Source organism: Elephas maximus, chromosome 3, assembly GCF_024166365.1.
Source record: "Elephas maximus indicus isolate mEleMax1 chromosome 3, mEleMax1 primary haplotype, whole genome shotgun sequence".
Classification (NCBI taxonomy): domain Eukaryota; kingdom Metazoa; phylum Chordata; class Mammalia; order Proboscidea; family Elephantidae; genus Elephas; species Elephas maximus.
The window spans coordinates 34,061,112-34,133,200 of record NC_064821.1 but is presented as its reverse complement, the minus strand read 5'-3'; the positions used below and the strand labels follow the sequence as shown (position 1 = coordinate 34,133,200).

At 38.8% G+C, this 72,089-nt stretch overlaps 2 protein-coding genes and 1 pseudogene across 2 annotated transcripts; all 3 read left to right on the top strand.

Moving 5' to 3' along the window:
* The first annotated feature begins 13,099 nt into the window (after window positions 1–13,099).
* LOC126071231 (olfactory receptor 7A10-like) lies at window positions 13,100–13,817 on the top strand (annotated as a pseudogene).
* A 19,643-nt stretch (window positions 13,818–33,460) lies between these two features.
* On the top strand, window positions 33,461–34,399 carry LOC126071230 (olfactory receptor 7A10-like). The gene has a single exon (XM_049875473.1). The coding sequence runs from the start codon at window positions 33,461–33,463 to the stop codon at window positions 34,397–34,399; it is 939 nt and encodes a 312-aa protein (XP_049731430.1).
* Window positions 34,400–66,532: 32,133 nt separating this feature from the next.
* On the top strand, window positions 66,533–67,471 carry LOC126071229 (olfactory receptor 7A10-like). Its single transcript, XM_049875472.1, has one exon. The coding sequence runs from the start codon at window positions 66,533–66,535 to the stop codon at window positions 67,469–67,471; it is 939 nt and encodes a 312-aa protein (XP_049731429.1).
* Window positions 67,472–72,089: the final 4,618 nt, after the last annotated feature.

Below are 72,089 nucleotides of genomic sequence, written 5' to 3'. Positions count from 1 at the left end.
ATCAGAAATGTCATAGCTAAAAACGTTTTCCCAGTCTGTAGGTAGTCTTTTTACACTTTTGGTGAAATCTTTGAATGAGCATAGGTGTTTGATTTTTAGGAGCTCCCAGGTATCTAGTTTTTCTTCTACATTCTTTATAATGTTTTGTATACTTTTTATGCCATGTATTAGGGCTCCTAATGTTGTCCCTATTTTTTCTTCCATGATCTTTATGGTTTTAGATTTTATATTTAGGTCTTTGATCCATTTTAATTCAGTTTTTTTGTATGGAGTGAAGTATGGGTCTTGTTTCATCTTTTTGCAGATGGATATCCAGTTATGCCAGCACCATTTGTTCAAAAGACTGTCTTTTCCTCATTTAAGTGTTTTGGGGCCTTTGTCAAATATCAAGTACTCTTATGTGGATGGATTTATGTCTGGATTCTCAATTCTGTTCCATTGGTCCGTGTATCTGTTGTTGTACCAGTACCAGGCTGTTTTGACTACTGTGGCGGGATAATAGGTTCTAAACTCAGGTAAAGTAAGGCCTCCCACTTTGTTCTTCTTTTTCAGTAATGCCTTCTTTATCCGGGGCCTCATTCCCTTCCATATGAAGTTGGTGATTTGTTTCTCCATCTCATTAAAGAATGTCATTGGGATTTGGATCAGAAGTGCATTAAATGTCTAGATCACTTTTGGTAGAATAGACATTTTTATAAGTCTTCCTATCCACGAGCAAGGCATGTTCTTCCACTTATGTAAGTCTCTATTGGTTTCTTGCAGAAGTGTACTGTAGTTTTCTTTGTATAAGTCTTTTACGTCTCTGGTAAGATTTATTCCTAAGTATTTTATCTTCTTGGGGGCTAGTGTAAATGGCATTGATTTGGTGATTTCCTCTTCAATGTTCTTTTTGTTGGTGTAGAGGAATCCAACCGATTTTTGTATGTTTATCTTGTATCCTGATACTCTGCTGAACTCTTCTATTAGTTTCAGTAGTTTTCTGGAGGATTCCTTAGGGTTTTCTGTGTATAAGATCATGTCATCTGCAAATAGAGATACTTTGACTTCTTCCTTACCAATCTGGATATCCTTTATTCCTTTATCTAGCCTAATTGCTCTGGCTAGGACTTCCAGAATAAGAGTGGTGATAAAGGGCACCCTTGTCTGGTTCCCGATCTCAGTGGGAATGTTTTCAGGCTCTCTCCATTTAGAGTGATATTGGCTGTTGGCTTGCTAAAAATGCCCTTCATTATGTTGAGGAATTTTCCTTCTATTCCTATTTTGCTGAGAGTTTTTAACATGAATGAGTGTTGAACTTTGTTAAATGCCTTTTCTGCATCAATCAATAAAATCCTGTGATTCTTGTCTTTTATTTCTGAGGTGGATTCCATTCATTGTTTTTCTAATGTTGAACCATCCCTGCATACCTGGTATGAATCCCACTTGGTCATAGTGAATTATTTTTTTGATATGTTGTTGAATTCTATTGGCTAGAATTTTGGTGAGGATTTTTTCATCTACATTCATGAGGGATATAGGTCTATAATTTTCTTTTCTTGTGGTGTCTTTACCTGGTTTCAGTATCAGGAATATGATGGCTTCATGGAGTGAGTTTGGGAGTATTCCATCCTTTTCTATGCTCTGAAATACCTTTAGTAGTAGTGGAGTTAACTCTTCTCTGAAAGTTTGGTAGAACTCTGCAGTGAAACCATCCGGACCAGGGCTTTTTTTTGGTGGTGGTGGGGGGAGTTTTTTGATTACCTTTTCAATCTCTTCTTTTGTTGTGGGTCTATTTAGTTGTTCTACCTCTGTTCTACCTCTGTTTGTGTTAGCTTAGGTAGGTAGTGTGTTTCTAGGAATTCAGCCATTTCTTCTAGGTTTTCAAATTTGTTTGAGTACAGCTTTTCATAGTAATCTGATATGATTCTTTTAATTTCAGTTGGGTCTGTTGTAATATCGCCCATCTCATTTCTTATTCAGGTTATTTGCTCCCTCTCCTGTTTTTCTTTTGCCATTTCGGCAAGTGGTTTATCAATTTTGTTAATTTTTCAAAAAACCAGATTTTGACTTGTTAATTCTTTCAATTGTTTTCCTGTTTTCTATTTCATTTAGTTCAGTTCTAATTTTTATTATTTGTTTTCTTCTGGTGCCTGTAGGTTTCTTTTGTTGCTCTCTTTCTATGTGTTCCTGTTGTATGGATAATTCTTTGATTTTGGCCCTTTCTTCTTTTTGGATGTGTGCATTTATTGATAGAAATTGACCTCTGAGCACCGCTTTTGCTGTGTCCCAAAGGTTCTCATAGGGAGTGTTTTTATCCTCATTGGATTCTCTGAAATTCTTTATTCCATCCTTAATGTCTTCTATAATCCAGTCTTTTTTGAGCAGGGCATTGTTCAGTTTCCAAGTGTTTGATGTCTTTTCCCTGCTTTTCCTGTTATTGATTACCACTTTTACAGCCTTGTGTTCAGAGATGATGCTTTGTAATATTTCAATGTTTTGGATTCTGCTAAGGCTTGCTTTATGACCTAATATGTGGTCTGTTCTGGAGGATGTTCCATGTGCTCTAGAAAAGAAAGTATAGGTGGTTGCTGTTGGGTTGAGTGTTCTGTATATGTCTACGAAGTCAAGTTGGTTGATTGTGTTATTTAGATCTTCTGAGTCTTTATTGAGCTTCTTTCTGGATATCCTGTCCTTCACCGAAAGTGGTGTGTTAAAATAACCTACTATTATTGTGGAGCTGTCTATCTCAGTTTTCAATGCTGATAGAGTTTGTTTTACGTATCTTGCAGCCCTGTCATTGGATGCATAAATATTTAATATGGTTATGTCTTCTTGGTGTATTGTCCCTTTAATCATCATATAGTGTCCTTCCTTATCCTTTCTGATGGATTTAACTTTAAAGTCTATTTTGTCAGAAATTAATATTGCCACTTCTGCTCTTTTTGGATTGTTTTTTGCTTGATATATTTTTTTCCATCCTTTGAGTTTTAGTTTGTGTCTGTAAGTCTAAGGTGTGTCTCTTGTAGGCAGTATATAGACGGATCTTGTTTTTTAATCCAGTCTGCCACTCTCTGTCTCTTTATTGGTGCATTTAGCCCATTGAAATTCAGGGTAATTATGGATAGGTATGAATTTAGTGCTATCATTTTGCTGTCTTTTTTTGTGTGTTGACAGTTTCTTTTTCCCACTTGATTTTATGTGCTGAGTAGATTTTCTTTATATATTGTCCTTTCCTCATATTTGTTGTTGTTGATTTTGTTTCTGCTGTGTCTGTATTTTTCCCTTGTATTTTATTTTGATGAGTAGGATAGTTTGTCTCCCTTGTGGTTACCTTATTATTTACCCCTATTTTTCTAAATTTAAAACTAACTTTTGCTTCTTTGTATCGCCATATCTTCCTCTCCATATGGAAGGTGTATGATTACATTTCTTAGACCCCATTTATTATTTTAATGTTGTCTTCTTTTATGTAATAACATCACCGTTACCCTGTGTTGGGCTTTTTTTCTTTTTAATAATCTTGCTTTGTTTTTCTGGATTTCCCTGTCTGGCTTGACTTGTGGTTGCTCTGCCCAGTGATCTAGTCTTGGGTAGATATCTGACATTGTTGATTTTCTAACCAAAGAACTCCCTTTAGTATTTCTTGTAGTTTTGGTTTGGTTTTTATGAATTCCCTCAACTTGTGTTTATCTGGAAATGTCTTAATTTCATCTTCATATTTAAGAGACAGTTTTGCTGGATATATGATTCTTGGCAGGCAATTTTTTTCCTTCAATTTTTTAAATATGTCATCCCATTGCCTTCTTGCCTGCATGGTTTCTGCTGAGTAGTCCGAGCTTATTCTTATTGGCTTTCCTTCGTAGGTGACTTTTTGTTTATCCCTCATTGCTCTTATAATTCTCTCTTTATCTTTGGTTTTGGCAAGTTTGATTATGTGTGTCTTGGTGAGTTTCTTTTAAGATCTACCTTATGTGGAGTTCGATGAGCATCTTGGATAGATATCTTCTCATCTCTCACAATATTAGGGAAGTTTTCTGCCAAAAAATCCTCAACCATTTTGTCTGTATTTTCTATTATCCCTCCCTGTTCTGGTACTCCAATCACTCAGAGGTTATTTCTCTTGATACAGTCCTACATGACTCTTAAGTTTTCTTCATTTTTTAAAATTGTTTTATCTGATTTTTCTTCAAATATATTAGTGCCAAGTGATTTATCTTCGAGTTCAGAAATTCTAGCTTCTACTTGCTCAATTCTGCTCCTCTGACTTTCTAGTGAGTTACCTAATTCTGAAATTTTATTGTTAATCTTCTGAATTTCTGATTGCTGTCTGTTTATGGATTTTTCCAGTTTGTTAAACTTTTCATTATGTTCCTGAATAATCTTTCTGATTTCTTCAGTTGCTTTATCTGTGTGTTCCTTGGCTTGTTCTGCGTATTGCCTCATTTTCTTCCTGATGTCTTGAAGGGTTCTGTATATTAAACTTTTATATTCTGTATCTGGTAATTCCAAGAATGCACTTTCATCTAGAAGATCCCTGGATTCTTTGAGAGCCTGTTGAGGTGATCATGGTCTGTTTCTTTATGTGACTTGATATTGACTCTGTCTCCGAGCCATGTATAAGTTCTTGTATTAGTTTATGCTTGCTTACTGTGTCATAGCTTCTTGCTTTGTTTTGTTTTGGTATGCCCCTATGGGTTGCTTGAGTGAGCTAGCTTGATTATTTTCACCTTTGGAGTTCTGGTGTCCTGTCCCCAGGTGGCTAGAGCTGTTATCAGGCATATCAGCCTAGGAGCCCATTCAGCTTTCTTGTATGAATTCAGCTCAGGTTTCCAGGTAGCTGATCATCAAGTGTGTGGTTCAGGCTCTATCTTACAGTCTTAGAGGGGCAGGGGTGATTGGCATATGTACCAGTATCTGATTGCAGCAGGGGGGGTCACACTCTGAACAAGGCAGGGGGCTGAGAACCGACCCCCATGTGTCTCTTAGGAAAACACGTCTCTATTCTCTAGAGCGTGCTGGTGGGTGGGTTCTGCGGAGGGACCATGGGCATCCAAAGCTTTTGGTTGTAAGGACTGGGAGGTACCAGTTATCTTTGGAACTCTGTCGTGGGTGGCTAGGTGAGCTGATTGGAGCTACCAGTCCTTAGGTCCCTGTTGTGGGTAGGTGAGGACCTTGTTTCATAGGCAAAGCAATGTCAAACAGCAAATAACCACCTCTGCACTGCACAGCTGAAACGGTTGGAGTTTGCCAACAAGGGCCTATTCTCCTGAAATAGGCCCACACAGGTCCATGCAGAAGGGAAAGGTGCTGGTTTATGCCTGGCCAGGAGCTGCTTCTGTCCTGAGCTCCCCCGGTTAATGGAGCTCGCAAATTAACTTTTCCCGTCAGTTGCAGATTTTTTCCTTCCCGAAGGCCTGGAGGATGGCTCTAGGTGCTCACCGGGGTCTATCTCAGGCCCAGGGATTCAGCTACTGAAGTCAGCTTGGGGGTTGGGGGGTTGCAGTAGAATATATGCAATACTTAGCTCTTGCCGAAGCGCCGTTTTTCTCAGGTTCTGGAGGTGTGAGTAGGCTGTGTGGCTGTCTGCATCTCCCTGAGGAAACTGCTGCGAACGCTAGTACCAGCCCACTGCTGCCGCTGCCTCCGCTCTGGGAATGGTGCCTGAGGGCTCCCGGCGATTCATGTCTGGTAAGTCCATTCTGCTTCTGAAGGGTCTCTTCCTTCTCCTGCCCCTCAGTTCATTGGCTAAGCTTGCCTTTGATGCTCAGGGCTCCCAGCTTGTCAGAAATATACTCATTTCACTTTTTTGTGTGTGTCTTTGTTGTAAGGAGGGCTCGACGTGAGGCATCTGTCTATTCTGCCATCTTGGCTCCGCCTCTCTCAAGGCATAGTATTTTCAATTGCATCATATACATGTTAAAGCTGCACAGTGAATAAGGAAGACAGAAGAAGTTTTGATTCCTTTGAATTTTGGTGTTGGTGAAGAATATTGAATATACCATGGAGTGCCAGAGGAAGGAACAAATCTGTCTTGGAAGAAGGACAACCAGAATGCTCCTTAGAAGCAAGGTTGGTGAGACTGTGTCGTATATATTTTGGACATATTGTCAGGAGGGATCAGTCTCTGGAGAAGGACATCATGCTTGGCAAAGTACAGGGTCACCAGAAAGGAGGATGCCCCTCAACGAGGTGGATTGACACAGTGGCTACAACAATGGGCTCAAGCATAACAACGACTGTAAGGTTGACTCAGGACCGGGCAGTGTTTCATTCTGTTGTGCATAGGGTTGGTATGTTCGGAACCGACTCGACTGCACCAAACAACAACTCTTTCAATTGTTTTTCTGTTTTTCATTTAGTTCGCCTCTAATTCTTTAATTTCCTGTCTTCTAGTTCCTGAAGGTTTCCTTTGTTGCTCTCTATTTGTTCAAGTTGTAGGGACAATTCTTTGATTTTGGCCCTTTCTCCTTTTTGTGTGTGTGCATTATTTATAAAAATTGACCTCTGAGCACTGCTTTCACTGTGTCCTAAAGGTTCTGATAGGAAGTGTTTCCATTCTTATTTGATTCTATGAATTTCTTAACTCCATCCTTAATGTCTTCTATAACCCAGCCTTTTTTGAGCAAGATATTGTTCAGTTTCCAAGTGTTGGATTTCTATTCCCTGCTTTCTCCGTTATTGATTTCCACTTTTATGGCCATAAGGTCAGAGAAGATGCTTTGTAATATTTCGACGTTTTGAATTCCGCTAAGGCTTGCTTTATGACCTAATATGTGGTCTATTCTAGAGAATGTTCCGTGTGCACTGGAAAAGAAAATATACTTGGCTGCTGTTGGGTGGAGTGTTCTGTATATGTCTATAAGGTCGAGTTGGTTGATTTTGGTATTTAGATCTTCTGAGTCTTTATTGAGCTTCTTTCTGGATATCCTCTCCTTCACTGAAGGTGGTGTGTTGAACTCTTCTACTATAATTGTGGATCTCCCTAGCTTACTTTTAAATGCTGATAGATTTTGTTTTATGTATCTTGCAGCCTTGTCATTGGGTGCATAAATATTTAATATGGTTATATCCTGCTGGTATATTATCCCTTTAATCGTTATATAGTGTCCTTCCTTATCCTTTGTGGTGGATTCAACTTTAAAGTCTATTTTGTCAGAAATTAATATTGCCACTCCTTCTCTTTTTTGATTGTTGTTTGCTTGAGATATTTTTTTTCTATCCTTTGAGTTTTAGTTTGTTTGTGTCTCTAAGTCTAAGGTGTGTCTCTTGTAGGGAGCAAATAGATGGATCGTGTTTTTTTTATGCATTCTGTCACTCTCTTTCTTTTTATTGGTGCATTTAGTCATTTAACTTTCAGTGTAATTATGAATAGGTTTGAGTTTAGTGCTGTCATTTTGATGTCCTTTTTTTGTGTGCTGTTGACAGTTTCTTCTTCCCACTTAATTTTTTTTGTTGAGTAGTTTATCTTTATATGTCATCTTTTCCTCTTATTCGTTGTTAATTTCGTGTCTTCTCAGTTCCTACTTTTTTCTTATATTTTATTTTGGTGAGTATAATAGTAATTTCCTCTGTGGTTACCTTAATATTTACCCCTATTTTTCTAAATTTAAACCTAACTTTTGTTTCTTTATATCGCCTTGTCTTCCTCTCCATGTGAAAGATCTATGACTACATTTCTTAGAAAAAATTTTTTTTTTTTAGTCTCTGTTTATTATTTTTTTGATGTTTTCTTCTTTTACATAATGATGTCACTGTTTCTGTGTTTTGAGCATTTTTTATCTTGATTTATTTTTGTGATTTGTTTATCTTGGTTGATATCTGATTGCTCTGTCCAGTGTTCTAGTGTTGGGTTGATACCTGATATTATAGATTTTCTAACCAAAGAACTCCCTTTAGTATTTCTTATAGTTTTGGTTTGGTTTTTACAAATTCCCTAAAGCTCTGACTATCTGGAAATGTCTTAATTTCACCTTCATATTTGAGAGAAAGTTTTGCTGGATATTTGATTCTTGCCTGGAAATTTCTTTCCTTCATTTTTTTATATAAGTCATCCCTTTGCCTTCTTACCTGCATCTTTTATGCCAAGTAGTCTGAGCTCATTCTTATTGACTCTCCTTTGTAGGTCACTTTTCATTTATCCCTAGCTGCTCTTAAAATTCTCTCTTCATCTTTGGTTTTAGCAAGTTTGATAATAATATATCTTGGTGGCTTTCTTTTAAAATCTACCTTATGTGGAATTCGATGAGCATCTTGAATTGATATCTTCTCATCTTTGAAGATATCAGGAAAGCTTTCTGCCAGCAAATCTTCAACAACTCTCTCTATATTTTCTGTTACCCCTTCCTGTTCTGGTACTCCAATCACTCGTAGGGTATTTCTCTTGATAAAGTCCCATGTGATTCTTAAGGTTTCTTCATTTTTTTTAATTCTTTTATCAATTTTTCTTCAAATATATTAGTGCCAAGTGCTTTTTCTTCAAGGTCAGTAATTCTGCCTTCCGCTTGCTCGACTCTGCTCTGCTGACTTTCGGTTGAGTTGTCTAATTCTGTAATTTTGTTGTTAATCTTCTGAATGTCTTATTGCTGTCTGTCTATGGATTTTTTCAGCTTATTAAATTTTTCATTATGTTCTTGAATAACCTTTTTAACTTCTTCAACAGTTTTATCTCTGTGTTCCTTGCCTTGTTCTGCATGTTGCCTGATCTCCTTCCTGATCTCTCGTGATATCTTGAAGAGTTCTGTATATTAATCTTCTGAGTTCTGCATCCGGTAACTCCAGGAAGGCACCTTCATCCAGAAGATTCTTTGATTCAGTGTTTTGAGAGCTTGTTGAAGTAATCATGATCTGTTTCTTTATGTGACTTGATATTGACTCTTGTCTCCGAGCCATGTGTAAGTTATTGTATTAGTTTATTTTATGTTTGCTTACTGTATCCTAGTTTCCTGCTTTGTTTTGTTTTGATATGCCCAAATGCATTGCTTGAGTGAGCTAGTTTGAATATTTTCACCTTTGGAGCTCTGACATCTTGTCACCAGATGGCTTGAATTGTTATCAGGTATATGAGCTTATGAGTCCATTCACTTTTCTTGTGTGGATTCAGCTCAGGTGTCCAGGTGGCTGGTCATCAAGTGTTGGTACACGCTCTGTCCTACAGTCTTAGAGGAGAAGGGGTGTTTGGTGTCATGCTCTAAACAAGGCAGGGGGCTGAGAATCATTCCACTAGTGTCTCTGAGGAAGGTGCTTCCCTGTTCCCTAGAGCGTACAGGTAGGTGGGTTCTGTAGATGAACCATGGGCACCCAAAGCTTTTGGTTGTGAGGACTGGGAGGTATGAGCTATCCTTGGACCCCTGTCATGGGTGGCTTGGTGTCAAACACCCACCTCTCCACCACACAGCTTAAAGAGTTGCAGTCTGCCAGCTAGGGCCTTTTCTCCTGAAATAGGCCCACACAGGTCCATGCAGGGGGAATAGGTATTCAAAGTTCATGGGCTGTTTATGCCTGGACAGGAGCCACTTCTCTCCTGAACTGCCCAGGTTAGTGGAGCTGGCAAATTAATCTTTTCCACCTGTTGTGAATTTATGCCTTCTCCAAGTCCAGAAGCATGGCTTGGGGTGCTCAAATGTGTCTATCACAGGCCCAGGGAAATCAACAGCTACTGAAGCCAGCTTGGGTCGGGGGTCACGGTAAAATATATGCAAGTACTTGGCTTTTGCCGAAAGCACCGTTCTTCTCTGGGTCTGGAAGTGTGAGTAGTCTATGAAGGTGGCTGCTTCTCTGTGAGGAAACTGCGGCTGAACACTACCACCAGCCATCTGCAGCTGCTTCCGGGATTGGTCCTCAAGGGATCCCGGTGATTTAGATCAGGCAACTCCTCTCCATTTCTGAACCATATCTCCCTCCCCCTGCTGCTCAGTCCACTTTTTAACTTTGCCTTGATGTTCAGAGCTCCTAGCTTGTCATAAATACATTCATTTCAGTTAATTTTTCGGGTCCTTGTTGTAAGAGCGTTCGCCGGAAGCATCTGGCTATTCTGCCATGTTGGCCCCACTGGGGCTGTTGCTCTTGATTCTCCTTTCACACTTTGAAGTTAGAGGATGTCAGATGCTGCTTCCGTATTATTTTTAAAGAATCCTTGTCATATTATCTCTGATATGATAACTAGACTTATGGTCAATAAAGTTTTCAGAAAAGGACCACCGGAAAATATCTGGAGTTTATTTAAGTCACTTGCACCCCCATCATTTCTAATAGTCAGTAAAGCAGGAGATAGAAGGCACAAGACATTGCACATGAAGTCACACACAAAGGGAATAACAACCCCAGTTTTTTTTTGTTACTTTTATCTCTGCTTTCTGCATTCTGTCTCTCTCTTATCTTTTTCTCCCCTTATCACTTTTCTCTGTTGTCTGACATTTTTCTTTATTCTCCTACCCCATCTTGAAATACATTAGTTGAATTTTTTGAGCAACTGTGGCATTAAATGATCTACCAGATAGTGTAAAAAAATCCATTTTTTATTTTTTGAAATGCATTTCTATTTACCAATGCTTATTGTCAAAATTTAGGAAAATGTGGAAACATATAACATTTACAAGTCACGTCAAAGATCAACATTGGAAGATAAGATTTTATTCATCAGTGATGTAGCGCCATACTAAGTGTGTGTATATACGTTTGTTATCTTTTCTTTTTCTCAACCATATGCTGATAAGTGATGGACTTCCTATCCAACCAAAATCTGTATGACCTTGAAGCTTTTGAAAGTCATTAAAATCTTCAAAACTGTTTGACAATTTTATAGGATAAAATATTTTCTGAGCTGTGAGTTGTGAATACAATCTTGAGATACACTGTATAAGATTAAGATAAATTTCATCTTCCTTTGTCTGTATAAAAAATTCTCATGTATTTCTCTAAGTAGATAGACACTTTCTTTCCATGATAAAGATATGGTATTTTACATCTGCCACAACATATTAATTAGAAAACATTTAGAAGCCTGTCCATTAAAATCAGGAACAAATAGCATATTTTTAGGTTCAACTTCATTATAGTTCCTGAAACAATATAAGGTATTAAGAGAAGCATAACAGAAATACAAATGATCAAGATTATGCTCCAATGTTAGTATTGGATAAATTTACGTAAAGCTTACACCTAATACTTACATAAGACTTCTACTTGTAGACACTGTCCCAAGTGGTTTCCATATGTAACTCAGTTATCCTTCTTTAAAACACTATAGGTGCTACAATGATCTCAATTTTACATGAAAAAAGAAAAAGAAAAACAAGCAGAGAGGGGTTAAGTAACTGTCCTGTGGTCACATAGCTAATAAGTGCCAAGAGTTTGGATTCAAAACTTTGTAGTGTGATTCCAGACTTTCCACTTTCAACCAGTATGTTCACCATCCCCTCCATAGGGTTGGTCTTTGAATGTGTGGTTGGAAGTGGAAAGCTTCCAGGGTCTGAGGCAGCTTTTCTCTCAATTATTCCTGTAATGCTCACTGTGTCTCTTGTGTGAATTCCTTTCTGCATATCTAATGTAAATTATTCTTTCCTCTCATTCTATACAATGTTTTTCTATGCTTCTCCACGCCCTGGGCAGAATATGAACACCACAACTGGAGTTCCAAAGTCCCACTTAACTCATCGTAATCTCAAAGTTTCAATTCCAAATTCCATGGGTGTGGGGACAGAGAGATGGTGTAAGATGCTCATTGGGCTATCTTCTGTCATGTCTTCTCCTGACCAATGACTTTGACAGTATAAAGTTGACTTCAGGGGCCCATCATAGTATTTGTGAGACGCAGTCCAGTTCTTAGGTGGAGGACGTCCTCGTGACAGATATCCCAAAGTTGCCTTTTCAATTTAGACATCAGAATTAATTGCAGCAGATGAAAATCACAAGGATGCAAATTTCAGCTTTTGGAAAAGCAATATATTTTCATAGTTAAGCAGGACGTAAAAGGAAGAACACTTAAAATGAGAGACTTCTTATCCCTGGAGGCACCCACTGTCAGCTAGATCAGTGCTTCTCATACTATACCTGTATATGAATCACCTAGTGTAGTGGGGTGAATTGTGTTCCCCCAAATGTCTGTCCACTTGGAGCCTCAGAATGTGTGACCTTATTAAAGAATAGAGTTAATTGTGGATCTTGTGATGAAATAATTTTGGATTTAGAGTTGGCTCTAAGTCCAGCGATTGATGTCTTTATAACAAGAGAAGAAGATACAGAGACACAGAGAGAAGAAAGCCACTTCAAGATGGATGTGGAGATTGCAGTGATGTTTCTACAAGCCAAAAACACCAAGGATTGCTGGCAGGCACCAGAACCTAGGAGAGAGTCTTCAGATGGAACCAATCCTACTGATACTTGGATTTTGAACTTCTGACCTCCTGAACTGTGAGAGCATAAATTTCTGTTTGAAGCTACCTAGTTTGTGGTAATTTGTTACCTAGAAAAATTATCTAGGTAATTTGGCATGCCTACGAAACTAATACGCCTGGAAACTTGTTGAAATGGAGATTCAGGTTCATTAGGGGCAGCCTACTGACTCTGCATTTCTAACAACCTTCCAGGTAAGGCTGATGCTGCTAGTCATGAACCACACTTGAGGAACAAGAAGCTAGATGTTTCTATGTAAGAGAAATGTATGTAGAAAGAATGCTGGCTTTGTGAGGTATAATTAGGGATTAGTTTGCTAAACTGGAAGGGTGGACAGAGGTGGAAAGAATGGCTACATTATTAATCTTCTGAATAGTCAGCTGAACCTGGTCTATTGACAAAATATAGGTTTTTATTTATTTTATGTGTCAAATAAAATACTTGTATTTACATTTATTCATGGAAAATTTATCATCTGTAATAGTGCTGCTGGTTGATGATGCCTAATTTTGTTTGTAAAGTATTGTTCTTCTTGTCACTTTCTTGAAAGTCACAGCAGCTACATGGAACCAGGAAACCACACAGAGGTTTTAGAATTTATTCTCCTTGGACTCTCAGAAGTGGAAGAACTGCAATCTCTTTTTCTTGGGCTTTTCCAGTCCAACACTTGGTCGCATTTATTGGGTACCTTCTCATCATCTTGGCCACCATCCCTAGCTCCCATCTCCACACTCCCATGTACTTCTTCGTCTCCAAATTTTCCTTTGTAGAGATATGTTTCACCTTCACCACTATCCCAAAGATGCTACTGAACATCCACACCCATAATAAAGCCATCACCTATCAAGGCTGTTTTTCCCAAATGTATTTTTTTCCCTTTGTGCAGAGTTGGATGTTTTTCTCCTTTCTATACTGGCTTACAACCAGTTTGTGGCCATCTGTCACCCACTGCAGTACACGGTCATTATGAAACCCAGACTCTGTGTCTTGTTGCTGCAGTTTTCCTGGATATTGGGTGTTCTGGGCTCTCTGCTACTTGGTTTACTTGTGTTGCGCCTGTCCTTCTGTACTAACTTGGAGATTCCCCACTTCTTCTGTGAAATCAATCAGGTTATCTAACTTGCCTGTTCTGACACCCTTCTCAGTATTATAGAGATGTACTTTGCAACTGTGGTGCTGGGCATTATTCCTCTCCCTTCTGTCGTATTTTCTTATTCTCAGATTGTCTCTTCCATACAGAGAATTACATCAGCGAGGGGAAAGTATAGGCATTTTCCACTTGTGGTTCTCACCTTTCAGTTGTTTATTGGTTTTATGGTACAGGTCTTGAGGCCTACCTCAGTTCTGCCACTATCCAAAATTCCAGGGCAATGGCAATATGCTCAGTGATGTACACCGTAGTCACACCCATGCTGAATCCATTTATCTACAGCCTGAGAAACCAGGATACAAAAAAACCCAAAGCCAGTGGCGTCGAGTTGATTCTGACTAATAGTGATGCTGTAGGACAGAGTAGAACTGCCCCATAGAGTTTCCAAGGAGCACCTGGGAGATTCGAACTGCCAACCCTTTGGTTAGCAGTCATACCACTTCACTACTATGCCACCAGTGTTTCCTTTGAAGGGCCGAAAAGTCTTGTTGGGATTGTCACTTTAAATGAGTGACAAAAAAATGTTACCCTTAGGGCTGGACAAGAAAACACAAGTATCTTTGAACCAAATTGGCATTCAGAAATTGTGATTTTGTGTGTGTGTGTGAGCTGTCTTTGACTCTCCAGACATTTCTCGCATTTTATGTTTTTATTTTCCTAAAAGTTGTTTCCAAATTTGGAACAGAACTAACTAGAGAGTATCTACTTGTTTCAAGTGGTAATGATTATTTCTAAAAATATACTGTTTTCAAATTCATTTTCTCTTTCATGGTAGAACTATGATGAGGTATAAAAATCTTGGAGATAATAAAGACTTGTAGCTTAAATTTTTGTTCATGACTTACTGTTTATTAGAATGTTGAGGCCTCCTTTATTAGACTTGAGTCAACTTTTCCTTTCTGTATCCCTGCCTTCATGCCATTTTTTATAATTTAGACTGTAATATGCTTAATTATTTTATAAGTGTCTGAGGCATTTTAGTCCTCACACTCAGAGCTTTTTCTCTTACTCTTCATTGACTGGTGTGAAAATTAATAACATATTATGTGAAACTGAATGGTAATAAAAACAACATGAAATTTTCTGCGATGCAGCTAAAGAAGTGATTTGAGGGAAATTTATAGCTTTAAGTACTAATGTTAGAAAAGAAGAAAAGTAAATCGATGATCTAAGTTTCTACCCTAAGAAGCTAGGGATAAATTATAACGTGAACCCATAGCAGGTACAAGGAAGGAAATAATAAATGTAAGTTAAGAAGTCAGTGATAAGAAAAAAACAATAACAAAAAGACTTAATTAGATTCCTCAAAAATGCTAATAAATGAACAAATGTTATCGAGAAGGATCAAGTAAAAAAAGGGGAAAATTACAATACTAGTATCAATTTTTTAGTATCGATATGATCATTACAAATGCTCAGACATTAATATAACAGTAAGAAATTACTGTAAATGACACTATGCCTATAAAGTTGACACCTTGCATGAAATACATTCTTGAACAACAAAACCTGATAAAACTAACTGAAGAAGAAGTAGAAACTGTGAATAACTCTGGACTTATTTTTTAAATCACATTTGTAAACCCAAACTATCACATGAAAAAACTCCATGATCAGATGTTGTTACTTGTGAAGTCTCTCAAACACATAAGGTAAAAATAATGCTAATCTTATACAAACTCTTTTAGAAACTAGAGAGGAAAGGACTCTTCTCATTATACAAGATCAGCATAACTTTGACACCAAAAACAAACAAACAAGCAAACACCATAAGAAAACAGAATTGCAGACCAATATCCTTAATGAAAATACCACCAACCCCCCCCAAATACCATTACTGTTGAGTAGATTCCAACTCTTAGCAAACCTCAACAAAATTTTGACAATTGAAAGCAGAAATATGTAAGTGCAAAGTTGACTCAACATTTCAAAATCAATGTAATCCATCATCTCAGCAGACCAAAAGAGAAAGCTCTATGATCATCTCAACACATGCAAAAAAAAAACACTTGATAAAAGTCACCATCCAAAATTCAACTCTTAGCCACTAAGAATAGAAAGGACCTTTCTCAAAATGATCAATAGCGTGTAAATCATATTTAATGGTGAAAGACGGAAAATCTTTCCTGTAAGATCAGAAACCAGGAAGGAAACCAGTGCTTGGTCTATATGATTCCTTTTCAAAATTGTATTGGAGGTACAATAAAATAAAAGTTAGGAAAAGTTGAAAGGAAGAAATAAATCTACCTGCAGACAGCATCATTATATACATAAAGAGCCTAAAGAAGACTATAAAAAAAAATCTTCAAGAATCAATAGAGAAATTTAACAAGATTGCAGGTCACAAGGTTAATACACAAAATAAATTATATTTTTGTATACTGGTATAAACTGGAAAGTTAAAATTTAATAATAGCATATACAATCACACCAAAATATCTAGGAATAAATATTTAAAATGCATGCAAACTCTTTACACTAAAAACTATAAAATATTGCTGTGAAAAATTTATGCAGACTGAAATATAAAGGAATATACACCATGCCCGTGGCTTGGAAGATGTAATATTGTTAGGATGTCAGTTCTCTCAAAAATGACCTATCACATTCAATGCAATGCCAAACCAAATTCTGACAGTCATTTTTGTAGAAATTGAGATTTCTAAAATTTATATACAAATGCAAAGAATCTAGATTAATAAAAAAAAGTGGAAAAATGAAAACCAGCATTGGCAGCCTTATATTACTTAACTTCAGGAATTATTATAAAATTACAGTAATCAGGACATTGTGATACTAGTTTTAGGACATACAAGTACGCCTCTACAACAAAGGAGAGCCTAGAAAATAAATCTACACTTACACAATCAATTTATATTTTAAAAATGCCATGATAATTCAATGGAAGGGGAATAGTGTCATAAACAAATGGTGCTGGAACAACTGGCTAATCACAGATTTTAAAAATATGCCTATAATATCATCCCTTGCAAAATACAGAAATGAATTTCAAAACGATTAAAGGCCTAACTGTAAACACTAAGACTATAATGTTTGTAGACAAAACTTAAAAAGAACACTTTGTGATTTTGGAGTAGCCAAGGTTCTTAAAAATAAGGCAGTAAGTATAAAAGAACAACATTACTAAATAGTCTTCAAAAGACACCATTAAGAGATGGAGACAATATCAGGATACAAGAGAGATACACAAAAATCAGTTGGATTCCTCTACTCCAACAAGGAGAAATCAATACCATTTACAATAGCACCCAAGAAGATAAAATACGTAGGAATAAATCTAGCCAGAGATGTAAAAGACCTATACAGAGAAAACCACAAGACACTACTGCAAGAAACCAAAAGAGACCTACATAAGTGGAAAAACATATCTTGCTCATGGATAGGAAGACTCAACATTGTGAAAATGTCAGTTCTACCCAAAGCAGTCTACAGATAAAATGCAACCCTGATCCAAATTCCAAAGACATTTTTTAATGTGATCGAGAAAGAAATCACCAACTTCATATGGAAAGGTAAGAGGCCTCGGATAAATAAAGCATTATCGAAGAAGAACAAAGGCCTCACACTACCTGATTTTACAAATTATTACACCACCACAGTAGTGAAAACAACCTGGTATTGGTGGTACAACAACAGATACATAGGCCAATGGAAGAGAATTGAGAATCCAGACATAAACTCGTACACGTATGAATGGCTGATATTTGACAAAGTCCCAAAGTCCATTAAATGGGGAACAGAAGGTCTCTTTAACAAATGGTGCTGGCGTACCTGGATATTCATCTGCAGAAAAATGAAACAAGACCATACTTCACAGCATGCATAAAAACTAATTGAAAATGGATCAAAGGCCTAAATATAAAATCTAAAATGATAAACATCATGGAAGAAAAAATAGGGACAACATTAGGAACTCTAATACATGGCATAAACAGAATACAAAACATAACTAACGACGCACAAACACTAGAAGAGAAACCAGATAACTGGGAGCTCCTAAAAATCAAACACTTATGCTCATCAGAAGACTTCACCAGAGGGGAGGCCAAGATGGTGGAGTAGTCAGTTGCTTCCTGTGGTCCCTCTTACAACAAAGACCTGAAAAAACAAGTGAATAGATTATATATGACAAGCTAGGAGTCCTGAACATCAAAGGCAAAAGTTGAGAAATAGAAATGAGTGGCAGGGGAGGGAGAAAGAGCTCAGAAGCAGCGAGGAGTTGCCAGACCTGATCTGGAGGGAACTGGCACCCAGCAAGCTGCTTCTGCTGGCAAGAGTGTGCTGAGGCAAGCAGTGACATTCAGGACACATTTTCCACATCAGGAGAGAAGGAGTGCCCTAGAGTCTGTTCAACTCTTCAGAATAAGTGAGAAGTGGCCCTCAATTGGCAAAAGACAAGTACCTGCATTTAACCTACCATGAGGATCCAAAAGTACCCCTTTAAGAAAATCTTCTCTCCCACTACCTGCTCCCTACCCACTCTGCACTGGGTCCCAGCCAGCTGCATCCCCTGGGCTGGACGAAGGACCCTGCACTTGCTCTGAGCCATTCTCCTGGTCTTGGAGAGGGAACAAATTAACAAACAGGGAAAATATAACTTGCTGGCTCCCCTAAGACAGGAGTTCAGGACAGAAAGAGCTCCTCTGCCTAGGCAGAGGCATAAAGAGTCCATAGACTTTGAATGTGTTTCACCCCTGCATAGACCTCTGTAGGCTCATTTCAACAACATAGGCCCTCGTAAGCACAGCACAACAGGGTATTAAACTGAAGTCTAACTTCAAAGTTTCAGCTACATGGCGGAGAGGGAGGTTCGTGATATTTGCACTACTCTGCCTATTAAGCAGGGTCCTCACCTACCCACATCCTGGGCCTGAGGGCTCGTGGCTCAGCTGATGACACCTAGCCACCTGGGACAGGGGTTGAAGAATAAATGTTGCCCCCCAGTCCCTACAGCCAACAGCATTGGGTGCCCATAGTCTACCTGCCAAACCCACCCACCTATGGGCTCTAGGGAACAGGGACATGCTTTCCTCACAGACAGCCAGGGGTGGTTGTCAGCCCCCTGCCTTGATCAGCGCGTGACCCCCTACTGCAGCCAGATACTTGTGCCTACACCAATCGGCCCTGCTCATCTAGGACTGTATATAGATCAAGAGGCAGTTGTTCGGAGAGAACAAGGGAATACTGAATGGTTTAAAGTCAGGAAAGGTGTGTGTCAGGGTTGTATCCTTTCACCATACCTATTCAGTCTGTGTGCTGACCAAATAATCTGAGAAGCTAGACTGTATGAAGAAGAACAGGGCATCAGGATTGGAGGAAGACTCATGAACAACCTGTGCTATGCAGATGATGCAACCCTTGTTGCCGAAAGTGAAGAGGACTTGAAACACTTACTAATGAAGATGAAAGACCACAGCCTTCAGTATGGATTATACCTCAACATAAAGAAAACAAAAATCCTTACAACTGGACCAATAAGCTACATCACAATAAATAGAGAAAAGATTGAAGTTGTCAAGGATTTCATTTTACTTGGATTCAGGATCAACACCCATGGAAGCAGCAGTCAAGAAATCAAAAGACACATTGCATTGGGGAAATCTGCTGCAAAGGACCTCTTTAAAGTGTTGAGAAACATAGATGTCGCCTTTAGGACTAAGATGCGCCTGACCCAAGCCATGGTATTTCCAATCGCATAATACACACATGAAAGCAGAAAAATGAATAAAGAAGACCAAAGAAGAATTGATGCCTTTGAATTGTGTTGTCGAAGAATGTTGAATATACCATGGACTGCCAAAAGGACGAACGAATCTGTCTTGGAAGAAGCACAACCAGAATGTTCCTTAGAAGTCAGGATGACGAGAGTGTGTCTTGCATACTTTGGACATGTTGTCAGAAGGGACCAACCCTGGAGAAGGACATCATGCTGGGTAAAGTACAGGGTCAGCAGAAAAGAGGAAGATCCTCAATGAGATGGATTGACGCAGTGGCTGCAACAATGGACGCAAGCATAACAATGAATACTAGGATGGCGCAGTTTCGTTCTGTTATACACAGGGTCACTGTGAGTGGAAATGGACTCTACAGCACATAAAAACAACAAGAACAAGGGAGAAAGGAGTGGGGATGTATATTTGATATAGAAATATGTCTCATACACTAAATGAAAATCTTCCAGGCCCTCCCTTCATGCAGGTAATAATATATTCATTCTTCCTGTTTCAGCTCAAGTGACATCTTATTAGAAACTTGCCCCTCTCCTCTTCTACCAACACTCAGTCAGATACTCCAATTATTTTCTTTCAAATCACGAGGTATTTTTCATTCAATGCAACGTTCACACAGCACTTTTATTTTTTAAGGAAACAACCCATAAAATTGACATGTCCTCTTTGCTCTGAATATTTAGCAGTTCATTTTATGACATTGATATGGTGGTCCAAGATGATTTTCTGACTAATCACAGACATTCCTGAGAGCAAGTAACACACACAAACACCCATTTCATTTAAGATGCAAGTCTCATTTGCCAACCAGTCTCATGATGGGTTGGTAACATTCAGCTGTTCCCCTTTGGACTGAAAACTGAAAGCGAGTTGATATGGTTTTGAATTTGTGGTGACCCTGTGGAGATAAACACATCCCAGAGGCTGTACCTGTAAGCCAGCCAAAAGTAAATGAGAATGGAAGTCTTGTTAAGCAATTGGGTTGTCCTTCGAGGTTGTGGGTTCACTCAGGGCGATTCTCATATTCCTGAGTAAAAATCTTGGAAATTCAACAGATCCTGTCTCATCTTACCCCTCCCCCCCCAGGTCTTTAATGAGTTAAAAACAGTAAACCCATTGCTGTTGATTTGATTCTGATTCATAGCAACCCTATAGGACAGAGTAGAACTGCCCCATGGAGTTTCTAAGGAGCTCGCAGTGGATTCGAATCACTGACTTTTTGGTTAGCAGCCGTAGCACTTAACACTATGCCACCAGGGTTTCCTTAATGAGTTAGCCATGCCTAAAGATAGAGAAGTCTTCCCTTATACCCTGCTCCCTTGCGACCACATCTCAGAAAGGTAGCCTGATTTGACATAGGAGACATATCTCCAGCTCCAAAGCTACCCCTAAGTGCCATGACTGCCGAAATCGATTCTACTTTGTTCCTTAGCTTGTAGGGAAGCATAGTCCTCTGAGGATAGAGTGAAAGTAGAGTAATTTATTTAATGAGGCACAGTGATAATTCAGTCCTGGAAGCCTCAGATGTTATAAGGGCTTCTTTTTATTGTACATCTATTCCAGTTTAGTTTAAGCAATGGTAGGTTAGGAGGAAGCACAACTGTGTCTTCCAGAGATCTCATGAGTCACTTGGTCTCCCTGCCCATCCTGGGTGTAGGGCTTTCATTTTTCATGATTGTTCAGGGGAGAACAAGAACCAGCGGAAGCCAAGTCCTTAGTGATAACATCTGGGGGATCCGGAGCATCATTGTAAGTTCAGAGAGAATGCTTTGTGGAGGAAGGGCCCCTTTTAATGGGATTACCTCCTAAGGCTCCTGACATGGATGAAAAGTAAAAGTTGAACAGTATCAAGTCCTTCCAGTTTCAATTCCCTAGACTTCGCATTGGAAACCCTGGTAGCATGGAGATTAAGTACTACGGCTGCTAACTGAAGGGTCGGCTGTTTGAATCCACCAGGCGCTCCTTGGAAACCCTGTGGGGCAGTTCTACACTGTCCTATAGGGTCGCTATGAGTCAGAATCGACTCGACGGCAATGGGTTTTATGGGCTAGCCTTCGCATTAGGCTGCAACCTGCCCTTTCTCAATAGGATTTTCTGGGTTTAGTTTGTAATTCATCCACAGTGCCTGTTCTTTTTATTCCTCATTTCCTCTTTCTCTCTCTCTCTCTGACACACCTAGTGTATCATTCCTTTCAGTTTATCCTTCTTCCATTATTGGCAATTTCTGTTCATATTTATTTATTGGTAATTGAGTGTAGAAATGATTGTTCTGCTCTGTTTCGGAAGGGTTAGAGAGTATAGAGGCAAGAAAATAGTTGGTATGTGTCTTGAAGCAGGAACTGAAGATTTCAAAGTAAGAGTGCTCCATGCAGAAGGAATCGGAGTGTAAAAGATGCCAGACAGAAAAGGCCATATATTGTATGATTCTGTTTACATGAAATGTCCAGAGTAGACAAGCCCATAGAGATAGAAAGTGAATTTGTTATTGCTAAGGGCTTGGGTAAGGGGACAGTGGGGAAAGTTCTTAATGGGTACAGAGTTTCTATTTGGGATGATGAAATCATTTGGAACTGGTAGTCCTGATGGTTTCACAATATTGTTAATTTTTTGGATGGCAATAGTACATGAACTGCACACTTCAAAGTGTGCAAAATGGTGAATATCATGGTATGTGAATTTTAACACACACATACACACACACAAAAGCACATGGCATACTCAGGACAGCAAAATTAGTTCTAAATGTCTGGTTGGCAATGTGGGGGAGAGATGGGGAATATTGAAAGATGAAACTGGCTTGGCAGATGGAGGCTGAATTATCAAGTGCCCTTATATTTGAGACTACAGAATTGTGGCTTATTTCTAAAGTTAATGAATATCAGTCCAGTGTTTGTATAAATGGAATTCTATGAGCATGTCTGCATTGTAGTAAGATCTCTCTGGGGGCAATGAGTTGAATGTGCTAGAGGTAGGCTAGCCTCTTCTGATTAGAGAGAGAGATGATGAGAGACAGTGGAGGTTGGAACAGAGCAGAGGGAAATGGATAGAAATCTCTGAGAGACAGAATGCATGAAGAGGGAGCTAGCATTTATTGAACACCTGCTCAGAAGAGGAGGAACAGGATTCAAAACGAGGAGTGTTTTTATAGCTTAGCAGTCAGCGGTCGGTGTTGGATGTCTGTGGACACTGGTTCTGTAGCTACAAGTTGGTGAATGTGGATGTCTTCTGCAGGTCCTCAAGCCTAATATTTAAACCACTCTTCTGCACAGGGTCAACACACCCAAGGAAGTTTGGACACACCCTGTCTCTGTCAAATGCATGGATTTTGTCCTGTTGACTTCCTCTTTTTCTTTCCTATATCTGGTTTCGTTTCTGCAGGGTGTGGGGGGCAAGGCATCATCAGATCTCCCACTTTCCACTTGGGTGTATTAGATGGCCCTAACAGGCCTCTTCACCTCTCTGGACCTCCATATTTATTATGCAAAATCAGGAAATGGATCTAATTCTGGGTGCCTCAACCATGGTGCTATTGACATTTTAGGACAGTTATTTCTTTGTTGGTATGAGAGAATTTTTTTTTGTGCTGTGCACTGTAGGATGTTGAGCAGTGTCTTTGATCTCTAGACACTGGATTGCCTCTACCCTTTTTATGGCAGTCAAAAATGTCTCTGAGAATTTCTAGGTTTCCCCTGCAAAGCAGAATTGGCCTTGAGTGAGAACCAGTGTTCTAAATGACCTCCAAACACTTTCATACTCACTTTCGATGATTCTGAAGCCTCAGGACATGCCAAGGACACTACAACCTTCAGCCCCTTTGAGTAATAAAGAGCAGTTGCTTTGCCTTCCACAGCCCTAGGTTTACCTTTCAAGTGGTGCCCTGCTTCATCCTTCCCAGACCAGTATGGAAATGGGAGGTTTTGAAGCAGCTTCTGCCTATGATTTCAGAAGCATCCTTTGCCATGATTTTAAGGTTCTTCATTTTTTTTTTATAATGAAGAGTGTGAAACAACCATGAACATAAATTTCTGTTGATAATTTATATCCATCTTATAACACAGAAAAGTAGAGAACAGCTTTTGCTATCCAGCAGATCTGAGTTAGCATCAGCACTATTATCAGGCAGTAATTGTGTAGCCTGGAGGCTATGACCTCAGTATGCTAAAAAAAAAAAGAAAACTAGGTCAAAGTATGTTAGTTTTCTACTGCTGCTTAACAGATGATAAGAGTTGGTGGCTTAAACAACACAAATTTATTTTCTTACACTTCTGAAGACCGGATGTCTGAGGTCAGTTTCTTTTGCCTAAAAATCAAGGTGTCAGCACGGTTGACTCCTTCTGGAAGGTGTAGGGGAGAATCTGCTACCTTGATTTTCAAGCTATTAGAGGTTGTCTGCAGTCCTTGGCTCTGACCCCTTCCTCACATCACTCCAACCTTTTGTATCTGTCATCACCTAGCCTTTTGTCTCCTTTGATCCCCTGCTTCCCTCCTATAAGGACCCTTGTGATTTCATTGGTCCCACCTGGATAATCGGAGACAATCTCCACCATCTCATGCCCAAAGACACTTGATAGATTCTGGTGTTTTGATAATGAGATAGGTACCACTCTTAGTAGTAAATCTTCCTAACAGAAACTCCTTTCTAGAGAGGCTTTGTGGCTGCTGTCAGATCTAAGTACTGTACCCTATATGTAAGAAAAATGCCTAAGTTTTCAAAACCTTTTGAGCATCAGTTAATTCAATGTTCTTTTCATGCCCAAGGTATGATAACTCACATCCTCAGCAGATAAATTGTCAGCAGCTATTTCATTCGAGTGTCTTAAAACATGTCTGGGACTACCTCACAGGTATGTACCACATGAACATACAGAGTAGTCAGTGAGAATAAATTCCTAATTCCCATCTGCCTTTATTCCATCTCCTGCTTCTTGTCCACAACCACTAAGTCTTTTACGTAGAAACTTCCTTCCAAAAACCCAGACCTCATTCAGTCGATTCGATTTCGACTCATGGCAACCCCATGTATTTCAGAGTAGAACTGTGCTGCGTAGTGTTTTCATGGCTGTAATCTTTCAGGAGAAATCCCTAGGTCTTTCTTCTGCAATGCTGCTGGATGGATTTGAGCCACAAATCTCTTGGTCAGTAGCCAAGCAGAAACCATTTGTACTCCCCAGGAACCTGGCAACCTCTTTAGGCTGCTGCCAATTGGAAAATTGTACATTCTTACAGCTTCTCATACACAGCCTTGGTTTTACCCCATGATGGCCTTGATGCAAGACACAGCTCTTTTTATGTATTTTTCATAAAAAGTGTCCATACAGAAAATCATTACTAAGAAATGCATATTTTACTAGTGATTTAATGAAAGAGAGAGAAGAGAGTGTTTACACTCCAGTGTCTGAGATTTTTCTTGAAAAATCTCCATTATGGTAATTCATCTCCTAAAGCTCCCTCCTCGGTTGCCAAACTCTGGGCTTACTTTCTACATTTTTCCCTTTTTAGACTCTCCACCTCTCATCTTATCTCATTTTATACCTTCTCCAGAGGTTCTCAGTCTTTCTTTTACAGAGGAATTTAGGTTTTTTTCAGTATTATCCTGATTTTATATATCAATTATTTAACTGGCTTAAAATAAGTGATATATAATTTTTCTTTAAAAGTGAAGATTTTATTTGTGGTCAGATAAAATTAAAAACAGAAAAAGATACTCTGCTTATCAGGTGTTATTCCTCCTAGAACACGAAAACAAAACAAAACAAAGGAACCACATTGGTGTAGAGTCGATTATACTCCATGGAAACTCGATCCTGTCTAGAGGCAGTAGGAAATGAGAAAATGTCACGAACAATTTTTGTCCTGCTACGTGTCCATGGAAACAATTGTGAGGATGGTGCAGGGTTGGGCAGCATTTTGTTCTGTTGTATATATGATCACTATGTGTCAGAACCAACTCAATGACACCTAACAGCAACATATGTCTTAATTTTTTAAATCCATAGAATTGTTGGGTCCTGGAAAGGTTGAAAGAGTAACATCTCCCAGCAGGCATTGCACTTTGCCAATTGCATTCCAAAGCAAATTGGACTACATCTGAAGCTGCCAAATTCTGTCTCTAACTTTCCTATCTTCTTAAGCTTATCAGCATTTGCCTCAGACATTGTCAAATCTCTCCTTAATATTTGTGTCTTTTAACAAAGCTGGGAAGAGCAGCTTCATTTTAATGCAAATCCTGAAGGTAGTTTTTCTTGAAATTACAGTTCTAGAGTTTAAGCTTTTTTTCCCAGGAGACCTCTGACCTCCCAGGCGTCATAGAATTTTCAAATTCTGGATCCTCCAAGTATCATTTGCCATTGCTTCTAGCTTAGTTTATTTTCCACCTTCTGATAGCTTCTCTTCAATGATTATTTCTGAGGCTCCTGTGTTGTGATGGATCAGTTTTGTGTGGCCTCTCTTGCCATGGTCTTTTAACTGCTACCCAAGTGATTGGTTGGGACTGTGCAAATAAGGTACTTGTGGCCCACCAAGGGCATTGGTCAGTTTTGCCATTCTACTAGGCTTCAAAGGGAGCTAATTCCAGAACAGAGAGAATCTCACCACAACCAAGGAAGAACAGCGAGAAATGGAGAGCGTGTCCTTTGACCTAGGAACTGTATGCTGAGAAGCTCCTGGACCCAGGACACAGAGAGCTGTAACAATGAAGACAGGGATATGTGGTGGCAAAGAAATGGTGGCAGAGGAGGCAAACAAGAAGGAGAGACCAACAGAAGAGACCTGCAAGAGAGACCAACAGAAGACGGTGCAGTGGGCTTTCTGGCCCACAGAAAGAAAGCTGAGTGCCTTTGGCCTGAGGCTTACTGGTGGTGTGGGGTGCCTCTAGACACTTATTGGCAGAGCTAAAAGAGCTTTGTAACACTTGCCCATGCAGAACAGAAGCCAAGGGGCCAAAGACGCATGCTACAGCTTGGCTGGGAAGAGGCTGTCCTGATGGAAGAACTGTATCCTGAGCGTTTTGAACCTGTTACTTGCTTATAAAACCCATAAATGTGAGTATTGTCTGTGAGTTCTCTGTAGTCATTTGCAATGAATTATTGAACCCAGCAGAGAAGCAGAGAGTGCTGTGGGAGGGATAGTTGATATAATTGGTAAAGACGGTGGAGAGGGGATGCATGTCTGACATCTGTCTCATAACCATCAGCCTTCGGCTGTTGATCTTGATTCTCCTTCCCTTTCTGAAGTTAGAAGTGGTGAGATGCTCTTTCCACATTGTTTTCAGAGCTCCCTGCCACTATTTTCTCTGGTATTATTACTAGACTCATAGTCAATGAAGGTTTCAGAAAAGGACCATAGGAAAATATCTGGAGTTTATTTAAGTCACTGTTATTCCCAACATTTCTAATGGTTAAGCAGGAAATAGAAGGGACAAGTCATTGTACCTGAAGTCACACACATAGGGAGTAACAAACCTACACCTGTTTGTTATTTTTATTTCTGCTCTCTGCATTCTGTTTCTCAGATCTTTTTTCTCCTTTTCACTTTACTGTCTGACCTTTTTCTTTGTTCTCTTATCCCATCATGAAATACATTATTTGAATTTTTTAAGCAACTGTGTGATATTAATGATTAATAACTGAACTAACTAGTAGAGTAAAAAAAATCCCCATTTAGTTTTTGAAATTGATTTCTATTTTATAAATGGTTGTTGTCAGAGGTTAGGAAAATGTGGAAATATATACCATTTAAAAGTCACACCAAGGATCAACATTGGAAGATAACATTTTATTCACTAGTGATGTAGCACCATACTAAGTGTGTGTGTATACATATATTATCTTTTGTTTTTCTCAACCTTATGCTGAGAAGTGATGGAGTCCATATCTAACCAACATCTATATGACTATAAAAATTGTGAAAGTCATTAAAATCTTCAAAACTAATTGACAGTTTTACAGGAGAAAATATTTTCTGAGCTGTGACTTTTAAATATGATCTTGAGCTATACTGTATAGGAGTAAGACAAATTTCATATTCCTTTGCCTATAAACAAAATTTTCATGTATTTTTCTAAGTAGACACTTTCTTATTTTTGTGCTTTAGCTAAAAGTTTACAGTTCAAGTTAGTTTCTCATACAAGGGTGTACACGCACATTATGATGTAACCCTAGGTTCTCTCTCTAATGTGACAGCACATTCCTCCTTTCCACCCTGCTATTCACATGTCCATTTAACCAGCTCCCAGCCCTTTCTGCCTTCTCATCTCACCTCTGGACAGGAGCTGCCCATTTAGTCTGCTGTATCTACTTGAGGTAAGGAACACATTCTTCACAAATATCATTTTATGTCTTATAAAATAGTCCAGTCTAATCTTTGTCTGAAGAGTTGGCTTCAGGAATGGTTTTAGTTTGGGGATAATAGAGTGTCACAGGGCCATACCTCCTGGCCCCCCCCCCCCCCCCAGTCTCAGTCAGACCATTAAGTGCGGTCTTTTTACTAGAATTTGAGTTCTGTATCCCACTTTTCTCCTGCTCCGCCAGGGACTTTCGTTGTGTTCCCTGTCATTTGTGGTAGCTGGGCACCATCCAGTTGTCCAGGTCTTAGGATGGAGTCTCTGGTTTATGTGGCCCTTTCTGTCTCTTGGGCTCATATTTTCCATGTGTCCTTGGTGTTCTCCATTCTCCTTTGCTCCAGGTGGGTTGGGACCAATTGATGCATCCTAGATGGCTGTTTGTCAGCTTCCAAGACCTCAGATGCCACTCACCAAAGTGGGATGCAGAACATATTCTTAACAAACTTTGTCATGCCAGTTGACCTAGATGTCCTTCAAAATCATGGTCTCCAGACCTCCACTCCTGCCACTCTGTTCCTCAAAGTGTTTGTTTGTATTTAGGAAACTTCTTAGCTTTTGCAGACACTTTCTTTACGTGATGAAGATGTGGTATTTTACATCTACACCAACATCATCCTAACTGGAAAGCATTTAGAAGCACCTGCATTAAAACCAGGAACAAATATTGTGTTTTTATGTTCAACTTTATTATAGTTCTTGAAATCATATAAGACATTAAGGCAAGGATAACAAAAATACAAATAATCAAGATTACATTGAACGATAGTAGTATAAAATACTTATATAAAGCTTACAGCTGATACTTACATAAGACTTCTATTCGTGGACACTGTCCCAAGTGCTTTACATATGTAACTCATTTATCATTCTCAAAAACACTATAAGTGCTAAAATGATCTTGATTTTACAACTGAAAAAAAAGAAAAGAAAAGAAAAACAAGCAGAGAGGGTTTAAGTAGCTGTTCTGAGGTCCCATAGGTAATAAGTGGCAGAGTTAGGCTTCAGAACCCTGTAGTGTGACTGCAGACTTTCCACTCTCAACCAGTATGTCCATCATCCCCTCCAGAGGGTCGGTCTCTGAGTGTCTGGTTGGAAGTGGGAAGCTACCAGGGTCTGAGGCAGCTTTTCTCTCCATTATCCCCATACTGTGTACTGTGTCTCTTGTCTAAACTCCTTTCTGCGTGTCTAAAGTAAATTATTCTTTCCTCTCATTCTAAAAAATGTTTTTCTATGCTTCTCCATGCCCTTGGCAGAATATGAACCCCATAAAGAGAATTTCAATGTCCCACTTAACTAACTGTAATCTCAATGTTTCAATTCCAAATTCCATGGGTAGGGGTAACAAAGATGGTGTAATATGCTCATTGGGGTATCTACTGTCATGTCTTCTCCTGACCAAATGGCTTTGACAGTATAAAATTGACTGCAAGGGCCCAGTATAGTATCTGTGAGACAGAGACCATGTCTTAGAAGGGGGGAAGGCATCCTCTGGACAGATATCCCAATGGTGCCTTTTCAATGTAGACATCAGAATTAAGTGCAGCTGATGAAAAACACAAGAAAGGAAATTTCGGGTCTTGGAAGAGTAATGTATTATCATAGTTAAACAGAATGTAAAAGGGAAAACACTTGAAATGAAAGACTTCCTATACCCGGAAGCACCCACTGTCAGATCAGTGTTTCTCAAACTGTAACTGTATATGAATCACCTAGTGTAGTGGGGTGAATTGTGTACCCCCAAAATGTAAGTCCTGCTGGAGTCTCAGAATGTGATCTTGTTAAAAACTAGAGTCTTTGCCAATGTGGTTAATTACATAAGGATCCTGACATGAAATAATTTTGGATTTAGGATTGGCTCTAAATCCAATTGCTGATATCTTTATGAGAAGAGAGTAAGATACAGAGACACAGAGAGAAGAAAGCCACATGAAGACAGAGGCAGAGGCTGGAGTGGTGTGTCTATAAGTCAAGGAACACCAAGGATTTTTGATAGCCACCAGAAGCTAAGAGAGTGCCTTCAGAAAGAAACAGTAGGACTGATGATAGCTTGATTTTGAACTTCTGGCCTCCTCAGCTGTGAGAGAATAAATCTCTGTTATTTTAAGCAACCTAATTTTTGTTAATTTTTTACCTAGGAAAACTTACCTAGTCAATTTGGCATCCTTAGGAAACTAATCCCCCATGTGTCTGTCACTTTGCCTTACTGTGGGAGCTTCTATGTTGCTGTGATGCTGGAAGTTATGCCTCCAGTATTCAGATACCAGCAGGGTCACCCACGGAGGACAGGCTTCAGCTGAGCTTCCAGACTAAGACAGACTAGGAAGAAGGACTTGGAGATCTACTTCTGAAAAGCATTAGTCAGTGAAAACCTTATGAATAGCAGCAGAACATTGTTTGATATAGTGCTGGAAGATGAGCCCCCCAGGTTGGAAGGCATGCAAAAGATGACCAGGGAAGAGCTGCCACCTCAAAGTAGAGTCTACGTGAATGACGTGGAAAGTGTAAAGCTTTTGGGACCTTCATTCGCTGATGTGGCACGACTCAAAATGAGAAGAAACACCTGCAAACATCCATTAATAATCAGAACCTGGAATATACGAAGCATGAACCTAGGAAAATTCAAAATCATCAAAAATGAAATGGAATGCATAAACATCAATATCCTGGGCATTAGTAATCTGAAATGGACTGGTATTGGCCATTTTGAATTGGACAATCGTATAGTCTACTACACTGAGAATGACAACTTGAAAAGGAATGGTGTTGCATTCATCATCAAAAAGAACGTTTCAAGATCTATCCTGAGGCACAATGCTGTCAGTGATAGGATAATATCCATATGTGTGCAAGGAAGACCAGTTAATACAACTATTATTCAAATTTACACACCAACCACTAGGGCCGAAGATGAAGAAATAGAAGATTTTTATCAGCTGCTACAGTCTGAAATTGATCTAACTTGCAATCATGATGCATTGATAATTACTGCAGATTGGAATGTGAAAGTTGGAAATAAAGAAGAAGGATCAATATTCAGAAACTATGGCCTTGGTGATAGAAACAATGCCAGAGAGCGAATGATAGAATTTTGCAAGACCAACGACTTCTTCATTGCAAATACCTTCTTTCACCAACTTAAACAGCGACTGTACACATGGACCTCACCAGATGGAACACACAGAAGTCAAATTAACTACATCTGTTGAAAGACACATTGGAAAAGCTCAATATTGTCAGAACAAGGCCAGGGGCCGACTGTGGAACAAACCGTCAATTGCTCATATGCAAGTTCAAGCTGAAACTGAAGAAAATCAGAGCAAGTCCACGAGAGCCTAAATATGACCTTGAGTACATCCCACCTGAATTTAGAGACGATCTGAAGAAATGATTTGATGCACTGACCACTAGTGACTGAAGACCAGACGAGTTGTGCAATGATATCAAGGTCACCTGACATGAAGAAGCAAGAGGTCATTGAAAAGATAGGAAAGAAAGAAAAGACCAAGATGGATGTCGGAGGAGACTCTGCAACTTGCTCTCGAACTCAAGCAGCTAAAGGAAAAAGGAGAATTGCTGAAGTAAAAGAACTGAACAGAAGACTTCAAAGGGCAGCTCGAGAAGACAAAGTAAAGTATTATAATGACATGTGCAAAGAGCTGGAGATGGAAAACCAAAAGGGAAGAACACGCTCAGCATTTCTCAAGCTGAAAGAACTGAAGAAAAAATTCAAGCTTCGAGTTGTGATAGTGAAGGATTCCATCGGGAAACTATTAAATGATGCAGGGAGCATCAAAAGAAGATGGAAGGAATACACAGAGTCATTATACCAAAAAGAATCAGTCAACGTTCAACTATTTCAAGAGGTGGCATATGATCAGGAACTGATGGTACTGAAGGAAGAAGTCCAAGCTGCTCTGAAGGCTTTGGTGAAAAACAAGGCTCCAGGAATCGATGGAATATCAATTGAGATATTTCAAGAAACAGATGCAGCCCTGGAGGTGGTCACTTGTCTATGCCAAGAAATATGGAAGACAGCTTCCTGGCCAACTGACTGGAAGAAACCCATATTTATGCCTATTCCCAAGAAAGGTGATCCAACTGAATGTGGAAATTATAGAATAATATCATTAATATCACATGCAAGCAAAATTTTGCTGAAGATCATTAAAAAACAGCTGCAGCAGTATATTGACAGGGGACTGCCAGAAATTCAGGCCGGTTTCAGAAGAGGACATGGAACCAGGGATATCATTGCTGATGTCAGATGGATCCTGGCTGAAAGCAGAGAATACCAGAAGAATGTTTACCTGTGTTTTATTGACTATGCAAGGGCATTTGACTGTGTGGATCATAAGAAACTATGGATAACATTGAGAAGAATGGGAATTCCAGAGCACTTAATTGTGCTCATGAGGAACCTTTACATAGACCAAGGGACGGTTGTTAGGACAGAACGAGGGAATCCTGCATGGTTTAAAGTCAGGAAAGGTGTGAGTCAGGGTTGTATTCTTTCACCATAGCTGAGCAAATAATACAAGAAGCTGGACTATATGAAGAACAGGGCATCAGGATTGCAGGAAGACTTATTATCAATCTGTGTTATGCAGATGACACAATCTTGCTTGTTGAAAGTGAAGAGGACTTGAAGCACTTACTAATGAAGATCAAAGACTACAGCCTTCAGTGTGGATTGCACCTCAACATAAAACAAAAATCCTCACAACTAGACCATAAGCAACATCGTGATAAATGGAGATGAGATTGAAGTTGTCAAGGATTTGATTTTACTTGTATCTACAATCAAGGGCCATGGATGCAGCAGTCAAGAAATCAAAAGATGCATTGCATTATGTAACTCTGCTGCAAAGGACCTCTTTAAAGCGTTGAAGAGCAAAGATATCACCTTCAAGACTAAGGTGTGCCTGACCCAAGCCATGGTATTTTTAATCGCATCATATGCATGTGAAAGCTGGACTATGAATAAGGAAGACCAAAGAAGAATTTACGCCTTCGAATCGTGGTGTTAGCAAAGAACATTGAATATACCATGGACTGCAAAAAGAATGAAGAAATCTGTCTTAGAAGGAGCATAACCAGAATGCTCCTTAGAAGGAAGGATGGCGAGACTGCGTTTTACATACTTTTGACATGTTGTCAGGCGGGATCAGTCCCCGGAGAAGGACATCATGCTTGGCAGAGTACAGGGTCAGCGGAAAAGAGGAAGACCCTGAACGAGGTGGATTGACACAGTGGCTGCAGCAATGAGCTCAAGCATAACAATGATTTTAAGGGTGGCTCAAGGCCGGGCAGTGTTTCCTTCTGTTGTGCATAGGGTCGCTATGAGTTGGAGCGGATTCGAGGGCACCTAACAAGAATACAACAATGACAGGAAACTAATACACCTGGAAACTTGTTAAAATGCAGATTCTGGTTCAGTAGGGGCAGTCTACCGAGCCTGCATTTCTAACAAGCTTCCAGGTGAGGCTGATGCTGCTAGTCATGGATCACACTCTGAGGAGCAAGGAACTAGATGATTCTATCTCAGAGAAATGTATGTAGAAAGAGTGGTGCTTGGTATGGTAGTTATCGTTAGGGATTTGTTTGCTAACTTGGAAGGGTGGACAGAGGTGGAAAGAATGGCTGCATTTTTAATCCTCTGAAAATTCAGCTGAACCTAATCTATTGACAAAATACAGGCTTTTATTTATTGTATGTGTCAAATATAATACTTTTATTTACATTTATTCTTTTAAAATTTATAATCTGTAGTAGTGCTGCTGGTTGATGATGTGTATTTTTTTTGTAAAGTATTACTGTTCTTTTCACTTTCTTGACAGTCACACCAGCTACATGGAACCAGGAAACCACACAGAGGTTTTAGAATTTATTCTCCTTGGACTCTCAGAAGTGGAAGAACTGCAATCCCTTCTTCTTGGGCTGTTCCTGTCCATGTACTTGGTCACAGTTATTGGGAACCTTCTCATCATCTTGGCCACCATCACTAGCTCCCATCTCCACACTCCCATGTACTTCTTCCTTGCCAACTTTTCCTTTGCAGATATATGTTTCACCTCCACCACTATCCCAAAGATGCTGCTGAATATCCACACCCATAACAAAACCATCAGCTATCAAGGCTGCCTTTCCCAAATGTATTTTTTCATCCTTTTTGCAGAGTTAGATAGTTTTCTCCTTTCTATAATGGCCTATGACCGGTTTGTGGCCATCTGTTACCCACTGCACTACACAGTCATCATGAATCCCAGACTCTGTGGCTTGCTGCTGCTGTTGTCCTGGATATTGAGTGGTCTGGACTCTCTGGTACATGGTTTGTTAGTGTTGCAACTGTCCTTCTGTACTAACTTGGAAATTCCCCACTTCTTCTGTGAAATCAATCAGGTCATCCAACTTGCCTGTTCTGACACCCTCCTCAGTATCATAGAGATGTATTTTGCAACTGTGGTGGTAGCTATTATTCCCCTCACTGGTATCATATTTTCATATTCTCGGATTGTCTCTTCCATACTGAGAATTACATCAGCAAGGGGGAAATATAAGGCATTTTCCACTTGTGGGTCTCACCTTTCAGTTGTTTCTTTGTTTTATGGTACAGGCCTTGGGGTCTACCTCAGTTCTGCCACTGCCCAAAATTCCAGGTCTAGTGCAATAGCCTCAGGGATGTACACCATAGTCACACCCATGCTGAATCCCTTTATCTACAGCCTGAGGAACAAGGACATAAAAGGCGCATTGAAAAATCTTGTTGGGCTTGTCACTTTAAATGAGTGACAAAAATGTTTGTCTTGCGGCTGGACAAGAAGAATCCATGAATATCCAGGAACCAGACTGGCATTCTGAAATTCTGATTTTTTGTTGTTGTTGTTCACATCTCTCTGACTTTCCTGACATTTATGACATTTTATGATTTTACTTTCCTAAAAGTAATTTCCAACTTTGGAACAGAACTAATTTGAAAGTATCTACTTGTTTCAAGTGGTGATGGTTATTTCTAAAAACATGCTATCTTTAACTTCATTTTCTCTTTCATGGCAAAAATAGGATTAGATATAAAATCTTGGAGATAATAAAGACTCGGAGCTCAAATTTTTGTTCTTGGCTTACTGTTTATTACAATGCTTAGGTTTTGTGTGTTAGGCTTGAGTCAGCTTTTTATTTCTCAGTTCTTATTGAAGTCATTTTCATAATTCAGACTCTAATATGTGTAATTATTTTATAAGTGGCTTGAGACATTTTAGTTCCCTCACTGAGAGCTTTTTCTCTTACTCATTGGTGCCTAATATAACAATTAAAGCTTCGATTATTTAAAATTTAAAGGTAGTAAAAACAACAGTTAAAGAACTGCATTGAGGAAAATTTATAGGTTTAAGTATTAATATTAGAATGGAAAAAAGATCTAAATCAATGATCTAAGCTTCTACCTTAAGAAGTTTAGAACAAATTATAACACGAACTCAAAGCAGGTAAAAGGGACGAAATAGTAAATACAAGGGAATAAATCAATGATAAGAGAAAATAATACTAAAAATCCTTAATTAGATTCCTTGAAAATACTACTAATTGAACAAATGCCTAGAAAGAAGGATCAAGTAAAAAATGGGAAAATCACAAATTAGTAGTATCAATTTTAATTAGGTCATTACAAAGCTCAGACATGAAAATAACAGTAAGAAATTAGTATAAACAATATTATGCCAAAAAGTTGACATCTTATATGAAATAAACACATTTCTTTAATAACAAAACCTAGTAACTCAAGAAAAAATAGGAACTCTGCATAGCTCTGGACTTATTTTTTAAATTGCATTTGTAAACCCAAACTTTGTTGTGAAGAAAACTCCAGGACCAGACGGTTTTACTGATGAAGTCTATCAAACATGCAAAGGCAAAAATAATGGTAATCTTATGCAAACCCTTTCTTAAACTAGAGGAGGAAAAAACTCTTCTCATTTTCTAAGACCAGCAAAACCTTGACACACACACACACACGGATACTATGCAAAAAAAAATTATTGACCAATATCACTAATCAACATATATGCAACGACTCTCAACAAAATTTTGAGAGCTGAAATCAGAAATTTATAAAGGTTAAGTTGACTCAACATTTCAAAATCAAGTTAACCAATCTTATCAACGGGCCTAAAAAGAAAGTTATAGAATCACTTCAATACATGCACAAAAAGCATTTCACAAAATTCAACACTCAGCCAACTAGGAATAGAAAGGAAATTTCTCAGCTTTATCAATATCTACATCATATTTAATGCCGGAATACTACGTAAAAGCAGAAGAGAGGAAAGAAACAAATCTCTGCTCTCATAACTTCTTTTCAACATCGTATTGGAGGTATGATAAAATAAAGGTATAAAGAGATGAAAGGAAGAAATAAAACTATTTGTAGACAACATCATTGTATACACGGAAAGTCTAAAGCACTGTATAAAAAATAATTTTGGAACTTAATGCATAAATTTAGCAAGGTTGCAGGGCACAAGGTTAATATACAAAAATATGTTTGTATATTATGCTAACAAAGTGGAAAATTTAAGTTTAAATACAGCACTTCCCATAACATCAAAATACATAGGAATAAATATTTAAAATGCATGCAAACTCTTTACACTAAAAACTATAAAATATTTCTGAGACAAATTTATGAAGACTGAAATATAAAGAAATATATACCAGGTCCATGACTTGGAAGATGTAATATAGTTAGGATGTCAGTTCTCCCCCAAAATATCTTATCATATTCAATACAATGTCAAACCAAATTCTGACAGGCATCTTCTCTGAGAACAACAATACAAAAGTAGAAATCGATACACGAATAGCAATGAAAGAAATCTAATAAGTGGAATTTAAGTAACACTCTGCTTAAAAACTACTGGGTAATAGAATAAATCAAAAATGAACTTTAAAACATCCTTGGAATCAAGTGAAAATGAAACCACGACATAACAAAGCCAATGAAACTGAAAAAACAATGCTCAGAGGTCAATTTATAGTAATAAATGCACAATTCAAAAAAGAAGAAAGGACAAAACTCAAGACATTAACCCAACAAATTGAAAATTAGAAAGAGCAGCAAAAGAAGCCTGCAGTTGCCAGAAGAAAGAAAATAATACAAATTAGAGCAGAAATAACTGAAACAGAGAACAGTAAAACAGTAGAAAGAATCAACAAGACTAAAAGCTGGTTTTTTGAAAGGATTAATAAAATTGTCAAGCCACTGGCCAAAGTAACAAAAGAAAAATGGGAGAAGGTGCAAATAACACAAATAAGAAATGAGATGGATGACTTTACTACAGAGCATACTGAAATAAAAAGGATCATAACAGAATACTATGAAAAATTCTATCCCAACAAATTTGGAAACCTAGAGGAAATGAACAAATTTCTAGACACACACCACATAAATAAACTAACGTAAAGTGAGGTAGAAAATTTGAAAAGACCTACAACAAATGAATAAATTGAAGGGGTAAAAAAAACCCTCCCAAGTGGGAAAAAAAAAAAGCCTTGGTTCAGATGGCTTCACTGGAGAATTCTACCAAACATTCAGAGAAGAGTTGACACCAGTTCTACTCAAACTATTCCAGAACATAGAAAAGGAATGTCTTCAATTCATTCTATGAAGCCAGCATAACCTTAATACCAAAGCTAGGGAAGGACACCACTAAAAAAGAAAACTATAGTCCAATTTCCCTCATTAATATAAAATCAAAAACTAAACCCAGAGCCATTGAGTTGATTCCGACTCATAGCGACCCTATAGAACAGAGTAGAACTGCCCCATAGAGTTTTCAAGGAGTGCCTGGCGGATTCGAACTGCAGACCCTTTGGTTAGCAGCCGTGGAACTTAACCACTACACCACCAGGGTTTCCCTCATTAATATAGATGTAAAAATGATCAACAACAACAAAAAACTCATAAAATACAACAGCATATTAAAAAAATAACACTTTGTGACTAAGTGGGATTCATACTAGGCATGCAAGGTTGCTTCAACATTAGAAAAGCAATCAATTTCATCCAATGTATAAAAAAAAAAAAGGAAAAGAATCACATGAATCACACAATCATATCAATTGATGCAGAAAAGGTATTTGGTAAACTCCATCATCCATTCCTGATAAAAAGTCTAACAAAATAGGAATAGAAGGGAAATTTCTCAACGTAATAGGGAATTATACAAAACCAATGGCCAATATTATGCTCAACGGAGAGAATTTGAAAATATTTCCCTGAGAACCAGAACCAGGCAACGATGCCTTTTATAACCATTGTTATTCAACGTTGTATTGGAAGTCTTAGCAAGAGTAATAAGACAAAAAAAGGAAATAAAGGGCATCCACATTGGTGATGATTTGCAGATGATATGCATTTCTATGCATAGAAAATTCTAAGGATTTCATGAGAAAGCTATTGGAACTAATAGAAAAATTCAGCAAAGTGGGAATATACAAGATTAACATACAAAAATTAGTTGACGTCCACTTCATCAACAAAGAGAATTGTGAAAAGGAAATCAGGAAAACAATACCATTTACAATATGGCCCTCAAAAGATAAAATACTTAGGAATCAATCTAACCAGGGACATAAAAGAAAACTACAAAACACTACTGCAAGAAACCAAAAGAGACCTACATAAATGGAAAAACATACCATGGTCTTGGCTAGGAAGACTTGTTGTTGCTGTTAGGTGCCATCCAGTCGGTTCCGACTCATAGCAATCCTATGCACAACAGAACGAAATATTCTTCGCCAACACCACAATTCAAAGTTGTCCACTCTTCTTCGGTCTTCATTATTCATTGTCCAGATTTCACATGCATATGATGTGATTGAAAATACCATGGCTTGGGTCAGGCGCACCTTAGTCTTCAGGGTGACATCTTTGCTCTTCAACACTTAAACCAATCAGTATCCCCTTGTTGTGTCCGAACAACTGCTTTTTGATCTATGTAAAGGTTCCTCATGTGCACAATTAAGTGTTGTGGAATTTCCGTTCTTTACAATGTTCATTCAAAAATATGTACACAAATTGTTTCATGGCATTGGTTGCAATCTTGCATAGTGTCAGGTCCCTCCTTTCCTTTTCCACCCCAGCTTCCCTGGTTGCATTTCCCCATTTTTCCTGTTCCTTCTCACCCTCTTGTCTTTGTTTTTGGGCTGGTTTTGCTCATTTGATTTCATATACTTGATTGATCTAAGAAGCACTTTCCTCAAGTGTGTTATTGTTTGTTTTTTAGGCCCACCTAGTCTTTGGCTAAGGGGCAGTTCTACTCTGTCCTATAGGGTTGCTATGAGTCAGAACGACTTGACGGCACTGGGTTTGTTTTTTTGGAATCTTTGGCTGAATGGTGAATTTCAGTTGTGTCTTCAATTCAGAGTTGGAAAGGTCCCTGGGAACCACAGTCTTGTGGGTTCTGCAGTAAGTCTGGTCTTTTTTGTGAATTTGATCATTTGTTCTACATTTTAATCTCACTCAGTCTGAGACCCTTTGTTATAATAACAGCCAAAGCGGTCGGTAGTGATACCCAGGCACCACCTAGTTCTTCTGGTGCCAGGGTAGTGTAGGATACGGTCCATGTGATCCATTAGTCTCTTGGACTAATTGCTCCCTTGAGTTTTTTTTTTTTTTCTCTCTCCTATGCTCCGGAGTAGAAGAGACCAATAGTTGTATCTTAGATGGCCAATCACAAGCTTTTAAGACCTCAGATGCTACTCCCCAAAGTAGGATGTGGAATGTTGTCTTTAAGAAATATATTGTGCCCATTGACATACATGTCCCCAGAGTCTATGGTCCTTTGCCTTCAAGCCTGGAACTTCATCCCATGAGGTGTTTATTTATGTCTAAGAGGTTTCCTTGACTGTGCCACTTGCATGCTCTGTTGTCTACATTGATAGATAAGGAGCACCTACAGTCATGTATTTAGATATTTCCTTTACCGAACCTGTATCTGCCAGTGGGTGTGCTCCCTTACCCCCTCCCTCATGCTTGGCATACCTATGTATCCATTCATAGATTATTGTTCATTGATTCTATTGTTGCAGAATTGTCTATGTTATAGTAGTTACCATTGCTGTCCGTTATCCAGGTGTTTCTCTCAGTGTCCTCTCGACTTGGTCATGTTTTGCTGACTTCTCTCATATTGTATGTTGCCGTTTCCTTCACCAATATTAACTCATGTCTAGTATCACCTTGTTAATTTTCCCTCCCTGCCCTTCCCATCCCTGGTAATGATCAAAGAGTTTTTTTTTTTTTTCCTGTGTGTAAACCTTTAGTTGTTACTTTATAAAAGAGGTCTCATACAATAATTGTCTTTTCGCAATTGACTTATTTCACTCAGCATAATCCCCTCCGGACTCATCCATGTTGTGAAATGTTTTGAAGATTTATGATTATTCTTTGTTGTTGTGTAGTATTCCATTGTATGTACCACAGTTTGTTAATCCATTCTTCTGTTGATGGGCACTTTGGTTGCTTCCACAGTTTTGCTATTGTTGATGATGCTGCAATGAACATGGGTGTGCATATACCTATTTGTGTCACAGCTCTTATTTCTTTAGTGTATATACCTGGGAGTGGGATTGTTTGATCATATGGTAATTCTATTTCTAGCTTTTTGAGGAAGTGCCATACCATTTTCCTTAACAGTTGTACCATTTTACATTTCCACCAGTAGTGTATGAGGTCCAATCTCTCCACATCCTCACCAACATTATTTTCTTTTTAAAAAATCTTTTTTATTAGTGGCAATAATGTCGGGGGGAGATGGTATCTCATTGTACTTTTGATTTGCCTCTCTTTAATTGCTAATGATTGTGAGCTAGTATAAATGGTATTGTTTTCCTGATTTCCTTTTCACAGTTCTCTTTGTCGATATAGAAGAATACAACTGATTTTTTTGTGGTGATCTTGTATCTTAACACTTTGCTGAATGCTTCTATTAGTTCCAATAGCTTTCTATGTATAGGATCATATCTTCTGCAAATAGGGATGGTTTTACTTCTTATCAATGTGGATATCCTTCATTGTCTTTTCTTGCTTTGTTTTTTCACTAGCACTTCCAAAACAATGTTGAATAAGGGTGGTGATAAAGGACATCCTTGTCTGCTTCCTGTCCTCAAGGAGAATACTTTAATCCTGTATCTCATTTTTTGCTTTCTCCAGAGGTTCTCAATCTCTGTGCCTTTGTTGTTCAGAGGACTATAGGGCTTTTTCAGTATTATCTTAATTTTGAATATCAACTATTTAACTGACTTAAGTAATAGACCATTTTTCTAAGGGTAAAGATTTTATTTGCCGTCAGATAAAATTAGAAAAGAAAATGGTACTGTGTTTATCAAGTGCTACTCTTCCTAGAAAAAAAAAGGTTGGCCTAGACTTGCTTACAACTCATGGCAACCCCACCCTCCCCAGAGGCAGTAAATTTGAAAACGCCACTAACAATTTTTATTCTGCAACATTTCCACAGGAACAATTGTGAGGATGGCATGGGACTGGGCAGTGTTTCGTACTGTTGTACACAGGGTCACTATGAATCGGAGCTGAATCGATAGCACCTAACAACAACACATTTCTTAATTTTTTAACCGTAGAATTGTTGAGTTCCTGAAAGGTTGAAAGAGTAACATCTTCCACTTGTGCAGTGTGCTTTACCAACTATGTACCAAAGCAAATTTGACCACTTCTGAAACTGTCAATTCTGTCTCAGACTGTTCTATGATCTTTATGTTATCACCATTTGCCTCAAACAAAATTATGTTTTCTTTTTTCCAAAGCCAGGAAGATTTGCTTCATCTGCACTGAAATCTTGGAGGCAATTTTTCTTGAAATCTTCACTTGATCTGGAAAAGTAAGTACAGTTCTAGGGTTTAAATTTCTTTTTATTTCCCCAGGGGATTTTTGCTTCACCTTCCAATGGTCAGAGAATTTTAAAATTCTGAATCATCGAACTACCATTTGTCACTATTTCTAACTCAGTTTATTTTCCACTTTCTGATAGTTTCTCTTCAGTAATTGTTTCTGAGGCTCCTTTGCCACCATTTTCTCTGGTATTGTAACTAGACTCATGGTCAGTAAAGCTTTCAGATAGGGAACATAGAGAGATACCTTGAGTTTATTTAACTCCCTGTCACCTCTGTCATTTCTAATAGTCAGTAGAGCGGGACATAGAAGGCGTGAGTCATCAGGCACCGAGTCACACACATAGGAAGTAACTCATCCACATCTTTTGTTACTTTTATCTCCCCCTCTGCATTTTCTCTCTCTCTTACCTTCTTTCCCTTTATCACTTTTCTCTGCTGTCTTACATTTTTCTTTATTCTCATATCACATCATGAAATGCATTAGTTGAGTTTCCCGGGCAGCTGTGTGGCATTAATAATGTATTGAACTACCTGAAATTCATTCAGCAGTGTAAAAAAAAAAAAGATCTCTGTTGTTTAGTTTCTGAAATTGATTTCTGTTTTATAAATGCTTGTTGTGAAAAGTTAGGAAAATGTGGAAATGTAACATTTAAAAATCACATCAAAGATCAACATTGCATGGTAATGTTTTATCCATTGGTGATGTTACAGCATACTAAGTGTGTGTGTGTGTGTGAGTGTATACATATATTATCTTTTATTTTTCTCAACCTTCTGCTAATAAGTAATGGAGCCCAGATCCAACCAATATCTGTATGATCATAAAGCTTTTTATAAAGTCATTAAAATCTTTAAAACTGCTTGACTGATTTATAGGACAAAAGATTTTCTGAGCTGTCAGTGTGAATATGATCTCAAGGTACACTACACAAGTGTAAGATAAATTTCATCTTCCTTTGTCTATATAAAAAATTCTCATATAGTTCTCTAAATAGACACTTTTTTTCCATGTTGAAGATATGGTATTTAAGATCTACATCAACATCATAAAAAGTGGAAAACATTTAGAAGCACGTGCATTAAAATCAGGGACAAATATAATATTTTAGGATCAACTTTATTATAGTTCTTGAAACTATATGACATTACACTGAGCATAATGAAAATACAAATAATCTAGTTTAGATTCCAATGATAGTATTAGTTAATACTTATATAAAGCTTCTAGCTAATACTTAACGTAAGACTTCTATTTGCAGACACTCTCCCAAGTGATTTACATATGTAACTCAATTGTTCCCTCAAAAATTTTATACGCCTATGATGATCTCTATTTTACAAGTAAAAAAAAAAAAAAAAGCACACAGAAGTTAAGTACATGCCCATGGTTAGACAGCTAATAAGTGTGTCAGAGTTCGTCATCAAACCCTGGTACTCTGTCTCCAGACTTGCTACTCTCAACCAGTATGTTCACCATCTCCTCCAATATGTTTACCATCCCCTCCAGAGGGTGGGTCCTTGAGTGTCTGATTGGAACTTGAAAGCTACCAGGGTCTAATGCAGCTTTTCTCTCCATTATCCCCATAATGTCCATTGTGTCTCTTGTCCAAATATTTTTTTGCATGTCTAAATTATTCTTCTCTCTTATTCTGTCAAGTGTATTTCCAGGCTTCTCCATGCTCCTGGCAGAATATGAACACCACGATGAGAATTTCAAAGACCCACCTGATTGTAATCTCAAAGCTTCAATTCCAAATTCCATGGGCAGGGGGGACACAGGGATGGGGTAAGATGCTCATTGGGATATCTTCTGTCATGTCATTTTCTGACCAAATCAGCTTGGACAGCGTAAATAAGACTGTAGGGCTCCATCATAGTGTTTGTGAGACAGAGCCCAGTTCTTAGAGACGGAGGGCATCCTCTGGACAAATATCCCCAAAGTGCCTTTTCAATTTAGACATTAGAATTAAGTGCACCTGATAAAAATCACAAGGACGCAAATTTCAGCTTTTGGAAGAGTAATGTGTTATAATAGTTAACGAGGATGTAAAAGGAAAAACAGTTAAAATGAGGGGCTTCTTATCCCTGGAGGCACACACTGTCAGCTAGATCAGTGCCTCTCAAACTCTAATCTGCATATGAATCACCTAGTGTAGTGCATTATGTCTCCCCCAAATGTATGTCCAGCTGGAACCTCAGAATGTGACCCTATTAAAAAATATGGTCTTTGCAGATATAGTGAATTAAGGGTCTCAAGATGAAATAATTCTGGATTTATACAAATCAAGTCAAACTGTCACATATAAGTTTATATACACCTTACTCCGTACTGCCACTTGCTCTCCCCCAATGAGTCAGCCCTTCGAGTCTCTCCTTTCGTGACAATTTTGCCAGCTTCCAACTCTCTCTATCCTCCCATCCCCCCTCCAGACAGGAGATGCCAACACAGTCTCAAGTGTCCACCTGACACAAATAGCTCACTCTTCATCAGCATCTCTCTCCTACCCACTGTCCAGTCCCTTCCATGTCTGATGAGTTGTCTTCGGGAATGATTCATGTTCTGGGCCAACAGAAGGTTTGGGAACCATGACCACCGGGATTCCTCTAGTCTCAGTCAGACCATTAAGTATGGTCTTTTTATGAGAATTTGGGGTCTGCATCCCACTGACCTCCTGCTCCCTCAGGGGTTCTCTGTTGTGCTCCCTGTCAGGGCAGTCATCAGTTGTGGCCGGGCACCAACTAATTCTTCTGGTCTCAGGATGATGTAGGTCTCTGGTTCATGTGGCCCTTTCTGTCTCTTGGGCTCATAGTTATCATGTGACCTTGGTGTTCTTCATTCTCCTTTGCTCCAGGTGGGTTGAGACCAACTGATGCATCTTAGATGGCCGCTTGTTAGCATTTAAGACCCGAGACGCCACATTTCAAAGTGGGATGCCGAATGTTTTCATAATAGAATTATTTTGCCAATTGACTTAGAAGTCCCCTTAAACCATGGCCCCCAAACCCCTGCCCTTGCTCCGCTGACCTTTGAAGCATTCAGTTTATCCCGGAAACTTCTTTTCTTTTGGTCCAGTCCAGTTGAGCTGACCTTCCATGTATTGAGTATTGTCTTTCTCTTCACCTAAAGCAGTTCTTATCTACTAACTAATCACTAAAAAACCTTCTCCCACCCTCCCTTCCTCCCCTCCTCGTAACCACAAAAGTATGTGTTCTTCTCAGTTTATACTATTTCTCAAGATCTTATAATAGTGGTCTTATACAATATTTGTCCTTTTGCCTCTGACTAATTTCGCTCAGCATAATGCCTTCCAGGTTCCTCCAAGTTATGAAATGTTTCACAGATTCCTCACTGTTCTTTATCGATGCGTAGTATTCCATTGTGTGAATATACCACAATTTATTTAACCATTCATCAGTTGATGGACACCTTGGTTGCTTCCAGCTTTTTGCTATTGTAAACAGAGCTGCAATAAACATGGGTGTGCATGTATCTGTTTGTGTGAAGGCTCTTATTTCTCTAGGGTATATTCCGAGGAGTGGGATTTCTGGGTTGTATGGTAGTTCTATTTCTGACTGTTTAAGATAACGCCAGATAGATTTCCAAAGTGGTTGTACCATTTGACATTCCCACCAGCAGTGTATGAGAGTTCCAATCTCTCTGCAGCCTCTCCAACATTTATTATTTTGTGTTTTTTGGATTAATGCCAGCCTGGTTGGAGTGAGATGGAATCTCATCGTAGTTTTAATTTGCATTTCTCTAATGGCTAATGATGGAGAGCATTTTCTCATGTATCTGTTAGCTGCTTGAATGTCTTCTTTAGTGAAGTGCGTGTTCATATCCTTTGCCCACTTCTTGATTGGGTTGTTTGTCTTTTTGTGGTTGAGTTTTGACAGAATGATATAGAATTTAGAGATCAGGTGCTGGTCGGAGATGTCATAGCTGAAAATTCTTTCCCAGTCTGTAGGTGGTCCTTTTACTCTTTTGCTGAAGTCTTTAGATGAGCATAGGTGTTTGACTTTTACGAGCTCCCAGTAATCTGGTTTCTCTTCGTCATTTTTGGTAACGTTTTGTATTCTGTTTATGCCTTGTATTAGGGCTCCTAAGGTTGTCCCTATTTTTTCTTCCATGATCGTTATCGTTTTACTCTTTATGTTTAGATCTTTGATCCACTTGGAGTTAGTTTTTGTGCATGGTGTGAGGTATGGGTCCTGTTTCTTTTTTTTGCAAATGGATATCCAGTTATGCCAGCACCATTTGTTAAAAAGACTATCTTTTCCCCAATTAACTGACACTGGGCCTTTGTCAAATATCAGCTGCTCATATGTGGATGGATTTATATCTGGGTTCTCAGTTCTATTCCATTGGTCTATGTGTCTGTTGTTGTACCAGTACCAGGCTGTTTTGACTACTGTGGCTGTATAATAGGTTCTGAAATCAGGTTGAGTGAGGCCTCCCATTTTCTTCTTCTTTTTCAGTAATGCTTTGCTTCTCCGAGGCTTCTTTCCCTTCCATATGAAGTTGGTGATTTGTTTCTCCATCACATTAAAAAATGTCATTGGAATTTGGATCGGAAGTGCGTTGTATGTATACATGGCTTTTGGTAGAATAGACATTTTTACTATGTTAAGTCTTCCTATCCATGAGCAAGGTATGTCTTCCCACTTAAGTAAGTACTTTTTAGTTTCTTGTGGTAGTACTTTGTAGTTTTCTTTGTATAGGTCTTTTACATCTTTGGTAAGATTTATTCCTAAGTATTTTATCTTCTTGGGGGCTACTGTGAATGGTATTGATTTGTTGATTTCCTCTTCGATGTTCTTTTTGTTGATGTAGAGGAATCCAGGTGATTTTTGTATGTTTATCTTATAACCTGAGACTCTGCCAACCTCTTCTATTAGTTTCAGTAGTTTTCTGGAGGATTCCTTTGGGTTTTCTGTGTATAAGATCATGTCATCTGCAAATAGAGATAATTTTACTTCCTCCTTGCCAATCCAGATGCCCTTTATTTCTTTGTCTAGCCTAATTGCTCTGGCTAGGACCTCTAGCACAACACTGAATAAGAGTGGTGATAAAGTGCATCCTTGTCTGGTTCCCGTTCTCAAGGGAAATGCTTTCAGACTCTCTCCATTTAGAGTGATGTTGGCTGTTGGCTTTGTATAGATGTCCTTTATTATGTTGAGGAATTTTCCTTCAATTCCTATTTTGCTGAGAGTTTTTATCATAAATGGGGGTTGGACTTTGTCAAATGCCTTTTCTGCATTAATTGATAAGATCATGTGGTTTTTGTCTTTTGTTTTATTTATATGGTGGATTACATTAATGGTTTTTCTAATATTAAACCAGCCTTGCATACCTGGTATAAATCCCACTTGGTCATGCTGGATTAATTTTTTGATACGTTGTTGAATTCTATTGGCTAGAATTTTGTTGAGGATTTTTGCATCCATGTTCATGAGGGATATAAGTCCGTAGTTTTCTTTTCTTGTGATATCTTTACCTGGTTTTGGTATCAGGGATATGGTGGCTTCATAGAATGAGTTAGGTAGTATTCCATCATTTTCTAAGCTTTGAAATATCTTTAGTAGTAGTGGTGTTAACTCTTCTCTGAAAGTTTGGTAGGACTCTGGAGTAAAGCCATCCAGGCCAGGGCTTTTTTTTGTTGGGAGTTTTTTGATTACCATTTCAATCTCTTTTTTTTGTTATGGGTCTATTTAGTTGTTCTACTTCTGATTGTGTTAGTTTAGGTAGGTAGTGTTTTTCCAGGAATTCATCCATTTCTTCTAGGTTTGCAAATTTGTTAGAGTACAATTTTTCATAATAATCTGATTCTTTTAATTTCAGTTGGGTCTGTTGTGATGTGGCCCGTCTCGTTTCTTATTCGGGTTATTTGTTTCCTTTCCTCTATTTCTTTAGTCAGTCTGGCCAATAGTTTATCAATTTTGTTAATTTTTTCAAAGAACCAGCTTTTGGCTTTGTTAATTCTTTCAATTGCTTTTCTGTTCTCTAATTCATTTAGTTCAGCTCTAATTTTATTATTTGTTTTCTTCTGGTGCCTGATGGATTCTTTTGTTGCTCACTTTCTATTTGTTCAAGTTGTAGGGACAGTTCTCTGATTTTGGCTCTTTCTTCTTTTTGTTTGTGTGCATTTATCGATATAAATTGGCCTCTGAGCACCGCTTTTGCTGTGTCTCAGAGGTTTTGATAGGAAGTATTTTCATTCTCATTGCATTCTATGAATTTCTTATTCCCTCCTTAATGTCTTCTATAACCCAGTCTTTTTTCAGGAGGGTATTGTTCAGTTTCCAAGTATTTGATTTCTTTTCCCTAGTTTTTCTGTTATTGATTTCCACTTTCATGGCCTTGTGGTCTGAGAAGATGCTTTGTAATATTTCGATGTTTTGGATTCTGCAAAGGTTTGTTTTATGACCTAAGATGTGGTCTATTCTAGAGAATGTTCCGTGTGTGCTAGAAAAAAAAGGTATACTTTGCAGCAGTTGGGTGGAGAGTTCTGTATAAGTCAATGAGGTCAAGTTGGTTGATTGTTGTAATTAGGTCTTCCGTGTCTCTATTGAGCTTCTTACTGGATGTCCTGTCCTTCTCCAAAAGTAGTGTGTTGAAGTCTCCTACTATAATTGTGGAGGTGTCTATCTCACTTTTCAGTTCTGTTAAAATTTGATTTATGTATCTTGCAGCCCTGTTATTGGGTGCATAAATATTTAATATGGTTATATCTTCCTGGTCAATTGTCCCTTTTATCATTATGTAGTGTCCTTCTTTATCCTTTGTGGTGGATTTAAGTTTAAAGTCTATTTTGTCAGAAATTAATATTGCTACTCCTGCTCTTTTTTGCTTATTCTTTGCTTAATATATTTTTTCTATCCTTTGAGTTTTAGTTTGTTTGTGTGTCTAAGTCTAAGGTGTGTCTCTTGTAGGCAGCATATAGACGGATTGTGTTTGTTTATCCAGTCTGAGACTCTCTGTTTCTTTATTGGTGCGTTTAGTGCATTTACATTCAGCGTAATTATAGATAAGTATGTGTTTAGTGTTGTCGTTTTGATGCCTTTTTATGTGTGTTGTTGACAATTTAATTTTTCCACTTACTTTTTTGTGCTGAGACGTTTTTCTTTGTAAATTGTGTGTTCCTCATTTTCATAGTATTTGACTTTATGTTTGCTGAGTTGTTACGTTTTTCTTGGTTTTTATTTTGAGTCTTGGAGTTGTTATACCTCTTTGTGGTTACCTTAATATTTCCCCCTATATTTCTAAGTAAAAACCTAACTTGTATTGTCCTATATCGCCTTGTATCCCTCTCCATATGGCAGTTCTATGCCACCTGTATTTAGTCCCTCTTTTTGATTATTGTGATCTTTTACATATTGACTTCAATGATTCCCTGTTTTGAGCATTTTTGTTTAATTAATCTTAATTTGTTTTTGTGATTTCCCTATTTGAGTTGATATCAGGATATTCTGTTCTGTGACCTTGTGTTGTGCTGGTATCTGATATTATTGGTTTTCTGACCAAACAGTTTCCTTTAGTATTTCTGGTAGCCTTGGTTTGGTTTTTGCAAATTCTCTAAGCTTGTGTTTATCTGTAAATATCTTAATTTTGCCTTCATATTTCAGAGAGAGTTTTGCTGGATATATGATCCTTGGCTGGCAGTTTTTCTCCTTCAGTGCTCTGTATATGTCATCCCATTGCCTTCTTGCCTGCGTGGTTTCTGCTGAGTAGTCTGAACTTTGATTCTCCCTTGTAGGAGACCTTTCTTTTATCCCTGGCTGCTTTTAAAATTTTCTCTTTATCTTTGGTTTTGGCAAGTTTGATGATAATATGTCTTGGTGTTTTTCTTTTTGGATCAATCTTAAATGGGGTTCGATGAGCATCTTGGATAGATATCCTTTCGTCTTTCATGATGTCAGGGAAGTTTTCTGTCAGCAGATCTTCAACTATTCTCTCTGTGTTTTCCATCCTCCCTCCCTGTTCTGGGACTCCAATCACACGCAACTTATCTTTCTTGATAGAGTCCCACATGATTCTTAGGGTTTCTTCATTTTTTTTAATTCTTGTATCTGATTTTTTTTTCAGCTATGTTGGTGTTAATTCCCTGGTCCTCCAGATTTCCCACTCTGCATTCTAATTGCTCAAGTCTGCTCCTCTGACTTCATATTGCATTGTCTAATTCTGTAATTTTTTTGTTAATCTTTTGGATTTCTGAATGCTGTCTCTCTATGGATTCTTGCAACTTATTAATTTTTCCACTATGTTCTTGAATAATCTTTTTGAGTTCTTCAACTCTTTTATCAGTGTGTTCCTTGGCTTTTTCTGCAGATTGCTTTATTTCATTTCTGAGGTCATCCCTGATGTCTTGAAGCATTCTGTAAATTAGTTTTTTATATTCTGTATCTGATAATACCAGGATTGTATCTTCATTTGGGAAAGATTTCGATTCTTTTGTTTGGGGGGGGGGTTGTAGAAGCTGTCATGGTCTGCCTCTTTATGTGGTTTGATATCGACTACTGTCTCTGAGCCATCACTAAGATATTGTAGTGATTTATTCTATATTTGCTCACTGAGTCTTATCTTGTTTTGTTTTCTTTCAATATACGTGGATGGGCTACTGGATTGTGCTGTCTTGATTGTTGTAGACCTTGACTTACTTATGACCTATTATCAGCTGGTTTGGGCTGTTACCAGATATATATGTCTGAGTCCATTCACTATTCTTGAGTAGAATCTGATTTTGGGTCATCAAGTGTGTGATGCACCCTGTCACCTATCCACCTTGAGAAGTTGTGGTGATAGTTGTGTGCACCAGAGTCTAGTAGCAGCTGGGGTTCACACTTCGGGGGGGGGGGGCAGGATGCTGACAGGCTTCCCCCAAGTGTCACTGAGGTAGGTGTGTCTGTATTCCTAAAGCACCTTGGTGGGTGGGCTCTGCAGCTGTGCCTTAGGCCCGCAGTGCAAGTACCTCCACAGATTGGTAGGTGTCACCCTCCTTAGACCCCTAAGGCAGGAGGCTAGGTGGTCTGGGGGGAGCTTCAGCCCTCAGTTCCCTGTTGTGGGTCAGTGAGGGCTCTGTTGAATATGCAGAGATATCAGACCTGGGAAACTTGTCTTTCCAGTAAATCAGCTAAAAAAAAATGCAGTCAGATCCCTATCAGAAATGCCTTTGCATTATAATAGCCACATTGTTCCCTGTAGGATGAAAGCCCGAGACTGTGGATCACATATGCTTGGCTGGAGCTGGTTCTGTGATTTTAGTCCAATTAGGGAAGGATTTTTGGTCCCTGGGTTTTTTGTGATTGCTTCTCTCAGGCCAGAAGAATGAGTTAGGAAAAGACCAAAAAAAAGAAAAGAAAAAGTGCGGATCAGTTCTCCCTCTGGTTTAGGAAATTCCAATGTTAATGAAGCCACCTGGGAAGGGGAGCGGGGATCAGAAAAACAGGAAAGAGTAGCACCCCAGAATATAGACAAAGTTACTTATCTTGCTTGGGATGACTGTTTTATCTGAGATTCCCGAGGGGCACGTCGACTGTGTGCACTGGGTGGGTAGAGATTGTCCCCGAGGGTCAGGCCCGTGGCCCGTGCCTGAGCTGTCTCAGAAGCCGCGGTCAGTTCCTCCGGTGCCAGTCCAAAGCCCAGCGCCAAGTTTACGTGACTGGGATGCTGGCTTCAGGCTCCAAAAACAGTCGTTGCTTCCCTGTAGTTGTTCGTTCATGGTCTCTGTCACTCAGGTCAACTCTTTAAATCTGTGTTTGTTGGTCAGCGTTCGTAGATTGTCATGTATGTGATCGGTTCACTTGTTTTTCCGAGTCTTTGTTGCAAGATGGATCCGAGGTAGCATCTACCTAGTCAGCCATCTTGGCCCCCTCCCCCATTCTTAATTTTTTAAAGCCATAGGATTGTTGGGTTCCTGAAAGGTTGAAAGAGTAACGTAAATTTTTGTTCATGATTTACTGTGTTTTAGAATTCTGAGGCCTCCTTTATTAGACTTGAGTCTGCTTTTCCTTTCTGAATCCCTATGTTCATGCCACTTTCATAATAGACATAATATGCTTAATTTTCTTATAAGCTGTCTGAGGCATTTTTGTTCTCTCACTGAGAGCTTCTGTTATCCATGGATGTCTAGTATGACAATTAATAACGTATTTAAAATTGAATGATAATGAAAACAACATGAAATTTTGTGGGATGCAACTAACAAAATGTTTTGAGGGTAATTTATAGCTATAAATATTAATATTAGAAAAAGAAGAAAGATCTAAGTCTATGACCCAAGTTTCTATCTTAAGAAGCTAGGAACAAAGTATAACATGAACCCAAAGTTGGTAGTAGGAAGGAAATAATAAATATAAGCAAAGAAATCAATGATGAAAGAAAAAAGATAATAAAAAGTCTTAATTAGATTCCTTGAAAATACTAATAAATGAACAAATGCCTACAAAGATCAAGCACAAAGAGCGGGAAAAACAGAAATTACCACAAATCAATGAGATTATTAAAAATGCTGAGATATTAAAATAGCAATAATTACTATAAACAACATTATGCCAATAAATGTGACACCTTGTATGAAATAGACACATTCCTTGAACAACAAAACCTAGTAAAACTAACTAAGGAAGAAATAGAAACTCTGAATAGGTCTGGACTTATTTTTTAATTTCATTTGTAAACTCAAACTATTCCATGAAGAAAAATCCTGGACAAGATGATTTTACTGTTGAAGACTGCCAAACAGATAAGGCAAAAATAGTGCTAATTGTGTACAAATTCTTTTAGAAGCTAGACAAAGAAAGAACTCTTTTCATTTTATAAGACCAGCATAACCTTGACACCAAAAACAAACAAAAAAAGATAGTATAAAAAAAATTGCAGATCAATATCCCTAATGAATGTAGATGTAACAAACTTCAACAAGATTTTAACAATTGAAAGGAAAAATATATAAATGCAAAGTGGACTCAACTTTTTAGAATCAAAGCAATCCATCATATCCACAGACCAAAGAGAAAGGCCTGTGATCATCTTAGGACTTGCAGAAAAAGCATTTGACAAAATTCAACATCCAAAATTCAATTCTCAGCCAACGGAATAGGAAGGAGCTTTCCCAACCTGATCAATGGCACCTACCTCATATTTAATGGTCAAAGACTGGATATTTCCACTCTATAAACAAGGAAAGATATAAATGCCTGCTCTCATGACCTCAACATTGTATTGGAGGTACAATAAAACAAAGGGTATAAAGAGTTGAAAGGAAAAAATAAATCTGATTCTTTGCAGACAACGTCATTATATACGTAGTCTAAGCCATGTATAAAAAATAACCTGTAGAACTAATACATAAATTTAGCAAGGCTGAAGGTCACAAGGTTAACATAAAAAATAAATTATATTTTATATACTGGTAACAAACTCAAGGCCTGGTGGCACAGTGGTTAAGAGCTTGGTTGCTAACGAAAAGGTAGGCAGCTTGAATCCACGAGCCACTCCGTGGAAACCCTAAGGGGCAGTTCTATTCTGTCTCAGGGTTGCAATGAGTTGGAATCCACTCGACTGCAATGGGTTTGATAACAAATTGGAAAATTAAAATTTAAAAACAGCGTTTGTAATGACATCAAAATATCAAGGAACAAATATTTAAAATTTAAGCAAATTCTTTATACTAAATACTATAAAATATGTATGAGAGAAATTCATGAAGACTGAAATATAAAGAAACATATACGATGTCCAGGGCTTGGAAGATATAATATTGTTAGGATGTCAGTTTCCCCCAAAAATGATCTATCACTTTCAATACAACACCAAACCAAATTCTGACAGGCATTTTTGTAGAAATTGGTATTTCTAAAATTTACAAGAAAATGCAAACAAGCTAGATTAACAAAAAATTGGAAAAATTTTAAGCAGAATCGACAGTCTTATATCACCTAATTGAAGATTTAGTATAAAATTGGGTGGAGCCAAGATGGTGGCTTAATCACATACACCCTAATGTCTTCCTGCACCAAAGACCCAAAAAGCCAAGTGAAACAGAATTACATAACAATCTGGCAACCCCGAACATCAAAAAAGAAAGACTAAGGACTGAACCAAAAACCAGTTGGAAGGAATAAAGTAAGCAGTGAAAGAGGAGTAACACAGAACAGAGGAGCCCAGCCAGCTTTCTTGGCTTGTTGCAGCTAACTTAGGAGAAAGACAACAGTAACCTTAGGTGAAGAAAAAAGCAAGGCAACTTCATGACTTTCCCAAAAGGGACAGAGAACCTCTGTAGACACACACGGAAGGGAGCAGAGACAGGGAGGATGCCAGATTCCGAAACAGAGATACTCAGGGTTGAATGGTGGGCACGAGGCAGTAGACAAATGGATTGTCAGCGGGAGCTCTCCCATCCAACCAGTCCTCTGGTGGCGCTCCCTCCTTGCCCTCAAGAGAGGACAGGTCCTGCTCGCTGGTTTCAGTAGACGCAAGGTCCTCTGGTACCCACATATCCTAGATGGAAGAATGCACTCCCCCTCAACCCACCCACTTGATTAGAGGCGGCAGAGGGTCCCATACCCCGAATGCCTCGCCTGACTGGGGGGCCATAACAGGAGACTATCCTCTTCCTCTTACCCCACCCAACCCCGTCCAGTGCTCCCCCTTGCCCAGTTGATGAGTAAGACTAGGCACACCCCCATGCATTTTCCTGCCCAACACTTACTCCCCCACCAAGGGCTTGGTGGGGGGTGGTGGTAGCCGGAGAGTGAGAGAGGTCACCCAGCAATCCCTTCTCCTTCTTCCCCTCCAGTGCAAGGCAGCATCCTGTGTGTGCATCTGTCAGGGCTGATACAATCACTTAACCTGCCCAGAGAGGGTTAGAAGAGCCATGACTGTCCATGAATCTCCTTGTTGTCCCTTCCTCCTTCCCACCACATGATGTGAGGGAACACAGCTGAGCTCCTATCCACCAGGCAGGGCTCTCTCCCTTAACCTGCCCAACAAGGAGCAGAAGACCTGTGACTGCACACATCCCAACACGGCCCTTTCCTCACTTCCCCGCCACCAACTGACAGAAGATGGCACCACTATGTGTGCATTACCAGGTGGGGTTCCATCCCTTAACCCACCAAGGGAGGGGCAGAGAAAACCCAACTGGATACATATCCCCCAGCAGCATCTCCCTTCATCCCCTCACCTGACCTGAGGAAACACCTTTGTATGTACATCTGCCAGATGCAACTCCATCCCTTAACCCACCTAGCAAGTGGCAAGGGAGCCGTGACTAGCACATACCCCTGCAGTCCCTGCCTCCCACTTTCCACCTGACAGGAGGCATCACCACTGTGCACACGTCTGCCACTCACAACCAAGAGGGGCACAGGAGCTATACCTATGTATGCATCCCCACTGAAACCCTTTCCTCCCACCCCATGTCCAGTGCAGAGCGTAAGAAGAGCGAGTACGCGTATACCTATCTGTTGCACTTTCCTCCATCTTACTGCCAGGAACAGACAGATGTAGTGAGACTGAGCAAATATCCACCTGCCACCCCTTCTTCTCTCCCCCTGCCTAGGAGCAGGTGCAGGTAGAGCAAGTCTGTTTTAAAACACCCAGTATCCCCTTTGTTCTGTTCAAATGACTCCCTCTTGATGTATAGGTTGCTTATAAGCACAATTATATGTTCTGAAATTCCCATTCCTAGCAATGTTACCCATAATTTATGATTTACGTAGTCAAATGCCTTTGCGTAGTCAATAAAAATGGTAACCATCTTTCTGGTATTCTCTGCTTTCAGCCAGGATCCATCTGACATCAGCAGTGATATCCTCTTCTGAATACAGCTTGAATTTCTGGCATTTCCCTGTTGATATACTGCTGCAGCTACTTTTGAACGATCAAGAAAATTTTCTTGTGTGTCATTCTGTTGGATCACAATGCTTCTGAGGAGCGTTGTGATGTGCTTCCTCCAAGACAGATTTGTTCATTCTTTTGGCAGTCCATGGTATATTCAACATTCTTCATCAACACCACAATTCAAAGGCAACAGTTCTTCTTTGATCTTCCTTTTGCATTGTTCAGTTTTCACACGCGTGTGAGAAGATTGAAAACACCATGGCTTGTGTCAGGCGCACCTTAGTCCTCAAGGTGATATCTTTGCTTTTCAACACCTTAAAGAGGTCTTTTGTAGCAGATTTGCTCAATGCAATGAGTCTTTTGATTTCTTGACTGCTGCTTCCATGGGTGTTGATTGTGGATCCAAGTAAAATGACATCCTTGACAACCTCAGTCTTTTCTCCATTTATCTTGATGTTGCTTATTAGTCCAGTTGTAAGGATTTTTGTTTTCTTTATGTTTAGGTGTAATCCATACTGAATGGCTGTGGTCTCTGATCTTCATCAGTAAGTGCTTCAAGGCCTCTTCACTTTCAGCCAGCAAGGTTGTGTCACGTGCATAATGCAGGTTATTAATGAATCTTTCTCCAATCCTGATGCCGTGTTCTTCTTCATATACTCCAGCTTCTTATATTATTTTCTCAGCATACAGATTGAATAGGTGTGGTGAAAGGATACAACCCGACACACATCTTTCCTGACTTTAAACCATGCAGCTTCCCCTTGTTCTGTTCAAACAACTGTCTCTTAATCCATGTACAGACTTCTCATGAACACAATTAAGTGTTCCAGAATCCCCATTCTCTGCAATATTATCCATAATTTGTTATGATCCACACAGTTGAATGCCTTAGTGTAGTCAATAAAACACAGGTAAACATCTTTCTGGCGTTCTCTGCTTTCAGCCAGGATCCAACTGACAGCAGAAATGGTGTCCCTGGTTCTATAAAAAAAAAAAAAAAAATTTTTTTTGTTCTCTTCTAAATCCGGCTTGGATTTCTGGCAGCTCCCTGTTGATATACCGCTGCAGCCATTTTTGAATGATCTTCAGCAAAATTTTGCTTGCAAGTGATATTAACAATATTGTTTGATAATTTCTGCGTTCGGTTGGATCTCCTTTATTGGGAATAGGCATAAATATGGAAGATGTTACCATGGGGCAAAACTGAGCAAAGTGTTCATGGGATCATGCTGTATTATTTAGTATAATTGTATGTGAATCTACAATTATCTCAAAGCAAAAGTTTAGTTGGAAATTATGAATAAGAGTTCAAAAAATACATGAGCCAGCTTTTCCTTCACAGTCAAAATGTTAACCTCTTTCCCTTTTCTCTGTGAACTCATACTTCTTTCCACTACTGCCCACGTAATTTTTTAATTCTGTTATAGTATACCCTATGCCTAGCATCATCCTAACATACATCCTTATAATGAAAACATGTAAATAAATAAATAAGTGTTCCTGTTCTGTTGTGTGGTGCCTGTGTATCACTTTAGACAGGGTGGGACCACTCTAGGGATACACTGGCATGTGATGAAGCTTGTTTTTCAGATCACTGTAAAAAGGATAGATGTTAAACACACACACAGACACAGTCAAAACGGAGTTGGGGCAACTAAGAAATGTTGGCATCTGATATCCCATGTGTGCTTGGGGAAACTAAGGGAGAAAGGAGTGGGAATGAATATTTCATCTAGAACTATGGCTCCTGCATTAAGTGAATATCTTCCAACCCCTCCCTTCAACCATCTAGGAATATACTCACTCTTCATCTCTCAGCTAAAATACATCTTTTTAGAAAATTCTCCCTCTTCTCTTCTACTGAGACTAAGTTAGATACTCCAATTATATTTTTTCATATCACTAGGTATCTTTCATTCAATGTGATGTGCACATAGCACTTTCATTTTTTATGACAACAATTCATAAAATCAACATACCCTTTTTCTGAATATTTACCAGGTGATCTTATGACAATGATTTGGTGGTCCAAGGTGACTCTGACTGATCATAGGGATTCCTGAGAGCAAGTAACACACACACACCATTTCATTTGAGCTGCAGGTCTCATGTAGCAACCAGTCTCATGATGGTTGGTAACGTTCAGCTGTTTCCCTCTGGACTGAAAACTGAAAGGAAGATGATATGATTCTGCATCTGTGGTGACCCTGAGAAGGTAAAAACACACCCAGAGATCCTGCCTGTAAGCTAGCCAAAAGCTGTGCCACCAGAAGTAAATGAGAATGGAATTCTTGTTAAGCAATTGGGTTTTCCTTTAAGGGTCTAGGTTCAGTCAGGGCCATTTTCACATTCCTGAGTGAAAATCCTGGGAGCTCAACATACCTTGTCCAATCTTTTTGTTTCAGTTCTTAATGTGTTAGTCACACCTAAAGATACAGAGGTATTTCCTTATAACCCTGTTCCCTTGGACCACATCTAAAGAAGGGAGTCTGATTTGAGATAGGTGGCACACATCCAGCTCCAAAGCTACCCCTAAGGGCCATAAATAACAAAATATATACTACTTTGTTCATTAGCTTCTGGGGAAGCAAAGTCCTCTGAGGATAGAGTGACAATAATTTATTTAATGAGGCACAGTGATAATTCTGTCCTGGAAGCCTCAGATATTATAGGGCCTTCTTTTTATTGTCCATCTATTCCAGTGTGATTTAGGTGACAGCTGTGTCTCCCAGAGATCTCATGAGTGGCTTTGTCTCCCTGCCCATCCTGGGGGCAGAGCTTTCATCTTTCAAGATTGTTCAAGGGATAACCTGTAACAGTGGAAGCCAACTCCTTAGTGATACCATCTGAGGGATCGAGAGCATCACTGTAAGTGCAGAGAGCATGCTTTGTGGGAGGAGGGCCCCCTTTTAGCAGTATTACCTCCTGAGGCTCCTGGCTTACGTGAAAATATAAGAGTTCAAGAGTACCAAGTCCTTCCAGTTTTAATTCCCTTTAAAATTAAAGTCAGTTGCAGCCTACTCTTTCTCAATATGATTCCTCTGCATTTAGCTTTTACTTCATCTATAGTAGCTGTCTTTTTTATTTTTCATTTTCCCTCTCTCTATGATACACCAGTTATGATACACCTAGTGTAGCACTTCCTTTAGGTTCTCCATTTTTCCTCTCTTCCCTTATTAGCAAATATGAGCTGGAATCGACTCGACGGCAGAGGGTTTTTGGTGAGTTATTCATATTTATGTATTTATTTACTTATTTATTTAGTGGTGTAAGGTGCAGAAAAGACTGTTTTGCTCTGTTTGAGGAGAGTAAAGAGAGTATAGAGAGGAGAAAATAGTTGGAGTGAGTACTGAAGCAGGAATTGAAGATTTCAAGGTAAGAGTGCTCTAAACAGAAGGAATCAGGTGTAAAAACATGCAGTAATAAGTGAAAGATGCCAGACACAAAGGTCCACATATTTTATGATTGTATTTATGTGAAATGTCCAGAGTCAGCACATCCATAGAGGGAGAAAGCAGATTCATTATTGCTAGGGGCTTGGGTGAAGGGGCAATGGGGAGAGATCTTAATGTGTATGGAGTTTCTGTTTGGGATGATGAAAATGATTTGGAACTACTGGCCCTAATGGTTTCATGATATTGTGAATGTTGTGGATACCAATAGTAAATAAACTGTACACTTTGAAGCATCTTAAACGGTGAATTTCATGTTCTGTGAATTTTACCACACACTCGTATATGTGCACACACACACACACATTAATGTACATGGTGTGCTTAAGACAACAAAACTAGTTTTAAATGACCATGAGACAATGTGGAGGGGAGAAGGAGAAGAGTGAAAGATGAAACTGGCTTGGTAGGCAGGGCCCAAACCATCAAGTGCCCTTTATTTGAGACTACAAAACTGTGGCATTTTTCTGAAGTTAACGAGTACCTGTCCAGGGTTTAAACAAAGGAAATTCTAAGAGCGTGCTGGCATTGTAGAAATATCTCTCTGGGGACAGTGAGTTGAATGTGCTGGAAACCAGCTAGTCTCCTCTGGTTACAGAGAGAGATGATAAGAGATAATGGAGGTGGGAACATAGCAGAGGGAAATGAATGGAAATATCTGAGAATGCATGATGAGGGAGTTAGAATTTATTGAACACCTGCTCGGAAATGGAGAACCAGGACTCAAAACCAGGAATGTTGGCATAGCTTAGCAGTCAGTGGCCAGTTTTGGACATCTGTGAATACCAGCTGTGTAGCTACAAGTTTGTGAATGTGAACGTTTTCTGCAAGTCCTGAAGCCAGATCTTTAAACCACTCTTCTTTACCAAGTCAACAAACCCAAGGATATTTGGACCCAGCCTGTCTCTGTCAAATGCATGGATTTTGTCCTGTTGGCTTTCTCTTCCTCTTACTAACATTTGGTTTCCTTTCTCTAAGGAGGGGGGCCAGGGCATGATCAGATCTCCCACTTTCCACTTGGTGAAAGAGAAGAGTGTTTATTATATGGTCCTAACAGTTCACTTCATCTCTCTGGACCTCAGTATTTACCATGCGCAGTCAGGGAATGAATCTAATAATCTCCCCCATCTCATGCCCAAAGACACTTGATAGATTCTGGTGGTTTGATAATTAGATAGAGACCACTCTTCATAGTAAAGCTTCCCAACAGAAACTTCTTTCTAGGGAGACTTTGTGGATGCTGTCAAATCTAAGTACTGTACCCTGTATGTAAGAAAAATACCTAAGTCTTCACCACCTTTTGAGCATCAGTTAATTCCATGTGCTTTTAACACACAAGGCTTGATATCTCACTTCTTCACCAAATAAATTGTCAGCAAGTATTCCATTCAAATGTCTTATAACATGTCTGGGACTCCCTCACAAGGTATGAATCACATGAACATACAAACCAGTCAAAACCAAAAAAACCCAAACCCAGTGCCCTCGAATCGATTCCGACTCATGGTGACCCTATGGGACAGAGTAGAACTGCCCCATAGAGTTTTCAAGGAGCTCTTGGCAGATTTGAACTGCTGACCCTTTGGTTAGCAGCCGTAGCACTTAACCACTATGCCACCATGGTTTCCACAAACCAGTCATTGAGAACAAATTCCTAATTCCCATCTGTCTTAATCCATTTCCTGCTTCTTGTCCACAACTGCTGCTAAGTCTTTTGTGTGGAAACCTCCCTCCAAAAACCCAGACCTCTTTCAGTCAAGTTGATTTCAGCTCATGGCAACCCCATGTGCTTCAGAGTAGAACTGTGCTGCATAGGGTTTTCACGGCTGTAATCTTATGGAAGTCATCCCTAGGTCTCTCTTCCGCAATGCTGCTGGGATGGATTTGAAATACCAATCTCTTGGTCAGTAGCCAAGCAGAAACCATTTATACTACCCAGAAACCTAGAAACTTCTTTAGGCTGCTGCTAACTGGAAAACTGCAGATGCCCACAGCTTCTCATGCGCAGTCTTGGTTTGACCCCATCATAGCCTTGATGCAAGACACAGCTCTTTTTATGTATTTGTCATAAAAAATTTCCTATGTAAAAGCATTACTAAGAAATGCACACTTTACTAATGATTTGATCAAAGAGATAGAGGAGAGGGTTTACAGACCAGTGTCTGAGATTTTTTTTGAAAAATCCCCATTATGGTAATTATCTCCTAAGGCTCCCTCCTCCATTGCCAAACTCTGGGCTTTCTTTCTACATTTTTTCCCTTTTTGGACTCTCCATCCCTCATCTTATCTCATTTTATACCTTCTCCAGAGTTTCTCAGTCTTTCTTGTTCAGAGAAATTTCAGGCTTTTTCTGTATTATCTTAATTTTATATATCAATTATTTAACTGCCTTAAAGCAAGTGAGAGACCATTTTTCTTTAAAGGAGAAAATTTTATTTTTGGTGAGATAAAATTAAAAAAGAAAAAAAAGTACTCTGCTTATCAGCTGTTATTCCTCCTAGAAAAAGCAGTTACCATAGGCTCGATTATACCTCACGGCAACTCCATCCTTCTTAGAGGCAGTAGGAAATGAGAAAATGCCATGAACAATTTCTTGTCCTGCTATGTTCCCATAAGAACTATTGTGAGGATGATGCAGGACTGGGCTGCATTTGTTCTGTGGTCACTATGAGTCAGAAGCAACTCAAAGGCACCTAACAACAACAACACATTTCTTAATTTTTTAAAGCCATAGAATTGTTGGGTTCCTGAAAGGTTGAAAGAGTAACATTTTCAGCACACACTGCACTTCGCCAATTGCATTCCAAAGCAAATTTGACTACATCTGAAGCTGTCAAATTCTGTCCCTAATTGTCCTGTCTTGTTTAGGTTATCACCTTTTACCTAAACATTGTCAAATCTCTCCTTAATATTTATGTCTTTTTACAAAGCCATGAAGAGTGGCTTCATTTTAGTTGGAATCCTGAAGGTAGTTTTTCTTGAAATTTTCACTTCGTCTGAAGAAGTGATTGCAGTTCTAGGGTTTAAACTTTTTTTTCCCAGGAGACCTCTGACCTCCCAGTGGTCATAGAATTTTCAAATTTTGGATCCTCAAAGTATCATTTGCCACTGCTTCTAGTTTAGTTTATTTTCCACTTCTGATAGTTTCTCTTCAATAATTATTTCTGAGGCTCCTGTGGTGTGATGGATCAGTTTTGTGTGGGCTCTCTTGCCATGGTCTTTTAACTGTCAGCCAAGTGATTGGTTGGGACTGTGCAAATAAGTAATTGTGGCCCACCAAGGGGATTGGTCAGTTTTACCATTCCTCTAGGCTTCAAAAAGAGCTAATTGCAGAGCAGAGAGAATCTCACCACCACCAGGGAAGAACAAACAGGAACAGAGAGCGTGTCCCTTGGGCCCAGGGACCCTGTGCTGAGAACCTCCTGGACCCAGGAGACAGAGAGCTGTAACAATGAAGACAGTGAGAAGTGGCGGCAAAGACATGGTGGCAGGAGAGGTTGACCAGCAGGAGAGTCTGGCAGGAGAGACCAGCAGGAGAGATGCAATACAGACCAGCAGAAAACAGTGCTCTGGGTTTCCCAGCCCACAGAAAGAAATCTGAGTACCTTTGGTCTGAGGCTTACTGTTAGAGTGGGGTGCCTCTGGACATTTTTTGGCAGAGCTAAAAGAGCTCTCTAACACTTGCCCATGCAGGGCAGAAGCCAAGGGGCCAAAGAAGCATGCCTGCAGTGTGGCTGGAAAGAGACTGTCCTGATGGAAGAACTGTATCCTGAGTGTTTCTGAACCTGTTACTTGCTAATAGACCTCATAATCATGAGTATTGTCTGTGAGTTCTCTGTGGTTATTACAACGAATTATCGAACCCAGCAGAGAAGCAGAGGGTGCTGTGGGAGGGACAGTTGGTGTGAGAATTGGTAAAGAGAGTGGAGAGGGGGTGCATGTCTGATGTCCATCTCATAAGAATAAGCCTTTGGCTGTTGATCTTGATTCTCCTTCCCCATTGGAAGTTAGAGGAGGTCAGACGCCGTTTCCACATTGTTTTTAGAGCTTTCTTGCCACTATTTTCTCTGGTATTATTACTAGACTCATGGTCAATAGAGTTTTCAGAAATGGACCATAGGAAAATATCTGGAGTTTGTTTAACTCACTATCACCCTCATCATTTCTAATAGTCAATAAGGCAGGAAATAGAAGGCACAAGTCGTTGTACATGACGTTACACACATAGGGAGTAACAAACCCACATCTTTTTGTTACTTGTATCTCTGCTGTCTGCATTCTACCTCTCTTATCTTTTTTCCCCGATCACTTTACTATCTGACATTTTTCTTTATTCTCTTATCCCATCATGAAATACATTTAGCTGAATTTTTTGACCAGCTGTATGATATTAATGATTAATAACTGAACTACCTGGTAGAGTGAAAAAAAAAAAAAAACCTGTTAATTTTTTGAAATTGATTTCTATTTTATAAATGCTTGGTGTTAGAGGTTAGGAAAATGTGGAAATACATAACATTTAAAAATCACATCAAAGATCAAAATTGGAAAATAACATTTTATTCACTAGTGATGTAGCACCATACTATGTGTGTGTGTATATATATATTACCTTTTGTTTTTCTCAACCTTATGCTGATAAGTGATGGAGTCCATATCTAACCAACATATGTATGACTGTAAAACTTTTGAAAGTCATCAAAATCTTTAAAACTATTTGACAGTTTTATAGGACAAAATAATTATTTCGAGTTGTAAGTTGTGAATATGATCTTGAGCTATACTGTATAAGAGTAAGATAAATTTCATCTTCCTTTGTCTATATAAAAAATTCTCATGTATTTCTTTAAATAGATACTTTTTAATTATTGTGCTTTAAGTAAAAGTTTACAGTTCAACTTAGTTTCTCATACAAAAATTTACACACACATTGTTCTGTGACCCTAGTTGCTCTCCCTATAATGTGACAACATAACCCTCCTTTCCACCCTGTTTTTTCCATGTCCGTTCAACCAGCTCTCATTCCTTTCTGCCTTCTCATCTTGTCTCTAGACTGGAGCTGCCCATTTAGCCTCCTGTATCTACGTGAGCTAAGAAGCATACTCTTCACAAGTATCATTTTATGTCTTATAGTCCAGTCTAATTTTTATCTGAAGAATTGGCTTCCGGAATGGTTTTAGCTTTGGGCTAACAGAGAATCTGGGGGGCATGCCTTGTGGGGTCTCTCTAGCCTCAGTCAGACCATTAAGCCTGGTCTTTTTACTAGAATTTGAGTTCTGCACCCCACTTTTCTCCTGTTCCACCAGGGACTCTCCATTGTGTTCCCGGTCATTGGTGGCAGCCGGGCACCGTCCAGTTCTTCCAGGCTGATGGAGTCTCTGGTTTATGTGGCCGTTTCTGTCTGTTGGGCTCATATTTTCCACACATGTCTTTGATGTTCTCCATCCTCCTTTATTCCAGGTGGGTTGGGACTAATTGATGCATCCTAGATGGCTGTTTGTCAGCTTCCAAGACCCCAGATGCCACTCACCAAAGTGGGATGCAGAACATTTTCTTAACAAATGTGTTAGGCCAATTGGTGTAGATGTCCTCCCAAATCATGGTCCCCAGATCCTCGACCCTGCCTCTCTGCCCCTCGAAGTGTTTAGTTGTATTCAGGAAACTTCTTAGTTTTTGCAAACACTTTCATTACATGATGAAGATGTGGTATTTTACATCTACATCAACATCATACTAATTGGAAAACATTTAGAAGCAAGTCTATTAGAATCAGGAACAAATATTGTATTTTTATGTTCAACTTTATCATAGTTCTTGAAACAATATAAGGCATCAAGGTAAGCATAATGAAAATATAAATAATCAAGATTATGTTCCAATGATAGTATTAGATAATACTTACATAAAGCTGACAGCTAATACTTACATGAGACTCCTATTTGTAGACACTGTCCCAAGTGATTTACATATGAAACTCATTTTTCCTTCTTAAAAACAGTATACATGCTACAATGATCTCAATTTTACAGATTTTAAAAAAATGGCAGAGAGAGGTTAAGTAACTGTCCAATGGTCACATAGCTAGTAAGTGCCGGAGTTTGGCTTCAAAACCTTGCAGTATGACTCCAGACTTTCCACTCTCAACCAGTATGTTCACCATCTCCTCCAGAGTGTGGATCTTTGAGTGTCCATTTGGAAGTGGAAAGCTACCAGGGTCTGAGGCAGCTTTTCTCTCAATTATCCCTGTAATGTCCACTATGTCTCTTGTCTACATACCTTTCTCCATGTCTAAAGAAAATTATTTTTTCCTCTCATTCTATAAAATGTTTTTCTATGCTTCTCCATGTCCTTGGCAGAATATGAACACCTCAACTAGAATCCCAAAGTCCCACTTACCTAATTGTAACCTCAAAGTTTCAATTCTAAACTGCATGGGTACGGGGACATAAGGATGGTGTAAGATGCTGATTGCACTATCTTCTGTCAGATTTTCTACTGATCGAATAGCTTTGACAGTATAAAATTGACTACGGGGGCCCGTCATAGTATTTCTGAGTCAGGGCCCAGGTCTCAGAGAAGAGGAGGGTGTCCTCTGGACAGATATCCCAAAGGTGCCTTTTCAATTTAGACATCAGAATTAAGTGCAACTGATGAAAATCACAAGGAGGAAAATTTCAGCTCTTGGAAGAGTAATGTTATTATCATAATTAAGGAGAATGTAAAAGTAAACACACTTAAAACGAGAGACTTCGTATCCCTGGAGGCACCTATTGTCAGTTAGATCAGTGCTTCTCAAACAGTATCTGTGTATGAATCACCTAGTGTAGTGGGCTGAATTGTGTTCCCTCAAAATGTATGTCCAGCTGGAGTCTCAGAACGTAACCTTGTTAAAAACTAGAGTCTTTGCAATTGTAGTTAATTAAGGATCTTGAGATGAAATAATTTTGGATTTAGGGTTGTTTTCTAAATCCAATCATTGATGTCTTTATGAGAAGAGAAGGAGACACAGTAACACAGAGAGAAGAAAGCCACATGAAAATGGAGGCAGAGATTGGAATGGTGTGTCTATAAGCCAAGGAACACCAAGGATTGCTGGCAGCCTCCAGAAGCTAGGAAAGAGCCTTCAGAGGGAACCAATCCTACGGATACCTTGATTTTGAACTTCTAACCTCCTGAACTGTGAGAGAATAAATTTCTGTTGTTTGGAGCTACCCATTTTGTGGTAATTTGTTACCTAGGAAAAATTACCTAGGTAATTTGGCATCCCTAGGAAACTAATACACCTGGAAACTTGTTAAAATGCAGATTCTGATTCAGTAGGGGCAGTCTACTGAGTCTGCATTTCTAACAAGCTTCCAGGTGAGGCTGATGTTTCTAGTCTTGGATCACACTCTGAGGTGCAAGGAGCTAGATGATACTATCTCAGAGATAAGTATGTAGAAAGAATGCTGGCTTGATGTGGCAGTTATGATTAGGGATTAGTTTGCTAACTTGGAAGGGGAGACAGAAGCAGAAAGAATGACCACATTTTTAATCCTCTGAATATTCAGCTGAATCTGATCTATTGACAAAATACAGGCTTTTGTTTATGTGTCAAATACAATACTTGTTTTTACATTTATTTGTATAAAATTTATAATCTGTAGTAGTGCTGCTGGTGGATGATGCCTTTTTTTTTTTATGAAGTATTGTTATTCTTTTCACTTTCTTGACAGTCATACCAGCTACATGGAACCAGGAAACCACACAGAGGTTTTCGAATTTATTCTCCTTGGACTCTCAGAAGTGGAAGAAGTACAATCCCTTCTTCTCGGGCTATTCCTGTCCATGTACTTGGTCACATTTATTGGGAACCTTCTCATCATCTTGGCCACCATCACTAGCTCCCATCTCCACACTCCCATGTACTTCTTCCTAGCCAACTTTTCCTTTGTAGATATATGTTTCACCTCCACCACTATCCCAAAGATGCTGATGAACATACATACGCATAACAAAACCATCACCTATCAAGGCTGCCTCACGCAAATGTATTTTTTTATCCTCTTTGCAGAGTTGGATATTTTTCTCCTTTCTATAATGGCTTACGACCGATTTGTGGCCATCTGTCACCCACTGCACTACACAGTCATCATGAATCCCAGACTCTGTGGCTTGTTGCTGCTGTTGTCTTGGATATTGAGTGTTCTGGATTCTCTGCTACGTGGTTTGCTGGTGTTGAGACTGTCCTTCTGTACTAACTTAGAGATTCCCCACTTCTTCTGTGAAATCAATCAGGTTATCCAACTTGCCTGTTCTGACAGCCTCCTCAATATCATAGAGATGTATTTTGCAACTGTGGTGATGGGCATTATTCCCCTGACTGGCATCGTATTTTCTTATTCTCAGATCGTCTCTTCCATACTGAGAATTACATCAGCAAGGGGGAAATATAAGGCATTTTCCACTTGTGGGTCTCACCTTTCAGTTGTTTCTTTGTTTTATGGTACAGGTCTTGGGGTCTACCTGAGTTCTGCCACTACTCAAAATTCCAGGGCCAGTGCAATAGCTTCAGTGATGTACACCATAGTCACACCCATGCTGAATCCCTTTATCTACAGCCTGAGGAACAAGGACATAAAAGGGGCATTGAAAAGTCTTGCTGGGATTGTGACTTTAAATAAGTGACAAAAATGTTTGCCTTGGGTCTGGGCAAGAAATAACGAGTGTCCAGGGACCAGATTGGCATTCAGATGTTCTGAATTTTTTTTTGTGTGCACATCTCTGACTTTCCAGACATTTATGACATTTTATGCTTTTACTTTCCTAAAAGCAATTTCCAACTTTGGAACAGAAATAATTAGAGAGTATCTACTTGTTTCAAGTGGTGATCGTTATTTCTACAAATATGCTATCTTCAAATTCATTTTCTCTTTCATGGCAAAATTATGATTAGGTGTAAATTTTTGGAGATAATAAAGACTTGGAGCTTAAATTTTTGTTCTTGACTTACTGTTTGTTAGAATGCCCTGGTTTCCTTTATTAGACTTGAGTCAGCTTTTCCTTTCTGTACTCTTATTCAGTCATTTTCATAATGTAGACTATGATAGGTGTAATTATTTTATAAGTGGCCGAGACATTTTAGTTCCCTCACTGAGAGCTTTTTCTCTTTCTCATTGGTGCCTAGTATGGCAATTAATAGTTTATATTATTTAAAATTGAAAGGTAATAAAAACAACTTGAAATTTTAGAAGAGGCAGTTAAAGAAGTTCTTTGAGGAAAATTTATAGCTTTAACTATTAATATTACAAAAGAGGAAAGATTTAAATCAATGATCTAAGCTTCTACCTTAAGAAGCTGGGAAGAAATTATAACATGAACCCAAAGTAGGTAAAGGAAGGAAATAGTAAATATAAGCAAGGAAATCAATGATAGAAGAAAAAATAATAGTAAAAAGCCTTAATCAGATTCCTTGAAAATACTAATAAATGAACAAATCCCTAGAAAGAAGAAACAAGTAAAAAATGGGAAAATCATAAATTAGTACTATCAATTAGATCATTAAAATGCCCAGACATTAAAATAACAGTTAGAAGTTACTATAAACAATATTATGCAAAAAAAAATTTCACACCTTGTATGAAGTAGACACATTTCTTTAATAACAAAACCTAGTAAAACTAACTCCAGAAGAAATAGGAACTCTGAATATCTCTGGACTTATTTTTTAAATTGCTTTTGTAAACCCGAAGTATTCTTTTAAGAAAACTCCAGGACCAGATGGTTTTACTGATGAAGTCTCTCAAACATGTAAGGCAAAAACAATGCTAATCTTATGCAAACTCTTTTAGAAACTGGAGGACAAGAACACTACAAATGTAGACATCAATACATGAAAGGCAAGGAAAAAATCTAATAAATGAAATCTCTTCTTAAAAACTACTCGGTAATAGAAGAAATCAAAAACAAAACTTAAAAAATTCCTAGAATCAAATGAGAATGAAAACACAACCTAACAAAAACCTGTGGAACTTGCAAAAGCAGTGCTCAGAGGTCAAGTTATAGCAATAAATGCATATATAAAAAAGAAGAAAGGACAAAAATCAAGACACTAGCCCTATACCTCGAACTGTTAGAAAGAGAACAGCAATAGAAGCTGATAGTTGCCAGAAGAAAGAAAATAATAAAAACCAGAGCAGAAATAAATGAAACAGAACAGTAAAACAGTAGAAAGAATCAACAAGGCTAAAAGCTGTTTTTTTGAAAGGATTAATAAAATTAACAAACCTCTGGCCAAATTGACAAAAGAAAAACAGGAGAAGATGTAAATAACACAAATAAGAAATGAGACGGGTGACATTACAACAGAATATACTGAAAGAAAAAGGTTCATAACAGAATACCATGAAAAATTGTACCCCAAAAACTTGAAAACCTAGAGACAATGAACAAATTTCTATAATTACACCACTTACCTAAACTAATACAAACTGAGGTAGAAAATTTGAAAAAGAAGAAATTGAAGGGGCCAAATACTCCGCCCAAAACAAAGCCTTGATTCAGGTGGCTTTACTGGAGGATTCTACCAAATATTCAGGGAAGAGTTGACACCAATCCTACTCAAACTATTTCAGAACATAGAAAAGGAAGGAATACTCCTGAATTCGTTCTACAAAGCCAGCATAACCTTAATATCAAAGCTAGGCAAGGGCACCACTAAAAAAGAAAACTACAGTCCAATATCCCTTTAATATAGACATAAAAATGATCAACAAAATCTGAGCCAATAGAATACAACGGCATATCCAAAAAAAATAATACATCCCAACTAAGTGAAATTCATATGAGGCATGCAAGTTTGGTTCAATATTAGAAAAGTAATCTATGTAATCCAGTGTATAAAAAAACCAAAGGAGAAGAATCATGTGAAACACATGATCATATCAATCAATGCAGAAAAGGTATTTGGTAAATTCCATCACCCATTCCTGATAAAACATCTAACAAAATAGGAATAGAAGGGAAATTTCTCAACATAATAAAGGGAATTATACAAAACCAGCAGGCAATATTATGCTTAACAGTGAGAGTCTGAAAAAAATTCCCCTGACAACGGGAACCAGACAATGATGCCCTTTATCACCACTATTATTCAACATTGTATTGGAAGTCCTAGTGAGGGAATAAGACAAGAAAAGGAAATAAAGGGCAGAAGTAAAACTATCCCTATTTGCAGATGCTATGATCCTATACATAGAAAATTGTAAGGATTTCACAAGAAAGCTATTGGAACTAATAGAATTCAGCAAAGTGACAGATACAAGATTAAGATACAAAAAAAAAAAAAAATCAGTTGTATTCCTCTTCATCAAAAAAGAGAACTGTGAAAAGGAAATCAGGAAAACAATACCATTTACAACAGCCCCCCAAAAGATAAAATACTTAGGAATAAATCTAACCAGGGACATAAAAGGCTTATACAAAGAAAACTACAAAACATTACTGCAAGAAACCAAAAGAGACTCACATAAATGGAAAACCATACAATGCTCTTGGATAGGAAGACACTGTGAAAATGTTAATACCACCCAAAGTGATGTTTACCTGTGTTTTGACTATGCAAAGTCATTCAGCTGTGTGGACCATAATAAATTACGGATGACATTTCAAATAAAGAACAGCTGTGGTGACTACTATAGCTTAGACAATTCTGCAACAATAGAATCGACAAACAATAATCTACAAATGTATACATAGATCGCTGTTGTTGTTAGGTGCCATCGAGTCAGTTTCAACTCATAGTGACCCTACATACAACAGAACAAAATACTGCTTGGTCCTGCACTATGTGCACAATCTTTGTTATGCTCGAGCCCATTGTTACAGCCACTGTGTCAATCCATCTCATTGAGGGTCTTTCTCTTTTTTCACCGACCCTCTACTTTACCAAGCATGATGTCCTTCTCCAGAGACTGGTCCCTCCTGATAACATGTCTGAAGTACACGAGACGAAGCCTTGCCACCATTTCTTCTAAGGAACATTCTGGCTGCACTTCTTCCAATACAGATTTGTTTGTTAGATAGGTAGATATGCCAAGAGGTTAGAAAGGGGGTAAAGGAACCCACACACCAGCAAATACAGGTTCAGTGGTGGAAATTTCTAAATACATGACTGTAGGTGCTCCTCATAATGCATGTTCCTCATATATTAATATAGATAATAGAGCACACAAGTGGCACAGTGGGGGAAATCTCTTAGACATAACTGAACACCTCACGGGATGAAGTTTCCAGCCTCAAAGACAAAGGACCACAGACCATGGGGACAAATACATCAACTAGCACAACATAGTTCTTAAAGACAATGTTCTACATCCTACTTTGGGGAGTAGGGTCTGGGGTCTTAAGAACTTGTGAAGGGCCGTCTAAGATACAACTATTGGTCTCTTCTAGTCTGTAGCAAAGAAAAGGGAAAAAAATAAAAACTTGAGGGAGCAAGTAGTCCAAAGGACTAATAGACCACATGCACCACAGCCTATGCCACCCTGACACTGGAAGAACTAGATGTTGCCTGGGTACAACTCTCAACTGCTCTGACTGGGATTACAACAGAGGGTTACAGACAGAACAGGAGAAAAATGTAGAAGATTGATCAAATTCACAAAAAAGATCAGGCTAACTAGTCTGACAGGAACTGGAGGAACTATCGCCGCTGGACACTCTTCTAACTAAGAACTGAAGCCACTCCTGAAGTTCACCTTTCAGCCAAAGATTAGGCAGGCCTATAAAACAAATGGAAACTCTGGTGGAGTAGCGGTTAAGAGCTATGGCTGGTAACCAAAAGGTTGGCAGCTCGAATCCACCAGGTGCTTCTTGGAAACCATGTGGGGCGATTCTACTCTGTCATTATGAGTAGGAATCGACTAGACGATAATGGGGTTTATAAAACAAATGGAGCCCTGATGGCACAGTGGTTAAGGGCTCAGCTACTTACCAAAAGATTGGCAGTTCAAATCCACCAGCCACTCCTTGGAAATCCCAGGGGACAGTTCTACTTTGTCCTATAGAGTTGCTATGAATTGGAATCAACTCTATGGCAACAGGTTTTGATATTTATAAAACAAACAATAACACATATGAGGTATGTGCTTCTAAATCAGTCAAGTATACAAGATCAAATGGGCAACACCTGTCCAAAAACAAAGACGAGAATGTGGGAAACTGGAAGAATGGGACCAGGGAACCCAAGGTATAAAGGGAAAGAGGAGAGTGCTGACACAATGAGGGATTGCAACCAATGCTACAA

What these genes read in the sequence shown, in the direction of transcription:
- LOC126071230 (XM_049875473.1), top strand. Translation starts at nt 33,461, where the DNA reads ATGGAACCAGGAAACCACACAGAGGTTTTAGAATTTATTCTCCTTGGA.
- LOC126071229 (XM_049875472.1), top strand. Translation starts at nt 66,533, where the DNA reads ATGGAACCAGGAAACCACACAGAGGTTTTCGAATTTATTCTCCTTGGA.